The sequence below is a fragment of the Gracilinanus agilis genome, chromosome 3 (assembly GCF_016433145.1).
Source record: "Gracilinanus agilis isolate LMUSP501 chromosome 3, AgileGrace, whole genome shotgun sequence".
Taxonomy (NCBI): domain Eukaryota; kingdom Metazoa; phylum Chordata; class Mammalia; order Didelphimorphia; family Didelphidae; genus Gracilinanus; species Gracilinanus agilis.
The window spans coordinates 136,626,353-136,698,441 of NC_058132.1; the positions used below are offsets into that span (position 1 = coordinate 136,626,353).

The following is a 72,089-nucleotide window of genomic DNA, read 5'->3' on the forward strand; positions in this document are numbered from 1 at the left end:
CATTTGTATTCAACTTCTCCACAAAAATAATATGAGGCTTAATCTGGGTAAGCAACACCAACATCCCTCAGTCTACCAGCCAAGGACCACTACCCAAAAAATGGATACAAAGATAGTTTAGCTTGATTTGTCCTTAAGATCTTTCCTCCTGACTCTGCGACCACTGCTACCTTTTCTAATTTTTCATTTACCATCCCTTTAACAATAATTCAACAAGTATCTATTAAGAACCTGCTTTCTGGAAAGAAATATGAGGAAAACAGAAGGAAAAAAACAACCCTTCCCTCAAAGAAGTTCACAATCTACTTGCAGAAATACAGTCTACAATCAAATTCACTCACCTAAAGTTGACAAACTCTATTTTCTGTCAGGAATACAGAGTATCTTCCTTTCTGTAGAGAGGTCCCTGAGGGCTTCCTAGGATTGCATTCTCCAACACTTTTTGGAACAGAAATTAAACTAAACTCTCTGGGCTTTTGGAGCAGAGTTTAACCAAATTCCCTGGACTTTTGGAGAAGTTACACCAAACTCTTCTGAAGAATTTAAACCAAATTCCCCAGCCTCTTGGAACAGAAGTTAAATGAAATTAAGCCAAACTCTTTTGGAGACGTTAAACCAAATTCCCTGGCTTGCGCTCCTAGGCAGGGAAAGACCTACAACTCACTAAAAGCTTCAAAAATGTGGGAAGGAAGGAGAGAGGAGAGAAGGACAAGGCTGGACTGAATGGTGATTCCTCATTCAACTATTTTTCAGGCTCTCTATTTTCCCTATCAAGCATAGACTGCTAGTCTTGGAGCCTGAGTTCAAATCCTATTTTTGACACACTCTGGCAGGGGATTCTGACCAAATCACATCGCTCCTTTATGCTCAGTCTAGGAAACTCTACAAGACAATCAGATGTAGGTTAAAGTGCCAGCGGGTCTTTGTAGAGGGAGTGCCCCATACTAAAAAAATTCCAGGTCCATTCCCAATCCCATTGCCTTTCCAGGAGGTTACAATGCGCCGGAAAAGATGCAAAGAGAAGTAACTAGGGCTGGCTGAGATGGTGGGGTGACAGCCAGGAGAAACGGTGCCCCACCTGCCCTGGGCTGTAGAGCCCATTGGCCCTCTCCAGGAGACCAAACTCTCTTTTAGTACCTGGGAATGATGCCAAGCAGATGTTTGCATCTGCACGTCTCCCCGCCCCGCCCCCAGAGAACAGTCCTACTCTCTGGAGTCCGGGGCTACGAGTAAGCCCAAGGAGGTTATTTTGGCCCCCTCCGGCAGGCAGCGTCTCGAGTTCGCACTTCTCCCAGGTCCCCACGCCTTCTGACTCGCGCCAGACTCCTCCTCCATCCCGGATCTCTGGGCCTGTGGTCCCTTCCATCAATCCTCCAGTCCACGTTTTTCCTGTCGCCTCCCCCGCAGCGAAGCTGCGTCAGGCAGCTTGGTCCCTGCAGCCCACCGACCAAACCTATATCCTTGGAGCCAAAAGAAGTGCACGCGGGGTCTCTGTGGCGCAATCGGTTAGCGCGTTCGGCTGTTAACCGAAAGGTTGGTGGTTCGAGCCCACCCAGGGACGTACGTCTTGAAAGCGTTTTCCCATTTGCAAAGTTCTTCTATCTGCTGTTCTCGTTCCGGTTGCGGAACTTGAGACACACGTATCATGAGGTCATGCGGCTTGTTCCGCGTTGTCAAAGGCGTTCATTTTTCTTGTCCTACCGTAAAAAGCCGTAAGAGAACCAGATTAAAGGCCCCCTGGGGTCTTCCTGGGGCTGCCAAGAGAGAATCTCGGAGTGGTGTTTTCCTAGGCACGATCTTGAAGACGGGTGGGGAGAGGTGCTTCTGCACCGCAGTTCTGTGTGTCTGGCAATCTCAACAAAAAAAAAAAAAAATGGAGAGCCAACGTCCTTAGAACAATACTAAATGTCTGTGGTCGTGAGAAATACAATCCGCACGTTTATTCATTCGTTCGTTAAATCATTCAGGTTTTCCCTCCCAACCTTTCCCCGTGTGACATTGAGTATAAATAAAGCCAGAAGGAAGGCCAGGCCAGCGGAGTTTCCGTAGTGTAGTGGTTATCACGTTCGCCTAACACGCGAAAGGTCCCCGGTTCGAAACCGGGCGGAAACAAGCTGGGCAAATGTTTTCCTGCATGTAAGTATATCTATTTAAACATAAATACATAGTCAATTTCCTTGTATTCGCTTGCGTTTGTGATTATATTGGTGGCTCTCAGATCGCAACTACTGCACGTTTTTCTTTTCTGCAGCTTTCCGATACTGTGCTCTGAGCGGAAATCCTCCAAAGAGGAGATAATGAGCCCCATGAGCTGTATTTATCCCCATCAGTCACAAATAGACTAGCCCCGCCTTTCCCTGGCTTTGCAAGGTCAGAATTGCTACGTCCTCCCTGGGAAGTCTTTAGAAAGCTGAGTTCATCACTATTCTATCCTGCAGGCACATTCAATGCAATTTGAAACCATTAGTTTCACTCTCAGATCACAAATTTGATGATCATTTTTTTAAAAGCCTCTTTAACGCCTATTCTGCTTCTAAAAGGACTTGAATTAAAACACAGTTCAAGATCTAAGGATAAGACGGTCTGAGTCCATGTATGTGCTGTGTGGAGAATGCTTGGAGACAGTGCTTTCTGGCAGCTCCCTAAATGGAGCGATGGGTTGTAGGGACTCGGGTCCCCTGTGTCACCTACTGCCTATCAGACCAAGACTAGTAGAATAAAGAAAACTAACACAGACAGATGATAGCAATAGAAATAAATATATAGATATATAGATATACACACACAAAATATATAGGCACACACACGACATATATGTATACAGATACATATATGTGTGTATATATACACACACACATTATATATATATAGCTCCTTTTGCAAAAGATCAAGAAAAGTTTAAAAGGGTCTAACGTGATGACTTTTAACACTAACGGAGGTTGGTGAGTAGATTTCACAGATGGATGGGAAAGAATTTACTCCCCTATTTTTATTCACCTCAGAATGAAATTAGCATTTCCTGCAATTATTTAAAAATATGATTTCACAAAATTGGGTAAAGGGGGTCCATAACCAAAAAATAAAAAGATTAAGAGTGAGGATTTCCCAGGTTCATTCTTACAATTCAATATAATTCAATAAAGGCATTTCTGAAAGTTAGGTTAATCCAAGTAGTTTGTTTTTAGATGTCCTATGTAAAAGCATAAAGGAAAAAAGGTAGATCAATGACTAGTTCCCCCAAAGTCCTCCCAACCATTTCCTTCCCGGGCTGCTGGTGCCAGCCCCTCTGGGACTACCTTTCCGTCTACCAAGTTCTTTCCATATACATTTAACCTGTATACATTTTCTTTGGATCCACTCTGCTTAGCACTGTGCCAGGGACATAGGGAGATTTTGTGATAAATGACTACTTTAACCTTTTGTCCATTCTTCGAATACCAAAATTTATGTGTGCCATGAGCAGATGCCTTGAAAAAAACAGGTATGTTTATCTTGGAGAAGATAACACTTAGTGGGGATGAGTTACCTTTGTTCAAGTAATTGAAGGTAAATCATGTGGAAGACTTTTTCTGCTTGGCCCCAGAGGGCAGAAAATAAATCAGATGGTTCAAAGAAGCAAATTTAGGCAAAATTAGAGCTAGTTGAGTGGAACGGAATGCCAGGGAGAAAAAGTGTGGTCCATGCAGTGCAGATTTTAAAGCAGAGGGAGGATCACTTATGAGTCATGATGGGTTCTGGTTCAGGTCCTGCCTGATCTCTTCCATTTCTGGGGTGTTATAATTCTGAAGAGAGCTTTGGGCAGGTGATAGATCTCAGTTCAAGTACAATGAAATGTTCCAATAACTACCTGCTGTGCAAATATAGTTACCATTGATTGAAATGTGAGGTATATGCATTAATTATATGTAAGGGAGTCGAGGTTGGGTTGCATTCTCCAGTGCAAGCTGGAAAGGCAGCTGCATTCTTCCTCAAACATAAGTCAACCTTCTCTGACAGAGTCTGGACAAAGGCAGGAGCAGAAGGAAAATGGTCTCTACAGGTACTATTTGGGGCAGAGGGTTAGAGAGGATCACTTTTAAAGAACACTGGGGTTACAAGCCTTCCCAGTAAGATCAGGATTGAAGCAAGGATGCCCATTATCACCTCTATTCTTTAAAATTGTACTAGAAATGCTAGCTGTAGCAATTAGAGAAGAAAAAGAAATTGAAGGGATCAAAGGCAATGAGGAAACTAAAATATCACTCTTTGCAGATGATATGATGATGTACTTAAAGAATTCTAGAAAAATAACTTTAGCAAATTTGCAGGATACAAAACAAAAACCCACATAAATCATCAGCATTTCTATATATTTCCAACAAAAATCAGCAGCTAGAATTAGAAAGAGAAACTCCATTTAAAATCAGTCTAGAGGAGCAGCTGGTAGCTCAGTGGATTGAGAGCCAGGCCTAGAGAGGGGAGGTCCTGGGTTCAAATCTGACCTTAGACACTTCCCAGCTGTGTGACCCTGGGCAAGTCACTTGACCCCCATTGCCCACCCTTACCACTCTTCTGCCTTGGAGCCAATATACAGTATTGGCTCCAAGACAGAAGGTAAGGGTTTAAAAAAATAAAATCAGTCTAGACAACATAAAATATTTGGGAATCTATCAGCCCAAACAGGAATTATATGAACATAATTACAAAACACTCTCCATACAAATAAAGCTAGATCTAAACAATTGGAAAAACATTAATTGCTCATGGGCAGGATGAGCTAACATAATAAAGAGCACTGGGCTAGACATCAGAGAAAGCAAGCCTTGCTTTCTATATTATCCAAAATGAGTTACAATTGTGCAAACAGAAAAATCTACACATATCCCGATAAGGATTCAAAAACCAAACTGACAAAAATTAGTTTTATGTTGTTGGAAATATGAGTTGCCAGTGTTTTCTGTGCAGTGGAACTTAGAGACAGAAAAACTATTCTTTCTGGTTGTAATAGCGTAATTTTTTTCTTTTTTTAATATATGACATCATTTTCTGAATATGGTCTCTCCCTCTTCCCCTATCAAAGAAAAGTAAAAAACAAAAGGAAAAATCAGCTGCTGTGCCATTTTAGATTTCAGCAAATTCTTAGGCCAAAGAGCAAGGTCAGAGATTAATAGATGTAAGAATGAGTCTCTATCAAAAATGAGAGAGACAGACGGACAGACAGACAGACAGAGAATTTGCCACCAGGGCACTTACTATTTCCATCCCTTTTCCCCAATATGCATCTGTACAAAACCAAACAGGAGAACATTAGAGCCTTTAAAAGCTGGAGAACTTTGAATCCCAGGGATGTTTGTTGGATTATTGGACAAATATCTGCTGCCTGGTCATGGCTTTACCTGCAGAGGTAAATATTTGGAAAATGTATTAGAATATTGGGAAGGCATATATGGTTACTATAACTTAAGGCAGCATTTCTTCCTGAAAGGGGCCCAGTTTGGACCAACAAAGAGTTATCCAAAGAAGAAACTACACATATATTTTTTTCTCTCTCTTTTTCCTGCCTGACACTTAAATCTCAGAGCCAAAATCCTAGAAAAATAATACTGGAAAGGTTCCACAGTCTTTTGTAGGGTAATAATATTTCTGAAAAAGTAGAGTAGCACCCTGGCTAAGGGTTAAAGCCGAGTCTCAAACTGAAAATCATGAAGACTACAATTGTTCATGAAAGAACAAGCTCTAAAGCAAAGTAATTTTCTTGGCCCAGCCTCATGAAGGCCATTCCATCTAGCAGAAACAATGTGATTCTCAGGAGAAAAGACATCAAGTCCTTGACACCCCACAGTTCCAGCACTGAGTTGCCTTAACCACATATGTTCCCCATGTGTGTGCCTCACTCCCTTTAAATTTAGTCCAGTGTTGTTCCTCCTGCCAATTCATCCTTCCATTACCCTCTTCCTTTGCCCTCCCCATTCTATGAATATTTGTAGGAGAATCAGTGTTTTATACCAGTTATTTGTTGGGTAATTGCTTAACCCAGATGTCCTAGATCCTGCTGAAGGTCAATAAATCAGGATGCAAGGCTGGAAGATAAAAATTTTAATTAACTTCCCCTCTTGAGTAGATGGATTGCCAGGTAGATGGCAACTTAGAGTAGCATTAACAACAGCAAAAGGAGCCAAGGAAGTGAGGATGCTCAGCCACTTCCCTCATTTGGAAGGTTGAATAATGATAGGATGTCCGGTGATGGGGGAAATAATGTGTTAAGTTTGTAGACTCAGGAGTTGCCAAGATCAGATTCATTCCAATGGGAAAATGCATTCTCTGAGGTTAATTTTATCAGAGTATCCTGGTGGGACAGGAAATCTCTACAGTAATGGAGATCTCCTCTATTTACAAAACCTTGCAGCTCTGTTTCTTTGATTTCTAAGGTTACTTTTTCTGGGGAGATATAGCCCCCAAACTCACAGTTTTCCTCCTCCTCTTATTCTTGCTATATTATTTGAGTAAATGCCTTTGACAATAGCTCATTGAGTCTCCTGGAGGAAACATACTGGCAAGGGGTAGGGAACTAAGATAGTAGGTGTAACCACTCACCATTACCACTAAAAACTGAGGTAAGCAGCAGTCCCTCTGGGAACCCACTCTATGAGTGAAAGCACAAGTTTGAGAGAGGAGCACAAAATGAGTACAATACAACCAACTCTTACAGTTAGTCTGACAGTGTAATAAAAGGAGGGATATTTTTCAACTTGGTCATTATAATGGCATGAAATTCCATTTCATTTTATTTTGCTTTCTATTTACATTGTGTCCTGTTTCCTGGTTCTGTTCACTTTACTTTGTATCAGTTCGTACAAGTCTTTGTGTGCTTCTTTGAATTCTCCTAACTTTATGGCACATTTATATTTTGTAATCTTCCTGTATTACAATTTGTTTCAGTTTCCCAGCTAGCGATCACCTCTTTTATTACCAGTTATTTGCTACCACAAAAGTGCTGCAATGGAAAAAATTGGCTATATGTATCAATCAATCAATCAATTCATAAGCATTTAATAATTGCCTACTATGTGTCAGGCACTGAGGGCAAAAAGCAAAACAAGAAAGTCATTACCTCAAAGTTAATGCCATCTGAGGCTCCTCTATCAGAATATCCTAGTGGGGCAGACCTGTAGGGCAAATAAGTGAGACCTTTCTTTGTAAATTCCTTGAAGTATATTCCTTAGTCATGGGATCTCTGAATCAAAAGGAAGAGATATTTTAGTCACTTTTTTTAGTATAATTTAAAATGAGCTCTAAAAATGTAGGCATGAAGATATGAAATAATTTTATCTCTGATAACATCAGTTAACCATTTTTTTAAATAAGTCTACCTTTGGGAGTCATACTGTATGAATGAGCAAATAATAGAATTGCAGGAAAAGAAACCTCTAAAACTGAGATAATACCTTGCAAATGCAATGTATTTCAATGCTACTAAGGATCACAGAAATAAATTATTTCTTCTCTTTGAAATTTTAACCTTAGTCTAAAAGAATAGAACAATTTTTATCTGCTAAAATAATTCACATTTCTAGATTATCTTAAGATGTGAGGTATGAAGACCAAAAAGAAACAATATTTGGAATTTAAGATGGGATTCGAGCAGAGGTTTTATGAACATTAGTTAAAGCTTTTAGCCAATAGGCAACAGGTAGCCATTGAAGGTTTTGCAAAGTAGAGGAATGAAATAATTAGATCTGTGTCTTCAAAAGATTATTTTGGCAGCTGAGATGTTTCTTTTCTAGTTGTACCACTTTTATTTCTAAATAACACTGTATAATTTTGTAATTGAGGTTTGGTCAGTAGTTCAAACCTCTTTCCTCATTCCTTTGTTCCTGGCAATCCAAGACAGCTTCTCAAATTGAAATGACTGAGATTGTGGGCTCCTAGTAAACAAAAACTAGTTTAAGCCAAGTATGTCTGGGAGAACAGAAGGGCAAGTGTCTATAGGTCCCCAGAAATGAGCTATGGAGGTGAAAATTTAACCAGATCCAACTCAAACTTCCCATTTACATTACCAAGGGTTATTAGAATCTTATGACCAAGTATGACCCTCACTGTCACTATGAAGTAATAGGGAAAATATTAGCCTACCTCCTCATTAGGTATTCACCAATTAGACATGTCTAGAGGAGCGTTGAATAATGAGCCTCCAAAATTTTATTTAATGACTCAAGATGTTTTTGTCTTTGATCACTGAGAGATCATTGACCAATTAATTTATTTGTTGTTGCTAGCCTGATAAATAAATTAATTTTCTTACCCAGAACCCAGTCTCTCAGAATTTTTAATCATCACATAGCTCTGTAAAAGATATTGGGGAGACCATCAGGTACTGAGTTGTATGCTGAGAACTAAGATGGCAGAGTAGGGGATACTTTACTCACCCCAATTCCTATACACACACAGAGAGAAAATAAATCCCCTCAAAACAAAGGAAAACTGTAGGAACATGCCTCCCTGGGGTAAGAAGAGTGAATATCCTAGGCAGCACAGTATCTGTAGGAACTGGCAGAACTTGAAGTCACCTAACACACCTGTGGTTCCCCCAGAGGCAACATAACTGTAGAACAGGTAGGAGTCCAATCCAAGCCACTCTACACAGGAAACTCCATAGACCAATGTGGCAGCAATGCCACAAGGGAGCATAGAGGGGCACCAGCTGAACTGCAGGAAACCCCAAACTCTCACATGGCAATGGAAGGCCCAAGGCAGCAGAGCCCAGAGCAAGAGACCTGCCTAACCCAAGCCACTTGACAAGGGCAGGGAAGTAGTAAAGAGGAGATCAGCCCAGACTACAAAAGAACAGGGGAACACTAACACTGGGTGCTGAATTTAGCTGTACAAAATAGCTGCAACCTACCCAGAGCAAGACAGCAGTGCCACCTCCTTGACAGACACAGTATGAGAAACAAAGGCAGCCAGATCTACCAAACGCAAGTTTGAAGCAGTGTGCCCTCTACCACCCCAGGAACAGAGAAGTACCTCAAGAGATAGATAAGGTAATGAGGGGAGAAAAGAACAACTAGAAAAATAAGCAAAAGACAAAAAAAAAAAAAAAAAGCAAAAAAACCTGACCCTAGAAAGTTAGTTTAGTGACAAGGAAGACCAAAAATACAAGCCCAAAAGAGGACAATAATGCCAAAAAGGAAAAATGTGAAGCCCCAAAAGAAAGTGTGAAATGATGTCAGACCCCAAAAGAACCCCTAGAGCCACATTAGCAAAGCCATGGCACCATGCAGAGCTGACACTCAAGGAGCTGCTCCATTCCCCCTCTTCCCAGTGCCCAAGGACATTTTTTGCCTGTCCTGCCCATTTGTCTAGTCACCTAAAGCAAACACTCTCTCCCTCAGCTCTCTCCAGTAATCCGGGGACTCAAAGACAGCTTGAATTTGCCCTCTGGGTACTCAAACTGGGAAAAGGTTCTCCAACCCTGCCCTAGAGGAACTTAAAAAGAAGTTAAAAAAAATTATAAGAGAATCGACAGGGGGAAAAAAATAAAAAGTTGGGGAGGTGGGAATTCTCTAAAGAAATCAACTCCTTAAAAGGAAAGGTAGGCATAAAAATGCATTGAAGAAAATGACTCCCTAAGGAATAGAAAGGACCAAATGGAAATGGAAGCAAAAAAAAAAAAAAAAAAAAAAAAAAAAAAAAAAAAAAAACCTCTTTAAAGAGTAGAACTGGAAAAGGAAACAGAAAATTTCAAGGAAGAAAATAACTCCCTAAAAAATAGAATTGGACAAATAAAAGATAATTAAATCATAAGACATCAGGAAACTATCAAAAAATGAAAAAGTAGAAGAAAATCTTAAATATTTTACTGGAAAGGACAGTGGAAAGAGTAAAGACTAGAAAAAGAAGAACAATTGGAAAACTCTTATAGTCATTCAGGAGAGAGGTGATATGAGCATGAATTGGGATTTTGGCAGTGTGAGTGAATGAAAAGATGGATATGAGAAATATGGATTCAAATCCAAAATATTTTCCAAAGCAAAGGGCTATTTTACCTTGTCTCTGTACCCCCAGAACTTAGCACAATAGATGACAATAAATTCTTAATAAATGCTTTTTGATTGAGACATCTATAATTTTATCAGTAGTAAATAATAAACTTTTATTAAGTACCTTTGATGTGCCAGACACTATACTAAATGCTGGTGACACAAATTAAAAAAAAAAATACTTGCTCTACAGGAGTTTACAATCTAATGGGAGAAGACAACACTCAAAAAGGATGCTGAAAAAAATGGAGGAAGAAACCCAGGAAGCATGGTGTAGATGTCATTTATAGAAATTCCAAAAGAACGTATCCAAGAAAGAAGTGAAATATTCTGAGCTGACCTCCCTTTTTAAATGAAAGTTTTAGAGTTCCTGACCCCACTTCCAGAGGAACAAAGCACAATGGAGCCCCAAAGCTTATGGGATCTTACAATATGATGAGGTTGTTCTTGGGCATAGGGAGAAGTCAAAAAAGTTCCAAAGAAGTATAGCCAGGTGAGAAATTAAATGCTCTGAGCTGACATCCCTCCTTAATTCCAAGTCCATAATCCCACCCTCCAATCAGAAAGGCTCTCTTTACAAATATGATCACACCTCCTCACATGTTCTCATGCTGTGCTTTTTGTGAAAATTTTTTTTCTTTTTAATTAATGGGATTAATGGAAATCTAGTTTTTCTCCCCCTCCCCTACTTTTGGGAAGATGAAAAAAAAGCAAAATATTCTTGTAGAAAATATGCATAGTGTAGTGCAAAAGGATGCATATCAACCCTGCAAGAGTTTCTGACAGTTGAAAAGGGTCTTGCAGTTGTTGTTGGGACATCTTTTGCTGGCTTGACATGGGTGACATGGAACCAAGGATCCTTTCCTTTAATTTTGATTGCACTCGGAGTACTAAATGTAGTGCAAAAGGGTGCATATCAACCCTGCAAAGCCTCACTGCAGAGTTTCTGACAGTTGAAAAGGGTTTAGAATCCTGAGGTTAGTCAGTTGACCCTGGAGACTCAATGAGAGTAGGAGGGTCAACTGAGCTCTATTTGGGACTGAAAACCTGGCCTATATTCTGCAGCTTTTCTCTTAAAATTTATTAGCTTAACTATTTCCTTTGGATCTTCCTAACTTTCCCTATTTCCAATCATCTTTTTCCTTCCTGAATTTCTGTGAGTTTTTGAAAGGAGGGTGGATCTGGGTGGTAGCTTTCAAACTTGGTAGATTTAATTTCCCCGTAGTCAAATAGGGCTTACCCTTGTTACAAATTATCTCTTGAATCATTGTATCCAACTTTCCTAACCCCATAGGCTACAAAACCTCTTGGGGCTGAGTTAGACAGGTCCTTTCTCAGTCTCACATTCCTGTCTCCCTCCCCCACCTGAAGCTTTCTCTAGGCAGCTGTTAGAGTTACCTTGTATCCCTCCATCCCTTCCAATCAACCCTAAAAATCAATAAACCCTGTTTGTCACTTAATCAAACCTTTGGCTAGTTCATTAGTTGATTGATAAGAGAGGGAGAAGGGGAGAAAGGAATAACATTCTCTCTGGGTCCTGAAGGGAATTGGAGGCATCCATTTTGGAGGAAGTGTAATCTCAATACTTCCTCTAGACTCTTCCTTAGTGAACCTGAGAAACTGATTAGAAATCCCTCTAGTCAGTTTCGAGCCATTCCTGGCTGGCCCTAACCTTTGTCTGTAGAAGTGCCCTTCCTACCTGAAGGGCTCAGTCTGTTTCCCTTCAGTATCTCTGTCTCAGACCTGTGTACCCAGTCTGTGTCTCCCAGGCTGTAGCTGTCTGCCCAAAATACCTCATCCTCTCCCTTGCAACTCTTTATACCTCCGTGTTTAAATTCCCTAAACTCAGTCATTCCCTTACTTCTCCTACCACCTCAATTTACCACCTTCACCATTGTACCTTCCTTATCCATTTTACTGCCTTAAGGATCCACAAACCCTATCCGCAGTGCCTTATCCCCTATTCACACTACCTTTAGTCCCTTACCTGCCTTATCCCCTATTATAACTTTACCCCCAAGCTTAATTTCCCTATTACCTCCTGCCTATTCCCTTATTACAACCAGTTTATTACCTACTAGTTTTATTCACTTAAAACAATAGTCAAACAAAACAAATGTTCATGTTGGTGGTATCCACAAAAATCAATCTCCTCTTATACTCTGTATCTATCAGGTCTTTGTTATGAGGTGAACCCTTCTTCCAGAATCTTGGATGGTTGTTGCATTGATCATAGTTCTTAGAAACTTCAAAGTTATTTTTGCTGTGTTATTGTAGTTGCATAAATTACTCTCCTGATTCTGCTCATTTCATTCTTCATCAATTCATTCATCTTCAAAATTGTTCATTTTTGTAATATTGATGTGTATAGTGTTCATTTTTCTTCTGAGTTTGCTCACTTTATTCTGTATCAATCCTGATATTCTTTATCAACAAAACTTTCCATGACTCTTGGAAATTATTTTTCCTTATTTTTTATGGTACAATAGTATTCCATTACAGTTATATACCTCAATTTATTCAGCCATTCCCCAACTATCTGGAAATTCCTTAATTTTGAGTTTTTTGGCACCACAAAAAGACTGGCCATAAATTTTTTTTGTACATAGAGAACAAGAGGGCCTTTTTTCTCTTTCTATTATCTTTTCAAGAATAGACTAAGTATGGCTTAGTCAAATGCACAGTTTAGTAAACTTTATATATAATTTCAAATTGATTTCCAGAATAGTTAGATCCATTTACAGCTCTACCAACAATGTATCAGGGTTCCTGTCTTTCTGAAACCTCTTCAACATTGGTCATTTTCCTTTTTTGCTATCTTTGTTAATCTGATGAATATAAAGCCAAACCTCAAAACAACTTTAATTTTCATTTCCCCAACTATTAGTAACTTGGAGCATTTTTTCAAATGGCTATAGATGGCCATCTGTGTTCCTACTCTTGAAATTTGCTTGGTCAAATCTCATATATTTATCCATTGGAGACTATCTCTTATTCTTATAAATTTGAATCAGTTCCTTATATATCTTAGAAATGAAATCCTTACAATGGAGAAACTTGCTGCAAAGATTTTTTTTTACCAAATTGTTCCCCCTTTAAGTTTTAGCTTATTTGATTTGTTTGTGCAAAATCTTCATAGTTTTATATAATAAAAATTATCCATGTTATCTTCTATTATCCTCTCTATCCCTTGTTTGGTCATTAAAGCTAATAGATAATTTTTACCTTTTTTTCCCTAATTTGTTTCTGAAATGATCTTCTATAGCTAGGTCATATATCCATTTGGAACTTATCCTAGTGCAAGATGTGAAGTGTTGGTCTAAATCTAATTTGTTCATATCACTGTTCAGTTTTTTAAGCAGTTATCAAATAGTGAGTTCTTATCCCAAGAGCTGAAATCTTTGTACACTGAGGTACCAGATGCATATATTCCTTCTGTTGTGCACCTAATCTATTCCATGAACCAATTTTTCTGTTTTTTAACTAGTAACACATTGTTATAAGAATTACTACTTTATAGTACAGTTTGAGAACTGATAGTACCTGGCTCTTTTGTTTGTTTTTTTAACATTATTTTCCTTGAGATTCTTGACCTTTTGGGACTCCATATGAATCACATTATTTCATTATCATTTTTCTAGTCCTATAAAGTAATCGTTTTATAGTTTGGTATGGTTTTGAATAAGTAAATTAATTTAGGTAGTATTATAATTTTTATTAGATTGACCCATGAGTAATTAATATTTTTCCAATTTTTAAGATCTTTTATTTCTCCAAAGAGTGGGTATTAGTTATATTTATATAACTTGTGTATATCATGGTAGTAAGGTTCCCAAGTATTTTTTATATTCTATAGTTATTTTAAGTGGAATTTCTATTTCTATTTCTTCTCTCTCAGTTCATTGCTACTATACAGAAATGATGATGATTTGTGGGGATTTATTTTATGTCTTGCAAGTTTCCTGAAGTTATTGTTTCAATTAATTTTTTAGTCGACTCTGTAGGGTTCTTTAAGTACACCATCATATCATCTTCTTTCCATGCTTATTCCTTCAATTTTTTTCTCATCTTATTACTTTAGCCAGGATTTTTAATACTATGTTAAATAAAAGTGGTGACAATGGACATCCTTGTTTCATCCTTGATTTTATTGAAAAGGATTCTAGCTTATCCCTGTTATAGAGCTAGTTCTTTGTTTAAAGATTGTATACTATGTATGTATTAAGGAAAGATCCATTAATTCCCTTGGATTTTGTTTTTTTCTAGTATTTTTTTTCCTTTTTTAAAAAGAAATAGATGAAGTTGGCTTAATGGGTAGAGAGCCATATGTAGAGAATCAGGAGGACCTGAGTTCAAATTTAACCTCAGATACTTACTAGCTATATGACCCTGGGCAAATCACTTAAGCCCAGTTGCCTAGCTCTTACCAAAACTGATACTAAAACAAAAGGTAATGGGGTTTTTTGTGTTGTTGTTGTTGTTGTTGTTAATGAACAGAAATAGGTATTACTTCAAAAGCTTTTTCTGGATCTATTGCTATAACCCAGGGGTCGGCAACCTTTTTGGCCATGAGAGCCACAAATGCCACATTTTTTAAAATGTTATTTCATGAGAGCCGTACAGTGCTCACAGTGCGTTCCTATAACAGCGCCTGAAAAACAATGGACTTTATGGCTCCTGCAGAAAGAGCCATATCTGGCCCTCAAAAGAGCCAGATATGGCTCAAGAGCCATACGTTGCCGACCCCTACTATAACCATATGATTTTTGTTACTTTTGTTATCAATATACTTAATTAAGTTTATAGTTTTCCTACTGTTAAATCAACATGAATTTCTAGTATAAATTCAACCTAGTCATATTGTATAAACCTTATGATATGTTGTTTTAGTCTTGTTGCTAATTTTTTTTAAAATTTTGTATCATTGTTCATTAGGGACATTGATCTATAATGTTCTGTTTTGACTCTCTGGTTTATGTGTCAAGACTATTTGTGTTAGGGAAAGAATTGGTAAGATCTCTGCTCCCCTCTGATTTTTTTGGGGGTGGAGGGTTTGGGGGGCTACTTTTTTTTCAAACCGTTTACATAATAGTGAAAGTAATTGTTTTTAGAGTGCTTGAGACAATTCACTTGTAAAAACATCTGGTCCTGGGTTATTTGGAGGAGGTTGGAAGGGGGAGTCTGGGAATGGAGAATTCACTTAAGGCTTATAGTCAACTTACGCTGAGATTGCATTGTTTAACTTCTCTCTCTCTTGTTCTGTTACTGTATGTTTCTTATCTCTTCCTTTCCATAAACCCTCCAGGAAGGTTCCTACCTAACACATGAGCAGCCTTCCTCCAGATCATTCTTTTACTAGCTTGGTGCCACCAACATGCATTTAGGCTCTCCATCTGTTTGTTGCCTCTTATTCTTATTATATGTCTTATCTCCCCTTTCCAGTCCTACATAACCTCAATAATATACTCTAAATGTTGGAGGGGATGTGGCAAAATTGGGACATTAATGCATTGCTGATAGAATTGTGAATTGATCCAACAATTCTGGATGGCAATTTGGAACTATGCCCAAAGAGCACTAAGACTGCCTTGCCCTTTGATCCAGCCATATCATTGCAGGGTTTGTACCCCAAAGAGATCATAGATAAACAGACTTGTACAAAAATATTTATAGCTGCACTCTTTATGGTGGCAAAAAACTGGAAAATGAGGGTATGCCCTTCAATTGGTGAATGGCTGAACAAATTGTGGTATATGCTGGTGATGGAATACTATTGCGCTCAAAGGAATAATAAACTGGAGGAATTCCATGTGAACTGGAAAGACTTCCAGGAATTGATGCAGAGTGAAAGGAGCAGAACCAGGAGAACATTGTACACAGAGACTGATACACTGTGGCACAATCAAATGTAATGGACTTCTGTACTAGCAGCAATGCAATGACCCAGGATAACTCTGAGGGATTTATGGAAAAGAACCCACATTCAGAGGAAGAACTACAGGAGTGGAAACACAGAAAAAAACAACTGCTTGTTTTGGGATTGATGTGGACACGATTAGGATGTAGACTCTTAATGACCACCTTAGAACAATTATCAATAATATGGAAATAGGTCTTGATCCATGACACAGGAAGAAACCAGTGGAAATGTATGTTGGCTACTGGGAGGTGGGGGGGGGGGGGTGGAGAGAGAGCAAGAACATGAACCATGGAACCATGGAAAATTTTTTTCTAAAAAATTTTTAAAAATTAAAAAAATTTTTAAAAATAATATACTCTAAGTCACTTCTAGCATGTTGTTTTATTGGTAATACATTGAGGCTAGGAATGTGTTTGAATGGGGAAAGCTGATTGTTAAATTTTCAGTGTGAGCATTTACACTTCAGAAATGAGCAAAGCTACAAATCCAAGCTTGATTTCTTGTTTCATTGGTTGTCTAGATTCAAGAAAGTGATCAAGGAAATGTTAATCATTCAACTTAAAAGTAGGCCATGTATACTTCCCCCCTCCTCCAAAGGCTGTTAAATATTTACCAGAATTCCTTAGCTGGATCCCACTTAAACATATCCACAAAGACTGTTTAGGAAACATAAACTGTCACCTTTATAGCATTAAATTGATTGATGCCAAAACACTTTCCAGGACCCAGATAAGCTGTTACTCTTGGTCCCTTCACATGCCACATTTTCTGTTCAGGATTACTATTTTTAAAAGATGAAAATACCCTTGGGGATAAATAGTTGAAGCTTTTATCAGACATTCACACTTTAATATGAATTAAGTTATCAGCTCACTTTCCTCCATGACAACTAGTGGAGATAAGGTATGAATTTTTATGGGAGTGAGGAGAGAGAGGATTTGGGGCAGAGGGTATCACACAAATGGGTGCTGCAGTGAGTTCCATAATCATTAAAGGGGGTGGCAAGAGGTGGAATAGGGAGGCATAAAGGAGAAATTGAGAAGAGGACAGAATTTGAACTACCTCAGTTTTCCCTAGAACCAGTCCTACTCACAATTAATAACTCTTATTTGTCTTTAATAGAGATGCTGATCTTAGGTATTGTTTTATCCCAAACTGTATTCCTTACTATAAGTCCTAAATTCCAAAATCCTTTATGAAAGGAATCTAACGTGTAGGCAAACATCAGCATTTTCCAAACCATTCAGCAACCTAACTATCCATACCAATTACTTTGTAATATGGTAGTCACATACAACTTTCCCATTGCCTCAAACTATAGATTCATTGCCTTTGTGTGCATAAACCAAAAAGACAAAAATGAACCCTTTTCTGGTTGATCTTTCTCCACTCATGACCTGAGAGCTTAATTATAGCAGTAATGGGTTTCTGGGTGTCTTGGAATTTCAATTAGATTCAACAAAATGTATTGAATGCATAATGTGTGCCTGGTGCTACGTGTGATGTAAAGATGTATAAGATAGTTTCTTCCTTCAAGGAGATTACAGTCTTGGGAAGATATAAGGAGGTGAGAATACGACGTATATATAAATAAATTTTATGCAAAGAAGGAAATGAAAATTCATGATCAGTACAAAGTGCTTTTAAAGTTCACAAAAGGAAAGACTCATTTCTCACTTAATGGAGTAGCAGAAAATGGGGAGAAAGGGAGCAAAAAAAGAAAAAGCTCCTGGAGGAGGTAGCATTTTAATCTGTGCCTCAAAGGATGAGCAGGGTTTCAACTGTCAAAAGATTTGAAGGTTGGGCATCCCCGGCTACCAGAGCAAGATGAGTGGAAACCCAGAAGGGAGAAAGTTAGGACACACCAAGAGAATTAGGTCAGTTTTACCATTCTCATGGTGGATTAAAATGAATTCTCCTTTGTTCTCCTTTCCTCTTACCATCTCACTCATTGGTTTTCTCCCCTCATTCCAAGATTCCAGTCCTAGAGAAATAACTTTGTAATAGATCCAGCCCTGAAGGCAACATGGTATGGGGAAATGGCCATTGGACTTAGATTCAGAAGATCTAAGTTCTTGTTCTGCCTCTTCCAGTTACAAGCTGGGTGATCTTGGGCAAATTACTTCATATTGCTAGACCATCTCTTGTTTGTTCATTTCAAAATGAGATAATAATATATTTGTATTACATTTATATAACATATAAAAGTAAACATATATAATATATACAAAATATATTAACATATATTTGTATAATAATATATAAAATAATATTTGGTTTTGGCATGCTGATGAAAAGAACTATGTATACATTTTATAACTCTGAAGTTCTAAAGGGGAGCAAAGGGCAAAGAACTTCAAGTTAAAATTATTTCATTTAATATCTTAGAATAAAATAAATAAATATGTGGGGTTTTTTAAAATTACTTCATTTAATTGTTTGTATTTTTAATATGGGACAGTTAGGTGGTACAATGGATAAAGTGCTGGACCTGAAGTCAAGAAGACTCATCTTCCTAAGTTCAAATCTAGACTCAGACACTTACTAGCTATATCACCCTGGGCATGTCATTTAACTCTGTTTGCCTCAGTTTCATCATCTATAAAATGAGCCAGAGGAAAAGAAAATGGCAAACCACTCTAGTAGTTTGCCAAGAAAATCCCAAGCAACAGGCAGGCACTATTGAAATGACTAAACAACAAAAATTACAATTTAAATGCAAGGTCTTTGTTCAATAGTCAATAAGTTAGTTTCGTCTTGGAGGAAATGAATCATATCAATAATTGACATTAAAAATGTAACCAGAAGTGGAACTATAAATGAAATCAGAACACAAGAAAGTTGCAACTCAGAGGGTGATGACTCACAAATTTTCCTTGGAAAGGCAAATAAGAGTTGGCAGAGTAGGTTTAATTGTGCACTGAGAAACAACAGAAAATTGATCGTGGGATTATTGAGTTGTTCATGAAGAGCCTAAGCAAAAAAAAAAAAAAAAAAAAAGACCCTAAAAATAACTTCAGCAGACAGGGAAAAACATAATATACAGGACTAAAATAACATAAAGGAAAAGTTCCACTAAAAAGAAGTTGAACTCAAGTAAATAAAAAACCAATAACAGTCCCAGAAAACAGAAAATGAAATGCTATCTTCCTCCTGTCAAAGGGGAAGGCAGACTCCTAGGAGAGAATGACAAATACATTGTCAAATGCAGCGACTATAAGATGTGTTAAAGAATTGACTCAGTACTCTGCTGTGGCACCATAACCAAGGCATTATTCATTGTTATTTATAGCTGTAAGGGAAGAAGCATTTCAAACACAAATGCAGGGTTTTATATACTATGAAATATATGGCTTATATAAGTACATGCATGTATATCTGTCAGTATCAATAACACTTTTTTTAAGAACACAATTTAGAAGTCAGAGGACCTGGGTTCAAAATTTTTGAGGATGCTTCAATTCCCAGGGTTTCAATTTCTTCATCTATAAAATGAATTAGTTGCAATCAATTATCTCTAAGGTCTCTTCTAGCTCTAATTTCTGTAAATCCTTTGAAACTAAACAATTTAAATCAAAACTGTGGTCTTCAATCAAAAAAATGGACTAAGCATTGTCTGTGATGTACCAAACACTGTGCTAGGGCCTGGGAACACAAAGACAAAAAAAATTAAGAAATAAGAGAAGTTAGTTTGGATCATTTGACTAGGGTGAGGGATAAAAGGCCTGAGTGCTTCACTGATAACCCATGATATCAGTAGAAGTCAAGACAGTCCTCCAGCACTTTGGACTCCCTCATGGCAAACTTTTAGAAAATGGACAAGAGTCGTATGAGATGGACAAGCATAGATAGGCTACAATCTGTATCTTCAGAGAGAACACACAGATCAATGAGTTCAGATTCACTGGAATAAAAGAATGGATTAACATGAGAGCTGACCCAGGAAAAAATTAGGTTAACTATTTAAATTTGGATTTTTTTAAAAGGTATTTTAATGATGTACTTTTAGACATTTTCCAATCGACTTTCCCATCTCACTTTTTTCCCCAAAAAAGCTCAAGCACCACTGAAAATAGTAATTACAACTGACAGTACACGCGACATTCTACATTTATTTCTTCACAGAATTTTAACATTATTTAGACCTAATATTTATAAGGATAAAAAATAATAAAGGCTGGTATAAATATATATATTATTATTTTAATTAAAGCCATGCTTATAAAGTTATTAGACCACGCGCTTGTAAGAATTTAAAACCGCCGCCCTCGCCATTATTGTCTCCTGTCTCCTCCCGAGTCTGCTGGCCAAGAGGCCACTCCCTCCTAACCCAGGAGATTTAAACTGTCCTGTGTGGAGACGTAGGCGTCCCCACGCCCAAAGAACCGGAAACGGAAACCCGTTGGACCACGGGAAATGTAGTTTGATAATTTCCACATGTCCATAGAAAATATATATACTTTTAGATGACATCTCCCAAATTCCACTTTTACATATTAATCATTGTATTAGTCATTTTTAATGTTTTCATTTATATTCCTTTAGTGTCTATTATTCCCCCAGCTCTGCTTTCTTTGCCACATACCTGTTAATGCATCTTCACATTTCTCAATTTTTATTCATCATCTTCCATTATATTTGCATTCTATAAAATGTTTAGCTATTTCCCAATCTAACTGTATGTACTTTTCCAGTTTTTAACTACTATGTACTGCTGAGTATTCGGGGAGATAAAGAACCTCTTCCCTTGTCACCTTGTTGAGATACATACTCCACAGTGGGATTTCTGGGCAAAGGATTATGAACTGTTTAGATAACTTTTCTACCTTAATTCCAAATAGTTCTACTGTTTGGCAAGTCTTCAAATAGTCGATGCAGCTCCACTCAATGGTGCATTATTCCCACAAGCCTTCAAACTTTATTCCCAATTTGATGGGTACAACATCTCAGTTGTCGTCATTTGCATTTTTCTCCTTATTTCTTGTTTGGGGCATTTTTTCACATGTTTGATAGCATTTCAAACTTGGAAGGCAGTTCATATCTTTTGAAGAAGATAATTCTTTTTTACTAGTCTTTTTTAATGCCAGGCTAAACAAGGCTTATCACTCAACTACTTCCTAGATCAGAGATGTGGTTAAGTGCTTAAATTTTAAATCTTTCATGCCCCAAGCAAAGTAGAGATTAGAAATGCCAAAGAGCAAATAGGTGCTATTAATCAACAAGGTAATTAAGTGGATTAGAGATGCTGTTCATACACTGAAAGCAAGAGATTGGCACACACTACCGAAGCCCCAAAGTTGACTACTCTGAAATTCTCTGAAACAGTTGACTTAAGTTCTTTGCAGAACATTTTTTTTAATTGCACTTTTTTTTAAGTAAATGTACAGTTGTCATTACTTTAGAAACTGAGGTGAATGCCAGCTGACACAGACATATCTCTAAGAATTGAGCATGTGTAGGTAACTTCTCTAAGGGATGTCAGGCTTATCAAATTGTTATCTGGGGCATTTCAATAAACTATATAGTGCTTAATCACTCTCAATACAATAAAGGCCTTTTTTCTTTTCCATTTGAGAATTGAAATGTTACAAAGATAGCCTTTTCCCTTACAATCTCTCCAGTGGGCATGTCTTAAGAATTTAATTCTATGACATTCTGTATAGTATATTTGAGTTTCCATGTATTCCATTAGAACATTTAAAAAACATATCATGCATTTTATTAATATACTTTCATTTGTTTTTTGTTATGTCCCTTTTTACACTGGAAAGTTCCTTAAAGGCTGGGACAGACTGATTGCATCTTCCTTTTGATTATTGCCTCCATTGTACACAATACTGCATACATCTGCTGTACACATTTTACAGTAGGTATTGAATACATTTGCTAGAAGGAAAGCCAGCTAACAATTTTTTCCTACAAAATGTTTACTAAATCACGTATATTTGTACTGCTGAAAGGTTATTCAGAAGTCTTTTCCTGGGGGATTAATATATGACAAGCACTTCAAACATGTTCATGTCTTTAATGTGGGATGTCTTGAATGGTATACTTTTAAAATAGGCTTTTTCTGTGTTATGGGCCCCATTGGCAGTATGGTGTTTTTAAATGTATAAAATACATGGAATTATAAAGGGAAAGAATTATATTCAAATAGTTATCAATTTTTTTAAGATTACACCCCCCACAAGCTAAGACTCCCTGACTTAAAAAGATCTGATTAAAAGTACTATCCCAATGAGTTGAAGTAGCAAAAAAAAAAAAAAAAAAAATTATCACCCTCTGGCCAAACTTTAGGAGCTACTATTATTTCTTGGAAGAGACAACCAGTGAACCAGCCCTGGCACAGTTGAGAACCCAAGGTTCTCAATGTAATAGTGCAGAACCAGAGAGGTTTTGAATAATATAATTAGGGTACATTTCCATAGTTTTCCTTCACAATCTAGTGAAATACCCTCTAATCTTTACTCTCATTATCCTACGTACTGTACTCTCTCTAGGTAACTGGGGTCACCACCGTTACAATTATTTCAGCAACCATGCTATTTAAACATTTGTTGAATGAGATACAGGAGACATAAAGTACATTGACAAGGCCAATTCACTTCATTTTCCTACATCCTGGCAACTTGGAAGTACCATGAGAAGCCAAAATTGTTTCTAGCCAGTATAGAAAAGCCGCTGACATAGTGATCCTACCCTCACCTTATTGTGGAAAAAAAATAAGTTTAGGAAAGGGCTAATATGATATATAGGTGTGTCAAGTTCTCATACCAGGACACAGAAGTGATATTTTTGTTTGCAATTATTTGAGAATTTACTGTCATCTAATGCCATTTGAAGACTCCTTTTATAAAGTATTACATTTTCAGGACAGAATTTCTATTTGAAGTCAATTAAAAAGTCCTGTTATGTATTTTATTTAAAGTCCTGGGATTTGTAATCTGATCTTACCCATTACCTGTAATTTTTTAAAATAGTAGAGCTCAGAAAACTGTCCATTAGCTGTATTGCTAATTATCTAAATTATAGAAAACCACACAAAAAAGCCCATACCAAAATAAAAATTTAATCTCCAAATGTTAAAAACAGAATTCTGGTAATTCTAATTCAAAGATCAGAAGTGCTTTCTGAGAAATAATAAGGTCCTTAGCGTTACATTTTGTTCAAATAAACAATGCATTTCACAAACCAGTTTCTGATTTACATTTTGAGCACAGCCAGCGTGCAATTTATTTGAAAACATAATTTAATATTTTTTCTTAAGCAATAATACGAATATTAAATTCTAAAAAAAAATGACAAACATTCAACTGTCAAACATATATTCATCAAAATGAGGTAAATATTCTATATCTGCTGAAGAATTTAATACTGAAGTGGAAAAAAATTCATCAAGAATATCTGTCTTTAGGGGATTTTCCAAGTTTGATGTTTTAGCAGAAGAATTATTCATTAATGAGTCCATCTGAACTTCATATTGACTTTGTTTTGCAGGACTATAATTAAGATGTTTGCTTGAATTTGCAGAAGAGAGGTCACAGACAAAGTCACTAGGTGTTGAGTTATGGTTATCTACCATCTCCAAATACTCATAATCGTCTTCTCTATCCCTTGAAAGCTCTAATGAGGCAACAGTTGTAGTAGAAGACAGTAATTCTGCTAAAAATTCTTCATGAGTTGGGTTACTATTCAGAGAAATACCAGAATGTGTTGTACCATTAGGTGTATTATCTGTGGCATCAATACGATCCTGGAGTTCCCTTAACAAGCCTTGCAGTGATTCACATTCATTTTGAGATCCATCCTGAGCCAAGTGTTTTGTACTTTTCTTTGGAGGTTTTCCATTTATTTGGAGAGCCTGAAGACTGGCCAGTTTTTGCTTTTTTGCCTTAAGTTTTTTAAGAAGTTTTAGACGAAGTTTATGAGTTTGACTCTCATATGTCCCTGAAGAGATGTGATTTTCATTTCCATTAAAATTATGCTTAGGAGGTATCTCACTAGAGAGGGGCTGAGAATTTTTATGCAAGGATTTAGTCAAAACCTTTGTACCCTCGAGGACTTTATCAGGTATTAAAGGTGTACTGATATTTGATGGGGAAGAGTTAGGAACTGAAAGTGCGTTGCATGCAGACCTAGATGTTTTCTTGGGTGTCTGAGAGTTTGTTTGATTTGTTATACCTTTAGGTTTAAAGCCCCGAAAATTATTTGCCCTTTTAACCAGAGAGTTCAAGTCAGTTGTCTTCTGCAAATGCACTTTTCTTTCATTAGCTGAGGCACAAGATGGCATAAAAGAAACTCCCTTGTTTAGTAGTCCTTTAACCCAACTTCCTACAAACTTTTTTTTCTGTGACTGTGAGGAATTATTTGTGGAACCCAGAACAATATTTTGGGAATCTCCTACAGCATTATTTGTTACTTTAACATTAGATTCTTGGGATAAGACATTTTGTTTTGATAAAAAATTTTCAACTTTTGTTGAAAGAACTGTACTTGATACAGCATCCTTCTCTAAGGTAATAGGAGAAAATTTAACTTTTGTCTCTTCGATTTGTAATGGCTTCTCTCCTTGTTGAAGAGTAATCACTTGAACAGGATTATTTATGGAGATAGTATCTGAAGTACTTTCTGGAATCAGCTGATCTGACTTCAGATCAATACTGCCATTTTGAGTTAGAATACTTGTAGGCAGAGGTTGAAATTGGACAGGCATTTCCCTATTATATGGAGCTGTTTGTGAGGAAGCCAATACTAATTCTTCCTTTTGCAAAGTGTCCATTTCAACAACTTCCTCATCTTTTATCACAGACTGATCTTCTATCACAGGTTGATTTTCAATTGGATTGCCTTCAGAATCAACATGAATTTCTGTAAGTGTCAATGTTATGATGTCATTGTCTACCAAATCTTCTAGACCAGAAAGTAAACTGTGCTCATGATCTGTAGCTACTGTATATTGTGAATCGGTAGTTGGAGCACTTATGCTGTTCTTCTGATCAAATGCTGAAAACATTTCAGTGGCTGCAACACCATCAGAGCATAATGTTGAAGATTCTAGTTGGGAATTGCCCAGACTGAAACTTTCAATCTTTTTACATGGAAACTCCACTTTGGATTGATCAATTGTCTTGGAATTTTTCCTTTCCCAGATAACAATGTGAACTTCTGAAGCAGGAACTTCAAATCTCTCATATCTTTTACAGTATGGGCCTTTTAAATCATCACATTCTAGCCAGGTTCCTGAAAAAAAAAATAATAAAGTGAACAATTTAAATACTCTAAGGATCCTCAGTACATTAATGTATAAACTACCTCCCTCTGCTCAAAGAGTAACTACTTTCCCTTTCAACTTCTATGTCTGACTACTTAACCCTGCCTATCTTTATGGCAGCACCTGTCTTGGCAACCAAATGCTTAAGATCCTTCCCTTTAATAACAAAGGCAGTGTTCTTATAAGTCAATTCTAAAGAACTAAAACAGTTATTAGGGCAGTTCAGCCTTGTCCCTCACTTACCCCCCACCCCAATACTGTAAGGGTCCTGTTAGGAATTATCAATAAATGAACAAGTATTGTAAATAATATAAAAAATTAAATCACCATTCCCAAAAATAAGATCTCAAAAATAATTTAGAAGATTTTGGTTAACTGAGCTAAAAGAATAAACATACAGATGTAAATGGCTATAGCACTGATTTTTAAATCCCACTAGAATATATAAAAAGTTCTGTTTGTTTTAAAACATTATATAACAAAATTCTGGTTGAATTTCAACAGTTCCTTTCAGATAGCTATATGCTATCAGTAATCTCTGCAGTCTATAGCTATCTAGAGGCAAAAAGTGCCTCAAGTCACATGCAGTCTTTTAACCTTTTATGCTATCTAAAGGAGAAGGAGAGAAGGGAGGAGGAAGGACAGAGAGGCTTGGGGAGGATACATGTAGAAGGGCTAACTTGACAAGAAGGGATATCTCTTCATCAGAAACTGGAATAAATAGAGGATAATACAAAGGAATTTTGTAGTGTAGAAAGAGAAAGGAGCTTTCAGAAAAAAATCTATTTTCTCAGTAAATATGAGTCAAATTCTTCAGTTAAACAGTTGAGGCATGTGGTATGAAACATGAGAAAAGACAAGGTTTGTAACACACTTGTAGAGAATGCAAAAGAATCAATTAGAGGGGGCAGTTGGTGGCTCAGTGAGTGAACAGAGGCAAGTCTGGAGACAGGAGGTACTGGATTCAAATCTGATCTCAAATATTTTCTAGCTGTGTGACTCTGGGCAAGTCACTTAATCCAATTTATCTGGCTCTTATCACTCTTCTGCCTTGAAATTCTAAGACAGAGGGTAAGGGTTTAAAAAAAAAAAAGAAAATTATCAATTAGGAAGAAGTAAGGCACTGCTGTGATGAGAGCCCACTTGAGTTACTGTTTTCCCAACACCACTATTAAACTAAAATACACATTCGCATCATATATGTGACTTTTCAGGAGAGAAGAAGGAAAGACAATTTTGAATCTATAAATTGCTTAAGGCTAAAAAACAGTCATTGGCAAATGGAAACTATCTGAATTTCACTTCTGGGAGCCAGGCTTAGCACTTTCTTGAGCTTAGTCTAAATAATGCTGAAAGCCTTTACTTAATAAATATATCTGAATACAGAAGTATAAACCATAAAAAAAAAATTTGTTAAAGATGTTAGAACTTTTCCATAGCTATAATATTTTTATATTTAAGATCTTTAGTGGAATGAAATCCTGTTTGTTCCTCAAATGTAGAATAGATGTATATGTAGCTATACATATAGACACACACACAAAACTATATCTTTAGTCTTTTCCTATTAAGACTGCAAACTAGATAATTTGAATTCTTAACTACAGATGTAAATTAGCTTAGCTTTATCAGAAGTACTTATTGTTTAATTTTGACAAATATTTTAAAACTTCATTTCTAATAGCATTAATTTTTAGAGTTAAAATACTTACCATCAGAATTCAAAATCCATGTTATAAAATGTTTTTCATTTATTTGATATTGAATCACACAAGTTATTTGGTAGAAAAAGCCTTCAAAATGAAATGAATAGAACTGCAAGTCATTAGAAGGCAAGCCTTCTACAAAGTGCAGCATGAATACTGAAGATACTCTAGAGGGAAACAGAAAAGAGAAGTCAAACAAATAATACCATATGTCTTGTTATACAAAGATAGTCTGAAGCTAACAAGTCACATACAATTCATTTTCAAGGCTGACTGCTAACATATTGAAGCACTAATTTTTGAGACCCTCCAGATGCATTTCTTAATTAGAATTGAAGAACTCTCTAAAAAGTATGTAACACAAACCCCTCCTCAGAAGTTATCACTCACAGTTAGAAGCTATCATGCAATAAGGTTCTATCACAGTCCATTAATCAAAAATTGCTTTGAAAAATATATTCATTATGTCTGATAAGGAAATGTCTAAGTAGCCACACCACCTGTGTAATCAAACTCAAGACCTTCAAAATTTTTTCTCTGAGATTTCCCCTAATTAGTTGTTCTAACTGGAAGTTTAAGAAAATAGAAATCATTTTCAAATATAAGGAATTCAAATAAAATGAACTGATGCAGAGTAAAATAAAAAGAATTATGAGAACAATATACATGACAACAATAATATAAAGGAGAAAAAACACTAACAGGAAGCCAAACACAGCCCCCTATAATGCCCAATATTTGCTTTGACAGGGGGCAGCTGGGTAGCTCAGTGGATTGAGAGCCGGGCCTAGAGACGGGAGGTCCTAGGTTCAGATCCGGCCTCAGACACTTCCCGGCTGTGTGACCCTGGGCAAGTCACTTGACCCCCATTGCCTACCCTTACCACTCTTCCACCTATAAGTCAATACACAAAAGTTAAGGGTTTAAAAAATTAAAAAAAAAAAAAAAAAATATTTGCTTTGACAAACAGATTATAAAACATACTTCCCCTTTTCATGGTAGAGAATTGGGAATACTACAGGTAGATCATCATACAATAGGTCACCATATGTGAACTGGTCTTGCTTAATAGTTTTTGTTACAAGGTTGGGTTTACTGCTTAGAGGTGAAGGAGAAAGGACATGTGCAAGGCCTAAAATTGAAGTATGATTTTTAAAAAATTAATAAAACTTTTTTTTAAAGATATGCCAATTTGGTATAATCTTAGGCTTTATTAATGGCATCCAGGTCAAGGGCAGCTGGTGCCACAATAGATAGAGCACCAAGCCTGGAGTCTAAAAGACTCATCTTCCTCAAGGTCAAACCTGGCCTCTGACATTTACTGGTTGCATGACCCTGGACAAATCACTTAACCCTATTTGCCAGTTTCCTCATTCGTAAAACAAACTGGAGAAGGAAATAGCAAACTACTCCAGTATCTGCAAACAAAGAATTGAAGAGAACTGAAACAAAAAAACAAGAGACTTTGTAGTTTCATTCAGAATATTATATTTAATTTTAGGAACAACATTTTAGCAAGGCTATTGGTGAGCTACAGAATACCTAAAGAAAGACAATCAGGACAGTGAAGGTGAGGATGAGCTAAAACAACTAAAGATGTTTAACTTAGTGAAGACATGAGGACATAATAACCATTTTCAGATATCTGAAGAAATGTCTCATGGAAGATGAATTAGAATATTGGAATAATGTAAAAAAGTAAATCTAGGCTTGATGTAGAATAACTATAATAATTTAACAACTATGATAATATTAACTTTCCAGAGCTAACATGAATGCAAATTAGTGTGGTTATGTTGTGATTTTTTTTTAATTGTATAAGAGAACATGCATGAAATAGCATTCAATAGTAAGTGATTTGGTATGAAGAAGATGAAGTATTCATGAATGGGTTTTGGAAAGCAATGAATGGTTAAGGGGAAGGAGATTTAAGGAAGGAAGATAAAGAGAAGCTGAACCTGTTAATTGGAATGTCATAATTAAAAGGAGGAAAGTGAGGCCAGATGGGAAAGAATGATGAAAAATTTTGAATAGCTCTCAACAATCAGAGCTAACCAATAGTGGAATGGGCTATCTAGGGAGAAACCCATCCTTCACTGAAGATCTTAAAGTAAAGGCTTGAGGACCACATGTTGGGTGTGTTTTAGAGAGGATTTTTGTTTATTTACTAATTAAACTAAATGGCCTAGAATTCCTTTCAAACCTGAAATTCTGTAAAATTATGTTTGGAGGAAGAGTTCAACTTGCAAAAACAAGAGAACGGATGGAGAAAAAAAAACACTAAAATAATTTCTTGGAAACGACAGTTCCTATTAATTTAAAATTTTTATCTTTACTATTTCTGAAAAAAATTATTTAAATAGTCTAAGGATTATTATGCGTGAATGAATGAAATGAATCCTTTTTCAGCAAAAGAAAACTGTCAAGTATCCCCTCTACTAATTTTTCAAAAGCTGTCAAAACTCAAGTTTTTCAAGATGTTCAGCTAAAATGAACTTCGTGGTGTTTCTTAACATTTCTGATTAATCACATAATTATTATGAATTATTCCCAATTGTGCATTCATTTAGAGAGCAACCAAATCTTCAAATTATGTGTCCCTGAATATGCAGAAGAAATATATTCCTAAAAATCTGCCTATACAGCATAATTCTGGACATTAGGTCCTATTATCCTCATTTTTTATTATTACAAAATTAAGGATGTGTTTCTCTCTAAGCCTTTAGCCCCTAACTCTCAACTTCTCATTATATCCAGTTAGTCAAAGAGTCATCCCATACCTTACTAATGCTTAACTGAAGGTATCTACAAGCTGGATGCTGAAACCTCTTTTAAAACCTCTGTTCACACTCAAAAAAATTAGAACCTAGTCTCTATTCACTTAACATTCTTTTCTGAACTTCTTTTAACTAATGAAATAAAGTAAATTCAATTAAAAAGTTTGTAGGAAGACTCAGAAGTCATCCTAATTTTCTACAATTTTTAAATTTTAACTTGGATTGGAGATTAGAAAAAAAAGCTTAGGATGCAGAAAATGTGTCAATCAGTAAACATTTATTAAATATGTTCTATGTGCCAGGCACTGTGTAATCCCAGACCAAAGGAGCTTATGTTTTATTTAAGAAGGGAGACAACGTGTACAGAGAAATAAATACAAAACTGGTGGATCAGGTAAGGCCTCATGTAAGAGAAGTTACTTGAGTTAAGTTTTGAAAGAAAGATTCTTAGAGGTGATGGTCAAGAAGTATATTCTAGCCTTTGCAAAAACAGAGAGGAGAGATAAAAGAGTATCACGTTTGAGGGAACGGCAAAAAGGCCAGTTTGGCAGGACCACAGTGTATGAAGCAGAGTAATATACAATGAAACTGGAAAATTACTTGGATGAATAAATGCTAAATAGGGAAGTTTAGTGAGCATCCAGACCTTCAAACTCTGAAAATCAGATGCATCTTCTGTGGAAAATGGACTGCAGAGGGCAGAAACTTGATGCCAGGTAATGAATTAGGAAACTAACATAATAATCCAGCAAAAAGTGATAAAGAAATAGTTCCTATTCTAGGAAATGATTTATATATCCAAAGAGGTAGAAGGTAGATTTAATGATACTCATTTTCTAGATTTTAAAGTCACTATTAGTTCTTACCCTATTGTCACTAAGTAGTAACCTAAGTATCCAGTGCCTAAGATAGGATGAAATAAAGCAAAGCTGAATTCTAGTGTTTTTCTGGAAGCTTGAGTGTCACAAACAGAAGCCTTCTCCTCACCCCAACTCCTTTTCACCTTTTCTTTTCCTCAATCCCCTGGGTATTATTCCCTACAATTTCAATTCTTCTTACAGTTCAGGACAAGAACAGCAACAACCATCAGAATCACAGAATTCTAGAAATGGGCTTTATAAAGCCCTCTAATCCAAATAGACAAGTCATCACCTCCTACAATATTGCTTTTGTTCGAAGATCTGACATGCATAGGAACTTACTTCTCTTTTTTTCATAGGGAGCTAAAAAACTGAAATGGTAGGAATAGGCGTGAAGAGAAAGAAGTAAAAAGATGAGAAGGGTCTGGTAAAAGTAAATTTGATGATATATGGTTACTATGAGAGTAAAGAAGAAGTAGGAACTAAAGAAAGGTAATAATGCAGTTATGAGTATGGGAAAAATAAGGAAAAACAGACTTCAGAACAGGGGTCGCGTCGGCAATGTATGGCTCTCGAGCCACATCTGGCTCTTTTGAGGGCCAGATATGGCTCTTTCTGCAGGAGCCATAAAGTCAATTTTTTTACAGGAGCAGCACTGTGAGCACTGTACGGCTCTCACGAAATTACATTTAAAAAATGTGGTGTTTATGGCTCTCACGGCCAAAAAGGTTGCTGACCCCTGCTTCAGAAGAAAAGATGTCATCCAATTTTAGACATGTTACTGGAGAGACCAACAACATATCCTGCCAGAGACAGGCATTTGAACTTAGGATAAGAGTGAGCAATTAGAAATTGCAAGTTGCGGGGGCAGTTGGGTAGCTCAGTGGATTGAGAGTCAGACCTAGAGATGGGAGGTCCTAGGTTCCGGCCTCAGACACTGCCCAGCTGTGTGACCCTGGGCAAGTCACTTGACCCCCATTGCCCACCCTTACCACTCTTCCACCAAGGAGCAAATACACAGAAGTTAAGGGTTTAAAAAAAAAAAAAAAGAAAGAAAGAAATTGCAAGTTGAAAACAAGAGGCCAAGCCTGGGGATTTGCATTTAGTTATTCAGCTAAAGCTGTAGAAATGGAAAGAGATGACTAAAGAAAAGGAGATAAAGCAATGAGAGTAGGGGTTTGAGAAATGCCTATATTAAGGAGCTCAGAAGTCAGTAAAGAAGAGAGGTAGAAGAATTAAGAAGAGGTGAGAAATATCATAAGGGATCGTTACTTTGATGCTATATTAAAATATATGTACGGCTTTTAATACTTCCAAAAGATGTAATTTGGTCTTTAATTGACACTTAGATTTTTATCTATCAATTCTATAAATCTAATTATTAAAAGTTATAAAACAACCATAAGACTTTATGAAGATCCATTCCGAAAGTCAAAGTTGAAAGTAAAACACTAATTTAAAGATTCCAGTTTCAAAAATCAAGCTAGTACATTAGGATTTTTATATTAAGGGCATACAAAAGATCACACTAGCTCTAATTCCTCTTAGGAGGAAGGGGTCAAACAGGGGCACAAACTGGGTCTCCACTAGCTCCTTATGCTATGTGGAAAATAAACAGGAGGACTTGTCAGGTCCAGGTTCCATTGATGACAATTATAAATCACATTTTATCCTCTAATAATATTGCAATTCTATCAATTAAAACAAATTCTAATAAAAAATAGTATTATTATGTTTATGGATGGTTTAATACTTCACATTTTAAAATACTTATTTATATCCACATACATTTTACATTCAAAATTTGAAAAAAAAAAAAATCAAACTTACTTTTCCAAGACCATTCTTCTTCTTTGTAAGTTACTTTTACAATTATTACATGGACCAAAATGGACAGCATCAAGTGGATGCCACTCAGGTAATACATTTGTGAAGGTTACCAGATTCTTTGAACACCTAGAGATATAAATACATTTTTGTGATCCTTTGGCTTTTGCTATTGTTTTATTTATATAGTTTTCATTCATTTTGAAAGCTCAAAACTTTTTTTTTAATTAAGGGACATTTTTCAAAATAATTAAAATCTTTAAAAATGTGGCATATTTGTGTTCACATTAGCTTTGAAAGTGATAATTTTTAATAATATAAAAATTAAAATTAGTCAGGTGTGGAGACACATGCCTATAATCCCTGCTGAGGGAAACTGAGCTCCAAAGAACAGGGACTCACCAGGCTGCCTAAGAAGGGATGAATTAGTACATGTCAGAAAAAGTTCAAAAATTTTTAAAGAAAAATATGGCTCACTTAAGAGAACAAAAAATTAGTTGGAATTATGGATTAATAAAAATAAACAAGTTGTTCCATTTCCTTGGTCACACTTTAAAATGAAAGCTTATCATGTATCACCTGAGATCACCTGAGATCTACATTAAACTTAAATAGGGAAATTTAAAAAAAATACATTTTATCAAAACATACCACAGTAACAGGTTTTTGGAAAAAAAAAAAGATTTTTTTAAACTGTATGTTATTTAACACATTACTTCAATAGGAAGAAGGCAGGAATAAGCATTTCCTAAGCACCTCCTATTAAGTGCCAGGCACTATTAAGCACTTTATGGTTATTATCACATTTGACCTTCAGAACAATTCTGGAAGATAGACATTGTGATGACTGACCCCTATTTTACAGTTGAGGTAGCTGAGGCAGAGATTAAGTGACTTGCCCAGGGCACACAGCTAGCTAGTGTCAGAGGCCAAATTTGAATTCAGGTCTGTCTGGCTCCAGCCCTAGTACTCTACCCACTGAACCACTTCGTTGCCTCAAACATATCCACCAAAACATAACCTTATTTTTAAAAAAAAAATCTACCTAAGAAACTTGGGTTTAATTACAACAATGTTTAACAGTGATCAAGTATCATAAATGGGTTAGACCCTAAAATATTAAAAATAGAAAGCTTAGAAAGTTATGTTTTATTGGGGTTTTTTTTAAATGTGAGCTATTTAAAGAGGCAAACATTCTGAGTAAATATAACTTTAAGACTACGAAATTGTGCTTTAGGTGCTTGGGATGTCTTGAACAAGAGAAATTTACCAAGTATATGAACTATTGTTTCTCTTAGTCTTTAAATTCTGAAGGCTAATTGGTAAAATGTTTTGGAGGTTTTTTGTATTTCACATCAAAATATCAAAATGAAAATTACTTTGATGCACTGGTAGTTCCTAAATAAAGCTTTAGAGAATTAATGTTAAAAATAGAATATTTAACAGAAACAACAAATAAATGAATTTTCTTGCTGTTAAATATTTCCTCTAGAGTGGGCATAGCTATTCCAACTTTTTTAGCTGTAATAAATATGCTCAGAAAAATTTGTAGACCTGCTAACTCCACTTTTAGCTTTTTCATCCTTTGCCTTTTCTTCCTTTCTTATTTTAGTTTTGCTCCTAAAAAAAGTAGAAAGGGGGAAAAAAGAAGTAATTTAATTTGGCATCAAATCTAGGTGGATACTACAAAAGACTTTAATAGAAAACAATTCTTAGTGATTTCTTCCATTACAGAGGCCTCTCAGTTTTTAGTAATAAGGTCATTTTAAGTGATCCTATAAATGCTACTGTATAAGATAACCATCACTGTGGTTTTAAATCAAACTGCCTTAGAAAAGAAAATCTCGAATGCAAAAAGGCAGAATACCAAGGAACTTATATCTCATTTGCTTGTTTATACAAAATAGTCTCAATCCTATGTATTAATGGTATTTTTACTTTTATTTTAATTGTTTAGCCACTTTGGTAGTTAAATGATATAAGAATTTACTATTGTCTAGCTTTACCCACAACTGCTATTTGGCAGCCTCACAGCTACAGTTCCTTCTTTATTTTCCCTTTAATAAAAGAGAGTAAGCAAACTATTTTCTAGCTATAAAGATATTAGTCTCGTTTACATCTGAAACAGCTATTAGAAAAAATTAAGATAATGGAAAAAGTCAAATCAAACTTCTTTCCTCAAAAACCTTTCCACTTATACATCCAACATTAACATTTTCTAGTTCACTAAGTAAACATAAGGATCAAAGAAAAGAGCTAAAACCTAAAGAGATCACCATTAACCAAATCTTTCATTTTATAGATAGAGATTGAGTAACTTGCCCCAAGGTCACACAGGTCAGAAGAACTCATATCATGTGACTCCAAATCTAATCCTCCTTCCATTATACAAAGAAGTTTATTCTTAACTTTAGACTTCCAAACTGCTGATCAACTTCTCTCTCCTTCCAGAAAGGGAGAAGGCACAGGCATAATATGAATTGAATCCTTTCCTTCCCCAATCCCAGTTAATTAAGTAAAAAAGATATTCATGGTGATTTTATGGGATTCAAAAATAATGGAAATGCCTTTTCCCATGCTCATTCCCAGGTGCCAGACTCAGGGTAGTAATATGACCATCTCACCTAGGGGTTTCAAAGCTGGGACAGCTCATAGTTCACTTTACCACTTCTGTCAGGAAAGGGAAAAGAAGATGGCCATGGTGGATGGTAAGTCTTCAATGGGACTGAGGGAAGGAATGAGAAAATATAAGTAACTATTGATATTATCTGTCAAATCCTATGACCCTGAAATTAATTTCCCTTCTCTCAGAGGCAGTAATTGGCAGTTTAAAGATCTCATAGTGGTGTGGGCAGAATACCAGACTGGGAGTGAAAAAGACTCCCACATCTCCTGTGGCATAGGCAAGTCAGTCAACTTCTCTGGGCCTTCATTCCCTCATTTGATTACAGGGATAATAAGTAGGGGGCCTACTTGTCATGAAACTCAAATGAGATAGTGTACATAAAAGGCTTTGCAAGACTTAATAGTGCTAAGTAAATGTGAATTATTAAAAGGGCTTTCCTTAACCACGAGTGAAACCAAGTGTGTATGTTTTTAAGGAATTATTATTTCTTATTGAGCAGAAAATCCAGGGAAACTACAAACATTAGATGTTCTATGCATCTCTTTTCAAACATTTGCCAACCAGTAAGTAAATCACTCAATTCCCTCAAAACCACAGGTAATCCCTTTCTTGTCCAAATTCAAGACACCAGATTTAAAGAGACAAGCACACAATCTGAGTAAGAATAAAAAACTGTGCCTTCGGGTGTTTGGGACTCAGAGCAATACCGTACAAGTAAAGACTATTCAAATTTTGTGTGTCTGACATACTTGCAAAGCAAAAGTTTTTAAATAATTTCAATAAAAATATCTAACCTCTGTTGATATTTGTTTCCACACTGAGAACACTCAAAGTTCCAAGAAAAAGATGACATGAAGAGTGTTTCGATGAGAGGTTCCATTTGTAGAAGCAAGGGAAATGCAAACACAGGACTTTCCATATTACCTTCAAAAAGGAGGGAAAATAAAGTACTCTTGGGGGACAGACTTTTAAACATAATCAAGTAACATTAAAGAACATTAGTTTTATTTTATTTAATAATAAAATTGTCATCCTACTAAATATGGTTGCACACCTAATTTTAGAATGGAAAAAGAAATGTAATTCCCTCCCCTCACTCACCTACTCCCACAATTTTCTAGCTAAAGGTTACATAATTTACTATCTTTCCCCCCTCCAATGGAAGATTATTGTGACAACTTGTTTTAAAAGGATAAATAAGATAGGGGGTCAGGAAGAAGAGGAAGGAAGCAAAGGGAAGGCAATACTTTTCTTTGAGGAATGAAGGAAAACCTAAGCTATTTAGGATTCAAGTTTAATCCAAGATTATTTATTATTAACGACTTTGTTTTACCATAAATGATTTTAGCTATAGACTTTGAAATAAAATAACCTGAAAAAGAATCAAAAGAATTTAAGAACTAGAAGAGATCTTGAGTATCTTACCCTGAAGTCCAAAGTTGTTAAAAAAAACTTGCTAGAACTTAGATCACAACTTCTCTCTTGACTCCTAGTCCCACTAGCTAAAATCTAATTCTGTCCTAGTGGAATTAATTTCAAGAATTTTATAGTGTTGGTAAAGATCATCAAATAAGGTTAGTGTCTTTTTTTTTTAAACCCTTGTACTTCGGTGTATTGTCTCATAGGTGGAAGATTAGTAAGGGTGGGCAATGGGGGTCAAGTGACTTGCCCAGGATCACACAGCTGGGAAGTGGCTGAGGCCGGGTTTGAACCTAGGACCTCCTGTCTCTAGGCCTGACTCTCAACACCACTGAGCTACCCAGCTGCCCCCTAGGTTAGTGTCTTTTAAAAGAAAACTGATTATAATTGTCAAGCTTGGCCATGAAGAAAATTAGAGAAAATGCACCTGCCACCTACCTGTGCTGAGTTAGGAGTATATCAAAGTACATAAAAGTGTATAGACTATCAGATTCCACTGATGTGAGGAAGTTTTATTGCATTGCTGAGATTTCCCCTTTCCTCACCTCATTTTCTGTTATCCTCTATTATAAGGGCGCGCGCGCACACACACACACACACACACACACACACACACACACACACACACACGGCACATACATGTGGAAATGAAGGGGTTATAAAATTATAAACCAAAATAAGGAAAGTTTTGAAAATAAATTGCTGTCTTTCAGTTCTAAGATCAGTAAATGGGCTAACTAGGAGTAAAGCTTTCAATTTCCCTTTTATATTCAGCTCTCCATGGGGCTCTAATGACAGATATGACATTCATACAACAACATAAGATATATATATACACACATATATATAAGATACACTGGATAATACAAAGAAAGAACACACAAGCACTGAAGATCAGGAAAGGCTTTTTGTATAAAAATTGGAATTTTAGCTGCAGCATGAAAGAAACCAAGGAAACCACGAGGCAGTGGAGAAAGAAAATTCCAGACACAGAGGAGAGACATACAGGTAAAATGAAGCCAGAGTGTCATTTTGGAGGGGAGGGAGACAGTGAGGTATAAAAAATCCATAAAGTTTGGGGGAGGGGACCCCACCTACAAAGCAGGATGGCTCTGAACACCAAAGAAAGATTTTATATTTGATCCTGGAAGTGATAGAGGGTTAACAGAGTTTAGATCAATCTGACAGCTGGGTGGACAATAAAATGAACTGGCAAGACACTTGAGGCAGGAAGACAAGGCTATTATACTAGTCCAGGTATGAAAAAGTGAACAATGTCAAGAGAAGAGATGTTTATGAAGGTAGACCAACAGACTTGACAACATATTGGGCATGGGGAAGAAGAGAGAATGAGGAGTCAAGGATGATACCTAAATTTTTAACTTTGGCCATTGGGAATATGGTGGTGTCCTCAATAGTGGGATTTAGGAAGAAAAGAAATTTGGGAGAGAAATAAAAATTATTCAGTTTTGGACATGTTGAGTTTAAGATATCTATGGGACATTCTGTTGGAGAAGTGAGTCTGTAGGTCATGGTACCTAATACCCCTATTCTACCCCTCATCCCTGCTTGATTTGGGCATCATTGACAGTTACAATCTACAATATTTGATTGTTGTATTTTATCTTTCAGAAAAGTATCTTTAAAAAAAATGTATCTGCCTGGCAAACTATACAGATCAAACTAACTGAATAATTAGTCAGGTATCCCACAGTAAGGGAAGCACAAAGGGAAGCCCTAATCATGAAAAGTCACCAGGGGTTGCCTAAAGAGTGCTGAACCAGCCTACATGGAAATGGAGCAGATTAAAATGCGGGCTTATTAGCAATGGGGGTTAGGGAATCATCCGTGAGCGGCCACTGCACTGCACTTTGAGCCTGGATGAAATAGGAAGATCTAGTCTCCAAAAAACAAGGTCTTAACCTAGATACACAAAAGATTTTTCCCAAAACAATCTAACATATTTAACCAGTTTCCACAAAAATATTAGTAGTAATTCTTAGTACTATATTCCATTAGTATTTTTAATGTTTTCAATGAATGCAGAAAGGTTTTTATATCATTAATAAAATTATATATTTATCTCATCCATTTTAATTACAATTTTTATATTTTATAAGTGCAATGCTCAAAATTTTTACATAATTTTAAAGTTTGGAGACTATTATTCTAAAGAAACTCTTTTCAACTACAAAAAGCAGAACACTTGAAGTCTCTGGTAATAATTCATCACAGCAAATTACTTACCTAACTTACAATGAAGTTTTGGTTGAAGCTTAGCAAAAATTTTGTTTCTGACTTCATTGAGATGAGTCTCAGCCTTTCGAAGTCTATCTGAAACATTCTTTGTACAACTTTCATCTGAAAGTAAAATTAAATAGTCTACATTAGTATTTTGTAAGGTTCTTATTAGTCTGTCTTTCCCACCAGTATTTTAAAAATATTACCCACAAATTGAAGAGACAGCATTTTATAGTGGACAGATATTCTGCCTCAGTGTCACAAATATCTCAATATAAGTTATGTCTCAGAAACAGCCTGGCTCTGAGTGGGTATATCATTTAATCTCCTCAGTGTCCTGAAACAATCCTCAAAAACTGTAAACTGCAAGCAAGTGCCGTTTGAATTAATCATAGTCACATGTAGTGCACAACATGTAGTCTGGAGTATACCTTGAACCAGATTTTAATCTGGTTAACTGGGAAATATGAAATAAAATAAACAATAAATTAAATAAAAATTAAAAATACAACAAAACATAGATATTATTAATATGTCAATATATGAACTACAGGGACCCTAATGCTTTAGTGACCCATGCTACTCTTGTTTCCTTATCCCATCACCCATAATACCTCGCCAAACCTAAACTTTGGATTACTCCTTTTCATCTACCTCCTTCATTCTATTCATATGTGCTATTGAATGCAGCTGAGGGAAATAAGCAAACTGTGCTCACTGGGCCTAAGACAAAAAAAAATTTTTTTTAATTTTTATTTAGAATATTTTTCCAAAGTTACATGATTCATAATCTCCTCCCTCTCCCACTCCCCGCCCTCCCAAAGTCGACAAGCAGTTCCACTGGGTTATACATGTATCACTGTTTAATTTCTATGTTATTTTCTATTTCTATGTTATTCATAATTGCAGTAGAGTGATCCTTTAACATCAAAACCTCAATCATATTCCTATCGGACTATGTGATAATCTAGATAGATTGTAATTCATTTCTGGTCCCATAGTTCTTTCTCTGGATATGGATAACGTTCTTTCTCACAAGTTCCTCTGTATTGTCCTGGGTCATTGCATTACTGCTAGCGGAGAAGTCCATTACATTTGATTGTGCCATAATGTATCTGTCTTTGTGTACAATGTTCTCCTGGTTCTGCTTCTTTCACTCTGCATCAATTCCTGGAGGTCTTTCCAGTTCACATGGAATTCCTTCATTTCTTTATTCCTTTCAGCACAATAGTATTCCATCACCAACATATACCACAATTTGTTCAGCCATTCCCCAATTGATGAACATACCCTCATTTTCCAATTTTTTTGCCACCACAAAGAGCACAGCTACAAATAATTTTGTACAGGTCTTTTTCCTTATTATCTCTTTGGGGGTACAAACCCAGCAGTGGTATGGCTGGATCAAAGGGCAGGCATTCGTTTAAAGCCCCAAGACAAATTTCTAATCTCAGGTAGGCCCTCACAGCATAGGCAACAATACTCAACCCTGATCTTTTTGATATTTTACCTAATAGTTAAGAGTTCCAAACTTTCTCACCCTGTTTTCAAGTCTCCCACGAAATACCACACTCTCAGAAGACCTTATATCATACTTCATTGAAAAAAACTGAGCAGAGACTATCTTTTGCCTTTATATCTCCAGTGTTTAGGCCCAGTACCTGGCATATAGCAAGTATTTAACAAATGTTTAACAATTGACTGGATAGTCAATACCTTTCTGGATTTTGTGATACTTCTCAATCTCCCTTGCTAGATTCATCCACGTCATGCCCACTAAATGTGGGTGTCTCCTAAAGCTCTGCCAAGGGTCTTCTTATTTATATCTATATCTATCTATCTATCTATCTATCTATCTATATATATATATATATATATATATATCCACACTCCCTTTTATCATCACAGATCAATTATCTCTATGCAGATGTCCAAGATTACCTTCTTTTCCTCCTAACCCCTATTTTCAGCTCAACTTCTCTAGCTCAATTAGAATGTAGGCTCCTTGAGGCCAAAGGCTGTCTTTTTGTCTGTATTCATATCTCCAAGATTTAGCACAGGGCTTAGCACACAGAAAGCATTTATTTAATAAATGCTTGTTGCCTCGACTACACAGATGATTCCCACATTGGCATGCATATCTAGTTTCAAAAATTTGTAATTTCAGCATTATGCTGGAGTCCTCACTCTTCTTTACTTACCCTACATAGTCAATCAGCTGCCAAATCTTGTCATTTCTACATTAACAACATCTTTCACATACCATTCCTTTCTACTCACTGACACACTTTCCATGATAGTTCAGGCCCTCATCACCTTTTGTCTAGATTATCACTAGAACCTCCTACCTGATTGCCTATCAAGTCTCTTCCCTCTCTAGCCCATCCTATATACTGCTGCCAAAGTAAATTTCCACAGATCTAATTACATGTCATTCTATTTATTGTCTCTAGGATAAAATATAAAGTCAAGTTTAGCTTTTAAAACTCTATACAACCTAAGCCCAACTTGGATATTCTTCTTTCTTTCTATGATATAGTCAAATTGGCCTTTTCATTTCTTCCTCATAGTCAACACTTTCTTTTCCCCATTACTTCATATGGAGACCACCCCTCAGTCCTAGATTGCACTCTCTTCTTACCTCTACCTCAGAGAATCCAAAGCTCAAGCACCATCTTGTACATAAAACCTTTCCTAACACCCCTCCATGCATTAGCACCCCCAATAAAACTATTATAGTCCTGGCACAAAGCACCAATTTGGATGGAAACATGAGTAAATTTTTAAAAAACAAAACAGCAACAAAAAAAGCATTAAAAATTATTGCGAATTTAAGTGTATAATAAGCAAAAAATTAAAATGAAAAAGCTGTAAGCAGAAACTAAAAGGGGAAAAAAGTTCTTTTCCATAAGAACTTACATGAATACTTGAAAGAAATAAAGCAAGATATAAAAAATAAAGCACTGGAGAAAAGTAAAGGAGAATAAGAACAAAATCAAGTTTGATAAAAAAGAAGAAAACCTAAGATAATTAATATAAAAAATAGACCTAGAAAAGAAGTTAAGGAGGGATAATTTATGAGTCAATGCACTCCTTGAAAACTATGATTAAAAAAAACTTGAATACTATATTTCAAGATATCAAGAAGGAAAACAGGTAAAATAAAGATAGAATCCACTGATCACTTTCTGAAAGAAACCCCAAAAGGAAAATCTCAGAAATATTATAGACAAAATCCAGTGTTCTCATGTTAAAAAAAATCCTGGAATTCAGGAATAACTATCAAGATGAGAGTTACATAAGAAAAAGAGGGAGGGTGGTGGTATGGACTGATTTTATTCTGAGTTTTAAAACTGTGGGTGGTAGGGGCAGAGTAAGTGGGTTAGAAGAAGTAATCCATTAGTGGACAGAGAAGGAAAAAAGTGGGTGGAACCTGTATTTCTCATAACTGGGAAATGTAAGAACATTCAAACATAGCAGAGGGGGTGAAGGGAACTTCACTTATTGAAAACAAAGGAAAGTTGAATAATTTTGATGTATTGGTTAAATTTAATTGCTTATTTTCTCTTATTTTCTACTATAAGGAATAGCTCTCTGAGAGGTGTGTGAAGGAAGAAATCTATTGGCAAATATAGGTGATGTAAAAAAGTGGAAAACAACAAAACTTTTTAATTCAGACTTAATAATTTCACTAAAGTAGTAAGTTGGGGAATGCCATGAACCTAGCACATATGGATTTTAGCAAGGCTTCTAGAAGTCTCTTGTGAAGAAGCAGGATGGGAGCTAAGAGCACACAGTTAAGCAGGTTTAAAACCATAGAATGGTTGCCCATCAAAGGTAGTGATTTACCATAAGGCTTTCAAATCTATCTAGCTAAGTCCCAGACCATTCAAATTCCTATCCTCTGGTCTCTCCTTCCTCTCTGTCCTTGACCTTACCCTAATTTATTTTAAACCTTTCAATATGGGTGCAGCTGGGTAGCTGAGGGAATTGAGAGCCAGGCCCAGAGACAGGAGGTTCTGGGTTCAAATCTGGCCTCAAACACTTCCTAGTTCTATGACCTTGGGCAAGTCACTTGACACCTATTGCCTAGGCCTTACTGCTCTTCTGCCTTAGAACCAATACACAAGTATTGATTCTAAGATGGAAGGTAAGGGTTTATTAAAAAAATAAATAAATAAAATAAAAAAACTTTCAATATTACTCCTAAATAAAATAACTGACAATCCAAAATACTCAAAAGTTCTCAAACCTTTGCTTGGATGATCTTATCTGCTTTACTAAAGGTTAAAGATGATCTGACTCCAGGAGCAGCTAGGTGGCAGAGTAGATAGAACAACTACAACTGACTTAGTATCAAGACCTGAGTTCAAATATGATCTCAGACCCTTACTAGCAATGTGACCCTGAGCAAGTCACTTACCCTCTGACTGCCTTGGTAACTTCAGTCTTAAAATGAAGAAAATAATAGCATCTATCTCCCATGAATGTTGTGAGGCTCGAGTAGGATATCCATAAAGCTATTTGTTCCCTTTCCTGAACTCCATGGTCCAATCAAATTGGCGTGACTGAGCTGTTTCCTCACACATTTCTCTAACTCATCTATCTCCATGCCTTTGCACTGTATATCCCCATGTGTGGAACAGTCTCTTAGTAGAATATATAGCACATAATAGGCACTTAGGAAAGGTCTATTTCCTTTCCTTCCTAGTTCTGAAGTGAGCACTGCCAATCCAAACTCCCAGAATGGTAACCTCTATATTTACCTTGACTTCTCACTTTCTCTCACCCCATACATCTGCCAGATCTTTCTTTTTCTACCTCTATGTCTTCCTCACTCTTCAGAGAGCTACCACCTCAGATCCTTAGCTCTAACTCTCATTACCTCTCACCTGGACCATTGTATGGCTTCTTACTGATCTCCCTGCCTCAAATCTCCCCTATGTCAGTCCATTCTATACATAGCTGTCAAAAACAATTTTCTTTTAATCAGATCACTCCCCTATCCAAACTCCAATGTTTTCTAAGATAAAATACTAACAACTGTTTGGCTTTTAAAGCCCTTTACAACATAACTCCAACCTATCTTTCCAGCCTCATTACTCACTCTTGAACTCTATGGTCCTGTCAAATTGACCTTCTAACTATTCCTCATATATGATACTCCATATCTCCATACCTTTGCTTTGTTCATCCCCATGCCTGGAATGTAGTTGCTCCTAATAACCACATAGAAAGCTCACTTCCTTCAAGATGCAGCTCAAGTAACATGTTATACTTTCCCTTCCCGGATCTCCTAAGTGATATTGCCCTCCCTCCCGTTTATTTTGTATTTAATGACAAAAATTCATGTCTCCTTCAAAAGAATATAAACTTGAAAGCAGATTTTTTTCTGTCCTTTTCATTTTCGCATTTCTAGAATTTAGCACAGAGTAGGTAACTAACAAATGCTTGTTGGTGAAAATAGTTGATTTTAAACCATTTCCTCTCTCCTCAAGCCCCTCTACACTACCCTTAGCCCTTCACTCTCAAGCCACCTTATCTCCTACTTCACAAAGAAAATGGAAGCCATCTTCTAAACTCCTTTTTCTCTCCTCTATCTCAAGCCTTTCTCTTCAGCTTCACCAGGTTACTCTTATCCTTTGTGCCAGTCTGAGAAAGAAGACTGCTTTTCCCTCTTAAGAGAATCAGAAGCCAGCTCATCCTACTCATTTTACAGAGGAGAAAACTGAAGTCTCATGATATTAAGTGACTTGCCAAATCCTCCAGATTCAATCTTCTTTTCTCTCTCTCTCTGTCTCTCTCTCTGTCACACACACACACACACACACACACACACACACACACACACACACACTTTCACTCTCTCCCTAATGACTCCTGTTGCCTTTAACAGTACTAAGATCTCCCTGATGCTTTAAAAAAAAAATCACTTCCCTTGACCTGTTTTTCTTTTCCATGACCATATTTGTATTTGTTTCCTTTTACTAACAACTCTAGGAAAAATCTAACAAACTACCTCTGCTTCCTCATCACCTACTCACTTACCAACTCCGCAATTTGACTTATTTCACCACTCAGATCACTGATAAACCTAATGGTCCTTCCTCAGTCTTTTTCCTCTTGACAGATTTTAACACTACTGATGAATCCTCTTAGATATTCTCTTTTCTCTAAATTTTCATGATACTACTTTCTCTCTTGGTTCTCAACCTACTTGTATGACTACTTCTTATCAGTTTCCAAAACCGGACTATTACCCATACTTTACCCCTTACACATATGTGCTCTTTAATTCTTTGTCCTGGGTCCTATTCCTCTTTTCTCTATACATTCTTTCTTAGTGGTCTCATCAGCTGCAAAGGGTTTTAATGAACATCTCTATGCAGAAAACTCCTGAATCTACGTATCTAGTTCTAAGGTCTTAACACTTTACTGCCAGTTGCTGACTGGATATTACCACCTGAATGTCCATAAGCAAAATGGATCTATTCACCTTTCCCTGAAACTTGTCCCTACTCCAAACTTTACTTTTCTTATTGAATACAGCACCATCTTTGAATTAGCTTTGAATCTTCCCCTCTTTCTTAACCCTATTATATCCAATTAACTGTTAGATCCTGTCCATTCTATTTCTACAACAAATTTCTCCTTTTTCCTCCTCTCTCCATTCACTTTGCTAATATCCTGGTTCAAGCTCTCATCATCTCTCCAGAACTTTCAAAACATCTTCTTTATTGGTCTCGCTGCTTCCTACAATCTCCATTCTCCAATTTATCCTGACTATACCAAAGGATCTCAAAGAGAGGTCCAGGGACACCTAGGGCAGCGCTGGTGAGCCTTTTAGAGACTGAATGCCCAAACTGCCCTTTCAAGCCACCTGTGAGCCCCCCACATTACTCCAGAGAGCAGACAGGGGAAGTGCTCCCACTGAGCTGCCGGACAGAGGGGAGGGACAAGCAAAAAATGTCCTCCAGCCTGATGGAGGACCTACACAGATCTAGGAGTTCTTGAGATCCTTTTTCAGAGGGTTCTTGAAGCCCAAACTATTTTCATAACACTAAGATACTTTAATTCTGAATACATTAAATATCAATAGTTAGAACTTACATCAAGGCCCACAATGCGTGTGAAGGGGGTCTTTGACCAAAAATTTGAGAACCATTCTTCTATGTCTTATGTGAAAATATGACTGTCTCTTCTATGTTCAAAAACCTTCAGTGGCTATTTTCTCTACAATAAATTATGAACTCCTAAGATAAGTGCAGTAATATTCTATTCATGAAGCTACGAACTAGTCCAAACTATTTTGGAAAACCACTTGGAATTAAGCAAGAAAAGTCACCATATTGTTCACACCCTTTGACTCAGAGAACCCTGTACTGGGAATGTATTCCAAGAAGGACAAAGATAGGAAAAAAAGTCTTCTATATCCTTAAATATGCACGGTGGCACTTTTTGGTTGTAAAAACAGAAACTGGTAACAAGTGGATATCCATTAATTAGATAATATCTTAAACTGTGGCATATAATTGTCATAAAATATGAATTGATGCACATTGCAGTGTATAGAACCAATAAAACATACATGACTATAATAATATAATCCAAAAACATGAAAATAAAGCTAAAGGAAAGCTATAGGGTATATTTCCAACCATAAATATTGTCTTAACTAACCATGGCCCATGGTGAAAAATAAATCTCCCTCCTTTCATTCCACTGGATAATGAGTAAAAAATTATATGTATATATGTATATAGGTATATAGATATATAGAGATATTCAGTCACTGTGTCGGTTTTGCTTACTGTTTTCTTTCTCGCAAGGAAGGCCTTATCTAGATGTGACTATAGTACCAAAATTGCAAAATCAACAAAAATTATTTAGCACTATCTTTTAAAGCCAGACTCCCAAGTTATCTTCCAACCATATTTCACATTTTCCTCCTTCTTGCACTCTAAATTCCAGCTAAACTGAACTATTAGTTGTTTTCCATATTTAGCATTTCATCTCCTATCTCTGTTTACTTGGTATAAGCTGTTCTCCATATCTAGAATGCATTTCCTCTTTACCAGGACCAGACCAGAAATCAAACACTAGATGACTGAATTCTTTCATGCCTCAAACTTCCAGTCTTGAACTCTCTTTACAAATCAAAGCCCTTTCAGTCATCTACTATATCTAGGAGTAGACTCCAGCGTTTCCTTTCATCCTCTGGTGCCCTCCTCACAAACTTCACTTATTCACTAGCTGCCATGCCACCATGCAGGAACCCCCATTACACATCCCCACTCCCCTTCTGATTCTTGAACCAAGTCAACTGTCATCACTTCTAGTAAGGGTGTATAGATCTATAGATCTATAGATCTATTCACTATCCCTATAACTTTTAAACCAAAATATCTATCCTTTCCCTGGATACCACTTCCCTATATATGTTGCTTTCCCCCATTAGAATGTAATCTTAATGAGGAGAGGAAGTTTCTTCACTTTTTTACTGACAAACCCAGCACCAAGCATGTTAAATAAGTGGTAACTGATAGGCTTACTTTTCTCCATAGAACTATAGAACAATCATCAATATATTGATCATTTAAAAACAAAAGAAAGAAGTTACCAACCTTTAGCTCCATTTAAATGATGAGCTGTCAAAAGGATGCTCGCTTGATTATATTTTGTATATAATTGCTGGAATACAGATTCTTCTTTAGAGCATAGTTCAGTCACAGCTTTTTTTAACCCTTCCAAGTGCACTAATGCTGAGAGAATACAGTCTAACCAACACAAAGAATATGCATTCCTCCACTGAAGACATGTAGATTCAGTAAATGGCAAACATCTATTCTCCAACAGGCCTTCCAATTTAGTTGAACTTTTTTCAAGTTTTGGAACATTCTCAGTCTGGGAGCCAACAATTGAAGGATATTCTTCAGTTGCCTGGTTTGCAATTTCAGCTTCCAGAATCCCACTGTGCTCCAAAGATTCAGCAGCCCTGCTTGGGTTCTGCTGCCAGTCTTTCAACACAACAGGTAAATCTGATGAAGTTCTATACAAATTATATTCATCTGGTCTGTGAGCAAGCTCACTCTTCACAATACATTCACCATCAAACAAAGTGCTATTTCCATTTTCTTTTGAATCTAGTTCCAAAGATGAAACAACACTGCTGCTTTTCAAGATCTTCCTCTTTGGTTTTTTATGAGGAGGCTGGTAATTTTCCACATCAACAGATACTATAATGTTTTCTAATGACTTAAAACCCAATGGATAGATGCACTAAGGGGGAAAATAGAATCAAAAAGCAAAACAAAGAAGTTACAAATCTTAAAAGTTCTAACTGTATAGTCTTATTCAGAAATATAAAGAAGAAAAAAACACATACTTTCCTGTTTTAAGTAAGTAATATAATAGTGTTGTTTTTTAAACCCTATTTATGTGACAGACTTGGGGGATAGGTAAATGGGCTTGTTCAGTTGTTTTGATTTATGTCCTACCCTTGGTAACCCTATCTGGGGTCTGTTGGGCAAAGATACTGGTTTGCCATTTCCTTCTTTGGCTCGTTTTACAAATGAGGAAAATGAAGCAAAAAGGGCTAAATGACTTGCCCAGGGTCACATAAGTATTATGTATCTAGGAACAAATATGAACTTCTATTTGTCGCTTTTCTTGATATATAATCAGACCACTTCCTTTTCTGATCATACATGTCCTTGAAAATGTCTTTTACACAATTTCTGGATCACAAATTAAATCTGGCAACATGCTATGGTTGATCCATTCCCATATCAATCATCTTTCCATTGCCTTAAAAGACATTCAGCTTATTTTCTACCTTGACAGGGTGAACAACTGTTTTACTTAAAATGTCCTTACCATAGTCTATAGTGCAGTAATACAATTTCAATAAAACATGAAAAATACAAATGAAGCACCAAAAAAAACAATAAATATTTTCTAAATTTTGATTTTTGAAAATCTCCCAGATCTTAAATTCCATGAATTTGGGAAATGGAGAATTATACAATTGTTTCTAGATCCCATTATGTTTCAGTTCACTAATGAAGTGTTAAATTAAAAACATGAAAAAAAAACACTTACTGAATAAATGTTAAAACACAAACCATTTCTTTTTCTCCTCAGTTATTTTTATTTACCAATAATTCTAAAACTAATTTTAGTGGAGCAAACCACTAATTATTTCTCTAAAGTTTTCTACCAGGAAAATGGGAATAATAATAATCAGGGATAGGAGGGGGATTAATAATGGGCTTTCAACCATAACTGGTCATTAGACAAGAAAGCAAACCAAACAAATAAATACTTGGTCAAATTAATGAGTAAGTTAAATCACTTTCTAGAAAAATACTAAAACAGTATTTTAAAAGGAAATATTGGCAATGTAATAAAAAAGTTTCAGATAAATAAAAGGTTCAGGCTACATTTCCTTCTTCCAGATACAAATTTTTCTCATGTGTATTTGGCCGTATGAGACTAGGTTTTAGAACTATTTTTAGGTTAAGGAACATTTATATTTTGCAAATTATTTTGAAATTTCTAAATCAATACCCCAAATTCCTAAAATTTTGTTTTCACTTTCATTTTAAAGAAAAAGTAAACATAGAGCAGGTAGGTGGCTGCCTTAGTAGATAGAGAGCCAGGCCTAAAGATGCAAGGTCCTGGATTCAAATCTGATCTCAGATACTTCCTAGTTGTGCTACCAGACAAGTCACTTAACCCCAATTGCCTACTCCTCATCACTTCTGCCTTAGAACTAATACTTAGTATCAATTCTAAGACAGAAGGTAAGAGTTAAAAAAAATACTTGTTAAACGAAAAAAATTTTTAATGAAAATATTGAAAAAATATAAATTCTAGTTCAAATGATCTGATCAATGGTTCCAAATATTTTCTCAAGAAAGATTTGCCTACTTTTAAAATGTGGGGTACATAGCTGACAAAAAATGATTCAGAATAAAAGTAAAAAGGATGAAAAATTACTTTTTTCTTCTTTTTGACAAAATGATTTTTCTCATCTCAAGGTTCACTATCCTAGGAGTTCATCCAATTTGTTAGTAGTGTTTCTGGAATACAAGTGTGTAAATATTACTATCATTTGATAGAAAACATATTGTGAGGGTTTCCCCCTTCACTGGAGACCTAGAAACAATTGTCCATGAACGTGAAATTTATAGGAATAAAATTACAATAACATACTCTCATTGATGTTTCCAAAGGTCATTAAAAAACTTAAAATTATTATCAAAATTATTTATAAAAGGTACTTCATTTGTGTCTTTGAAGCAAAAGCAAGTAGTACAACACAGTAAGCCTTAATAATGCTGGATCAGTGGATGGAGAGCAGGGCCCAGAGATGGGAGGTCCTGGGTTCAAATATGGCCTCAGACACTTCCTAGCTCTGTGACCTGGGCAAGTAACTTAACCCCCATTGCCTACCCTTAACACTCTTCTGCCTTGGAATCAATACACAGTACTGATTCCAAGACAGAAAGTAAGGGTTTAAAAACAAAAAGAGAGAGAAAAGTTCAAAGATTTTTGGTTAGCTATTGCTTCCAAATACAATTCAAGAATTCTATTTAGCAAAATTCTAAAAACTAATTCATTACCTGTGGATCTTCACATAAAGAGATAGATTCTTGAAAACTGATTCGATAAGACTTTAAAGTTTTTAACTTTCCTTTCTCTCTACAGGCGGGACAATATGAATCTGATGTAACTTTAGCTGAATCACACTTCTGAGAAGAAATAAAAACAATGTAAAATGTATGTAATCTTACTTAGTATCAAAGAAAGTAGAAATACATTAGAAAATCTTTTCAGTTTTCATTATTAGCAGTTATTCTTAGCAATAGTTTTTAAACATAGCAAATGAAATGCATATCTGGATTTTAAAAAGTTGTTGGCCAAAAAGGAATGTTACTGTAGTTTTTTAAAGCTTCTGTATTAAAACTGCATCATTTCTATTTGCAAAGAAAAAGTGATATCAACAATGAACAGGTTTCATGATTTTTCCAATAAACGGTAAGTTTTGTGTGGTTAAACTAAACATTTTCTCATATCAATAAAATAGAGGTAAATATGAGAATAATCTTTCGCCATTGCCATAAGATTTCCGTGGAAAAGTATAATTTATATTTTAAAAGTTATTTGGTAAAAATAAAAACCAAATTAATTAATGGATCAAAAACAAGGAAAAAAACAACTTTGCACAGAGTGGAAAACAAGCTCACTGACTTTTCCCAAATACCCCACCATGTGGAGTGAAGATATCCCTATACCAGTATCTTGTCCAATCACTGGCAAACCATTTCCAATCTTCTGGGAATCCATCATTCCGAGTCATTGGCTAATTTATGTAACTTGTCAATATGTCCTTAGTCAATATCACTAAGGATTTTTCAATGAACCCTGGAAAAAAAAAGTCAACAGGCAGTTAAGTCAAAATCTAATTAACTTTGAGAAAAGCCATTTTATTTTAGAAAAGGTTTATATGTTAAGTATATGTTGATAATTAAGCAATATCTTGAAGTAAAATGTTTGAAATCATTATCCAAGCCCTAATTTGGAAAAAAAATTTTTGAACTAAAATTGATATATATAATTTACATTCACTGGTCACATTAGTTATACAATTCTTGTTGTAAGCTATGGGTTAGTTCTCTCTTGCCCCTCAGGCTCATTCCAACAGTAGAAATCCTAAAAAGTACTTAACCTTACAAGGAACTTTATCATTTAGCAAAAAAAAGCAAACTATAGAAAATGGATTTTGATGATAGGCATTGTTTAATTCTAGTAACCAATGATATGGCTGGAACTATGCTGGGAACATATTTTAAAATTATTCTGTTTTCAATTTTTAGATGGGAGGTGGAGGAAAAATATAGAGAACCTTTCCTCAACCCCTTGTTTGCATTAAGACTTCCTCAGGTTGAAGGGTACTTTTTTTTTTCTGATACAGGAATTAATGTTTTTTTGTCAAGTAATAAGTAAATTATGTGGAAAAAACAAAAAAATATAGTACAGATTGTATGCAGGTAAGAAGCCTAAATAATATCCTTAGTGGTCCTCAAACTTTGAAAAGCACTGTTTCAATGGTGTCCTCAAAATTCCAAGAATAGCAAAGATTTCAGAAATATATGTGCTAAAATAATTCAATGTCAAAAGTGAATTTCAACCCACCTCCTAAACATCATCTTGGACTTTGGCTTTAATCCAAGTTTAAATGATACCAGCTCTCTCCACCCATCCCAGTATTAAGCAAGCCAGAATAGTTCAATATATTTCATTGCTATATAATAGATAACTCAAATTCTAAACTTAGTTGGACAAAATAAATTTCTGGGAGGTACTTCAACTGACTCACAATCTATAATTCACAACGGAGATCTATCCTTATATATTAAATGATCTTCTGCCTACCTTGAGCACATCTAGAAATGGAGAACCCAAACATCTCACAACAATTAGGGATGATACTTAAATTGCATTAATTAATGCAAATTGATCAAATTGCTAAACCAAAGATTAGCATTCTTATATGTTCATAAGGAGAGGTGGGTGGACAAATCCAGGAGCTTGGTTCCCCCTTCAACCTCCAAGTCAGACAGACAGGACTCCTTTCGAGCATTGGGCCCCTGGCCCCAGCTGGCACGTAGTGTCATCAAATTTGGTCCCATAGAAAAGCCTCACGGACACATTGGGAACGATTCTGCTCCCAGTGTAGATTTGAATGGGAATACCACAGAATGGAGGTGAGTCCAGCACAGACCCACCTCCCGCGGCCGAGATGCAGCCCACGGGGAACCTGAGGGGTAAAGGCATTACCCGCCTCGGGGAGGGACACAACTCTGGTTTCTCTTCAGAATTTACCTCAGGTCTCTCAAACCTGCCCAGTGACCCACACGAGCCACCCTCGCCCCCTCCTCAGCCCAGCCTCCAGCTGGTGGCGCGCCCTACCATAGGCTCAGGAGGTCACTCTCCACCCCAGCCTTCCCCTCCTCACCCATCCAAACCCGGGCAAACAGCCCCTCAAGCCCCCTCACCTGATGCTCACACCCGCCTCGCGCGCACCGGGACCATTCCCACGCTGGCTCCGGCTCCGGCTCGGCCTCCAGCTCGAGAGTCGCGCGACCTCATGAAACGTTCAACTCACGTTTCTCTCCCAGGGCTGCTCCTCCTCCCGGAGGGAAGCTTCTTCCTGTTCGTGTCCCCTGCAAATGCTTCCCTCTCGGCCCCTCCACGCTCAAAGAATCTCGTTCCGGTCCCAGCCAGTCCCAGCCGCTGCAGGAAGGACAGAAGCATGTAGTAATCAGCAGAGCACTTCCGGCAGAGCCGAGCCTGGGGGCGGGGCCCGCGGTGGAAGAGTCCGACGCCCTATGTGGGCGTTCTGGCAAAGAGAGTCAAGTCGCGGGAATCCTCTGAAAAAAACCCTTACAGGGCCCTGGAGGCGGGTGGTGCGGAGGATGATTAGATGGAGTGAGCTGCCCTCGGCGGAGGGATTATGTAGTTTGTAAAAAGACATGGGCACGAAACCCTCCCCCACAGTAGTTTCAGTTTTGTCCTGTGTTGTATTTTTTTTCTCTGGTGGCCCATGACCTCACAGTGATGCGATGGAGCCGGCTCCCCGGGGAGCTCAGGCCTACTGTGGATGTAGTGCCGATGCCTTGGGCCTGTCTGCGCACACCCCAAGGCGCGCCATGGCCGGAGACCTCGAGGTCACCGAGACCGTGCCCTTCCCCACCCCCACCTTCTCGTGGGCCCTCTCTTCCCACTCCCTCCCGGCGGGCTTTGCGGCATCGCCCGGTAATCCCTGTACTCTGTCTTTCTGGCTCCTAGCTCTGGAAAGTCTGGATCCGCGAGAGCGAGTTTACCACCCTGGTTGGGTCCCCAACCACCCTCCCGCCAAAGGGTATAGGGCTCAAGTCTAATAGAACCGGTGTTTGGCCTTTCAGGTTTGCATTCTCTATCTCGAGTGTGACAGGTTGCGCAAGTCCCTGCAGGACTGGCCTCGTGCTTGCCTTGGGGAGAACAAGTTGGGGATTCTGCCCATTCGGGTCCCTATTGTGGTTTTAACGGGGCCTAGAAACTATCACCCTTTATCTTCCTTATCTGGTAGTTGGTTTGATTTTTGTTTTTTCAAAATTAGATTTTGTTAGCTCTCCGTGATGACTTCTGGCATACATGTAGTGATTTTTCAGGGCTTCTTAGCCATTTTTGTTGCGGGAATTCCTTTGTCAGACAGGTGAAGTCTACTATTGACTCCTTTTCACTATTTTTAAAATACAAAAAATAAAACATATAGAATTACAAAGGAAACCAATTATGTTGATCCTTTATCTCCCTTATATCTAGGACCTTCCCTCTTTATTTCCATTTTATCCTATAGCTTGTTGATACATTGTTGCTGACATGTTTTCTCCTCCCCCCCCCCCCCCCACTGAATGAGAGCAAGGGATATCCCCAACACATATTATGTTGATACATAGGCTTTTAGTAAATATCCATTGACTGACTACAGTTAATTTGAAAAAAAAAGTTAAACCCTTACCTACTGTCTTAAAATCAATACTATGTATAGGTTCCAAGGCAGAAGAGCAGTAAGGTGGGGGAGGGGGGGTTATTAAGAGACTTGCTCAGGGTTACACAGTTAGGAAGTAACAGGCCAAATTTAATCAAAACATTTTAAAATCAAGTTCACTAAGAATTTTTGATTTAAAGAAAATAGGTTACCACCTACCAGTACTTGGTCCATTTGAAGAAAGAGAAGGAAGGAAAGAAGCAGTTTCTGGAAAACTATTACTAAAGCATTTTAAAAACTAATTTTACATTAAGCTATTCTTTTCATTTAAAAATTTCATTCATATCGATGAATAAGAAACCATCAGGGAGTTCTCCCCTCACCCCCCAAAAAATAAAAGTGGTTTAGATATATTTATTTAATGGTTCATTTCTAATTGTGACTCAGTGTAAATACACCAGGCATGAGAAAATTGATTAGATTGTATTATTATTACTCCAAAAGATCTGTGATTTCATGTTTCTATTATATATTGGGTTTTTTAATTCAATTTTATTTTCTGTTCTAAATTATCTTCCCATCCATTGAGAAAGCAAGAAAAACAAAACAAATATGTATAGTTAAGGAAAACAAATTACCACATTAGCAATGTCATATGTATATATACCTGACGTATATATGCTTCAGTCTGTACTCCAAGCCTTATCATCTTTCCATCTGGAGGTGCTTAGTATATTTCATCCTAAGTTGGTCATTATGTTAATCATTTTCTGTGTCTTTCAAAATATTTCTTTACACATTGTTACTATAGAAATTGTTTGGTTCTGCTTAGTTCACTGTGTAATCAGTTCATAGAAGTCTTCCTAGGTTTCTCTAAAAATGTCTCCTTCATTATTTCTTACTGCACAGTAGTACCATCACATACACATACCATATCATTTTCAGCCATACCACAATTGATGGGCACTCTCTCAGTTTCTACTTCTTTGCCACCATGAAAAGAGCAATAAATATTTTTGAACCTCTGGAGAGGATTTTAAATACTCTCAGGCTATCTAAAAAGTTTAGGGTCTGTCTCCTCACATGGTTGGCCAAACTGTTATTATTAAAAATGATGAAGGCCAAGATTAAAAGGGAAAATAGTATTTTAATAAAAGCCATTGCTGATAGAACAAATCAACCACGCGCCTATAAGAAACCTATTCAAAAATCGCCTCAGCCATTTTATCTTTCATACTTTCTCAGGTAACTAAGGAGAGGAAGTTCAAAGCCACTTCCCAATATTTAAAGCTGTCCCTCACCTTGAAGACATCATCTAAAACAGGAAACCCCGTTGGACCACGGGAAATGTAGTTCCAAGGTCCCCCACATGTCCACAGGAAGCTTGTCAGACACTACATGTCTTGAAGCTCCATCCTTCCAAATAGAAGCCCAGTACTTTTAAATAACACAGTTCTTTTCCTCTTTCTTTAATCTCTTTATATATTGATTTCTTTATCTTATAGACTTATAAGTTATTCTTTTCACTAAAAATTTTCTTGATATTGGTGAACAAGAAACTGTCAAGAAGTTATTTCCTCCAGCCCTTAAAGTAAAAGTAGTATAACTATCTTATGTTAGTAACATAGTTAGTAACATAACTATCTTATGTTACACTTTTCCATAACCATGGCCTCCTACAGAGGGATAGGGATGCCTATTCAAAGTGCTGGGAGCCTGCCTAGTGCTCTCTTCATTTTGTCAGATGTTTTTCCTGCTTAACCATCTACCTCTAAATAAATATTTAGTAATATCAGTCATGGATTAGGACCTCTAAATATTCATTTAATATTTTATTGTAATATATGTTATATACAATATAGTACATTAATATTAAAATAAAGATTTATTTATTTAGAAGATCCTAATCCATGACTGATATTACTATCCTTAAACTAGAACACACTATATCATGATAAATATTCATTGAGTGCTAATTTAAGAAACTGAACAAAACAGAACTAAATCTTGCCTACTCAATTAACTTACTCATTAAGTTACATCTGTGCAAACTAAATTATAGCAAAATATCCAGATTTTTTGTGGTCTTCAAAGTGTTGGATTTAGAAGTTTAAAAACAGTTCTAATCCCAGTTTTGCTATTTGTTACCTTTGTGACCTGTTAAACTGGAAAAAAAAAACTATTAAATAGTCAGAAAAACCACATCTTTAATCAGGAGAGGAGTATGGCACAACTTTCTTAGGCCCCCACACGGAGCCCCAACGCTCGGGCTACAACACCTGGAAGACAGGAGAGGATAGCTCCAATGAAAAATAGAATTCAGGGGAATTTATATGTACCTCCTGGGGATCTGAGGATGGGAGAGTATGGTTGATTGGCTTTACAATGGCTACAAAGAAAATGAGGAGTCCTAGACAGGATTATCAGGGAGAGGCTGATGCTTTACAATGGACACAAAAGTAAAAAAAACCCAGCTGAGGGCTGGGCTACCTTAAAAAGGACTTTGGCAAAAAGGGAGAAACTACCAGGACAAAAAAGGGTACTTAACACTTGATTAAGTCTGCTAACTCCACCTGAAAATACTTTTAAGGTTTATCGTTAGTCCAAACTTTGTGAAGTTGTATCTTTCCTCTGGGAGAAATTCTCTTGTGACTAGGTCAAGCATGAGGTCCTCAGACCTCACCGGGCTACAAACTTGGGGCTCTCAAGATTGGGGTTTCTAGATTCCAAATTGACAGACCTTAGCCAAGTCATTTAACTTCTCAAAGTCTCAGTGAGAGGACTCTTTCAACTCTAAAGCTTCCCTCCTTTGATTGTATTTCTTTGGCATAACCAATTTCTGGTGATGAAATTGCTTTCACTGATAAAGACCAAGACAAATCAAAGGGCATTGTTACCAGGTTAGAAAGTTGCCTGGGGTATTAAGAAGTAAAGTGACTTGCCCCAGGTCAAACACACTGTGACTTGATCCCAGGTCTTCTTTATTCAGAAGCCAACACACATCCACCATTTATTTTTGTTTTTTTCTTCACAGTTACCCTTTAGTAAACTTACTCTATTTTCTCTAATTTATAAGTAAAAACATGAAAGTACAAAGATATAATAAGCTTAATATATGTGAGAAGGCAAGCAAGGAGAAAGAAAGGAACAAAGATAAATTGAAAAACTTCAAACCCATAATAGATCCCATTTTTCTTCCTTTACCAGGAATTGGAAGTATTAACAGATCCCTTCTCAAAAACATTTGATAATATATATTATAGCCACCCTCTATTGTAAAGTTATTGGATTCCTTACCTCTGTCTCTTGATATACATGGCATAAACTTTCAAGACTTATCTCAATGGTGACTTTCTGGGAAAGGGCTTGGCTTCTGAGATTACCTTCCTCTTACTGATTGTACACGTGATCCATTTATTTACATGCTGTCATCAAGCTTCTTCAGGGCAGAAACTTTTGTGGGTTTTGCCTTCATTATTACATTTTTACCAAAAAAGAACAGAAAAGGGGCATTGTATATGAAATCAGAAATTTCTATGTTCAATTTGCTTCCTTTTAAAAAGCCTAAGGGTATAAATTGTAGAGCAGATGTTGACTTGCTTTGGTAAAGGTAGTCTTCTCTCTGGATTTCCCCCATAACAATGCTCCCTCACCTCTCCCAAAGAACTAACTGAGACTTCCAGAGTTTTCTCTCAACATACTTTCTTGAAGCCATTTAGCACATTGGGCTAAACTAGGTGTGTCTTTCCTGGAGAGAGGAAAGGGTAGAAATTACTGTCCTCAAATTGAAACTTCCATTCACATTCTTAGGCCCTTTTTTTTAGGATGATGGACCAGATCTATTTTAAAGGACCTAAGACACCTTTTGAGTATCATGAATTACAATACAACACCACCATTAGCTTTGCTTTTATTTTATCTGCTAATAATCTTTTTAGCATGTTCCCACTTGAAAAGACAACAAAATGATGTTCTTATTAAATAGAAACTAAAACAGTAACTCATTGAAACAAAAGTAGAAATCTCATTTTCACTATTGCTGCCTACTTCCTTTTTCTTGTCTATTAACCAAACGTTTATTTAGCAGCTACTGTGTACCAGGTATGGTGCTAAGCATAGGGATATAAATAAAAATTTTAAATGCTCTCAGGGATCTTCTAATGCAGACTACAAGTATTTAAATGAATTTAAAATTAAATGTTTGTTGGGTGCTAAGTACTCTGATAAGAGCATGTTAAACAAAAAAAGCCCTTTCTCTTGAAGAGCCCATTTTCTAATGCAGAAGGTAACAGATTCAAGAGATTTTAATTACAAGTCAGATAGTAATGCATTTTCTTTCAATCAATCCCATTGATCACACTTTATCTGTTTCTGATATAAGATCATTTGATAGTGCCAACAACTTCTGTGGTGAGAACTTTACTGCCTTAGTAACTGTAGCTTTAGCTCTGGCAGGGTCATTTGCAAAGTTGCACCTCCCCAAGAGTTGCTTTCCCTGGACTATGACTGGCCATGAGCTAGAAGCAAGAGGGAGAAGTTATTGTTATTTCTGGGACTCTTGGGATAGGGGGTGTGACAAGACATAATGGTAGCAGTAGTTTGATGCCCCTGGCACATACTATCCCCAAGCTTTCTCTCAGCTTTGCTTATTTCTTCAGTTGTAAAATATATGCATATTAAATATAAAGAGAATAAGTGCAAATAAATACAAATCGTTTAAATGCAACTTAGTTTGATGAAGAGAGCACTAACAGTAGAAGAGCTCAGAGAAGGTTTTATGTGGTGGTAGTGGTGGTAAGAATTGTGCTCAGTCTTGAAGAGAATCTGTTGAGGCATGGGTAGGGAGGGTGTGCCTATGGAAGGGCTCAAAGATTACATCTTTAAACTCATGTTGCCTTTAGTTCAAATGTTGGAACTCAGTTGTTTGACACCAATCTCTGTAACAGTTTCTCTTCTAACCTCAAGCTAAGTTGAGTTGTCTTAGATACTGATACTACCCTACATTGTCCATACTTCTCCAAGTATTTTCAAGAAACATCATTGGAGCTAACAGAATACTGTAGTATACACATCTGATTAAACTTCATTGGCCAAGCACTTTTATTATTTCTGATATGCCATAGTACCAAAGTTCACCAGGGGAGGCTGCTGTATTTGAAACAATCTCTTCCCTCTAAATGTTTTGTTGTCTTGGACCTTGAATATATCCTTAGTCACTTTCTAGGTCAGGGTGACCCACTTTAAATCTGTTGCTAGTAACCTTCAAAGATTGCTCTGGTAAGGTCAATTGAATTTAGAAACTAAGTCTCAATTATTCCATGACCAATCAATGCCTCAATTTTTCATTAACTTACTGTTTCATTTATTGTATTTGTGTCCCAAATAACTAGTAGAGTGCCTGGCATATATGGGTACTTAATAAAATACCTTTTCATTGATATGATGTATTAGGAATCAACATGTAAATTAATTCAATATGAATAAACACCCCTAATAATATGAAAGTTGGATTGTACATTTTGTGGATGTTCCACATACATACCCTAAAACAAAATTAAAAGTCAGCACCAGAGCTCTTGAGGATACTGTTAGAGGAAATACAATTTTTAATTTAGCCAAAAACAATTCAATTTTGTTATTACTAAATGTGTAAAGTTGCACTGGTTACTTTTCACTTTAGGATTATTTGTCATTTTGTCCACATGTATTCACTTTGTGTTATTCTTGTTTTGAGTAACTTGATATTCCAAGTTTTTTAATTGGCAAATTCTGGGAGAGAGTTTTGAGTGGACAAAGTTCAACACAAGTAAACTTGATAAGGCTTCAACAAATAATAACCTTAACTATAATCTATAAATATTTCCCTTCCTATAAATTCCCCAAGGCTCATATACTTTTAGTAAATCTTCATTGTCTCTCTGTAATATTCTAATCCTTTACAAATACAACTTCCTGATTAAATCCAGTTGTTTTAATGTGAAACGGAATTCACATATTAAATAATATAATAATCACTTACATTTTATACTGTGCTTTTGGAGAAGCAATATAAACTCATTTGTTCCTCACAACAACCTTGTGAACTCAATGGGAGAGGTATTATCCTTATTTTACAGATGAGAAATCATATCCAGAAAGATTAGATTATTCAGGGTCAGACAACCAATAAATAGCATAACTGGGATTAAATCTCATGTCTTCCTAACTCAGGGCTTGTTTCATTATACCACTGTCCCTCAATTCACTAGTTAGTCTAATGGAAGAGCTGAATATGCTTAGCTTTATTTTCCCTTGCTACTTTACCACTTCAGTTGAGAAAACACTTATACACAGAGAACAGCAAAAGAAGAAATATCTCTAGTAATTTTGAGCAGGTAATCATGTAACAGGCTGATTAGCAATCAAGATACCTCCAAATCAAAAAATGGAACTGACATAAAGAAACACTATTTCATAATTGTGGTTTGGCTGCCTTTTCAAAATGAGTTTGATTATTAGTCAAAGTCTAGAGGGAATTTAGGATTATTTGGAAGTAATTTTTTATTTCACAGAGTTTATAGCCTGTCATTTATCCTAGCCATAAAAATTTAAAACACTAGTTCTCCAGTTAACTTGCCTCTTATCAGAAACGGACAAATCTTGGTGGGACAATGGCAGGAATAGAGCTGGTGTGAAGGCTTGCCAAGCCCTATTCAGGAGTGCTCATCCACCTTTGCTGTCTATCTTTCACCCAACTCTCACCTGAGATATGACAAATCAAAAAACCTGAGTACCATAGTATAGGAAATACACAAGAAAAATACCAAGAACTTTTGAATATTTATAGAATATAGACAACAATATTGATAGATTGAGTCCACAGATCACTGTAAGAAAAAAAAATCATGCTTGAAACTCCAAGATGACTAGTGTTTAAATTTCACAATTTCAATAACAAGATATTTTGTAAGCAGCCAAGACAAAGACTTGCAGCTATAAAGAAAAAATAATTCAAATTACTCAGGCTTAAGCCATTTGCAGGAAAACTGAGTAGAAAAAAATGGAAGATTTTCAAAAGAACAAAGGACTTCAAACTGTAACCAAAAATAACATATCTTACAAATCTAAACCTATTCACCAGCAAAAAAATATCAACCTTCAACCCAACAGATACATTTTTGAGACAATCCTGTAGAAAAATAAATAACAGAGGTGAGCAAAATACTCACTTCACAGTCATTCCAAACAATACAAGAAAAGCAAATAAGTAAAAAAAATTAAGAAAAAAATTACATAAGGAAAAAACTTTTTTTTTTATATTTGTGAGTGACTTTTAAAAATTGAAATAAAGAATAAGAGAACTAGAAAGAATCAAGGGATAAAGCCAAATTGGCTAAAGATTTAAGCAGAACTTAAAAAATTAAGGTAAAGAAGGAGGAAGAGCTGAATTAATATTTAATGGACTAAATTCTCTGACTGCCTATAAGTGAGTATCTTCTGTGAGAAATATAACAGGGGGGAACTACCAGAATAGGAAGAAGAGGTAAGAGGAAAGGAAGTCCTGGTAGAAGTGGAAAGACTTTGCTAGGAAACCCTTTATACTTTGGGGCATAAACAAAGGGACAGATTGATTTTTCTGTTCCATTCCCCTCCAGTAGCTACTTCAACTTCTCTTACTGGAGGCTCTTTATGCTTCCTCAAGTCACTCCTCTGCATATTCTTTTGTCTCTTACTTCTTTTAGAAAATAAAAACTATCAACAATATGCTTCCTCTTCCCCAGCCTTACCAGAAACCTTAAAATTCCTGTATATCTTTTTTTTTTTTAAACCCTTACCTTCTGTCTTGGAGTTAATACTGTGTACTGGCTCCAAGGCAGAAGAGTGGTAAAGGCTAGGCAATGGGGGTCAAGTGACTTACCCAGCTGGGAAGTGACTGAGGTCAGATTTCAACCTAAGACCTCCGGTCTCTAGGCCTGGCTCTCAATCCACTGAGCTACCCAGCTACCCCCCCTGTATATCATTTAGACTTCCCTTTATTCCTATTTATTTTTGGCCCTGCTAGGCAAAACCAGTGCCCTCAATCCCCTCACCTGTAGCAATGATCTACAGACCATTTGGTGATATACCCCTCCCCATCAGTAAAACATTATTTTGAGCATGCACCCCCAATATAAACATACTTATTTACAAGTGATATATATACTAATAATTGTATATGCTATAAAACATATATAAAAACTAGACATTAAGAAGTATAAAATAAGGTGAAATAATACTTCCTTTTAGGGCAGATAAGGAGCCACTGGAATTTATTGAAATGACTAAAACGATCAGATTTATGCCTAAAGACCATTTTGGCAATTCTCATGTATTCTCCACATCACACACACACACACACACACACACACACACACACACACACACACACACGCTACCTTGAAAAGAATTGTTATAAATATCTTCTGCATATAAATCCTACTTTTTCTTTGATCTTTTTGAGGTAAAAGCCTAATAATGGTATAGTTAGGTCAAAAAATATGTACAACTTAGTCACTTCGGGGGTATATTTCTATATTACTTTCTAGAACAACTAAATCAGTTCACAGCTCCACAAACAATGACCTCCAACATTTTCCACTATTTTACTCTTTGCTAATCTGATGGGCAAGAGGTGTAATTTCAGAGTTGCTTTAATTTGAGTTTCTCTTTTAGTGACTAGAACATTTTTCCAAATTGTTATTGATAGCTTAGATTTCTTCCTTTGAAAACTACTTGTTCATAAATTGTTTAAATTTTGGAGAATAGTTCTTAGTCTTACATATTTAAATCAATTCCTTATCATTCTTGGTTATTCTACCTGTATCAAAGAAACTCACTGCAAGGATTTTTCCCTATTACCTGCTTCCTTTAGAATTTTAATTATATTAATTTTGCTTATCCCAAAACTTTTTAATCTTATGTAGTCAAAATTCTCTATTTTACCTTACATGATACCCTCTGTTTTTTTAATTTTGAACTCTTCCCTGTCCTTATATCTGAAAAGTAATTTCTTCCTTGTACCTCCAATTTATTTATGATAAGACTTTTTATATCCAGGTCATGTATCCATATGGAGTATATAGTATGAGATATTAGACTCATCCAACTTCTTCCACACTATCAGTTTTCCCAGAAGTGTTTATCAAATACTGAATTATTTCGTTAGTAATGGGGGACTTCTGATTTATTGAATACAATGCTATTATACCCTAGGTTTTGTTTGTTGCATACTGTAACAAATGAAATGTAACAAAAAACAAAACCAAAAAAAAAAAACTGAGGCATGTTCAAGCACAATAGCGTTTTGTTATTGGACTGGTAACCTGAGAATAAAATGGGTCAATGGTTTGCCTTAATTTATGCCAAAGATCCAGAATTGAAGAGGTAACTTTTTTTTTTTTTAATCCTTCTGCTTTGAAACAGATTCCAGGTATTGGTTCCAAAGTGAAGAGCTGTCAGGGCTAGGCAACTGGAGTTAGGTGATTTGCTCAGGGTCCCACAGCTAGGAAGTATTTGAGGCCAGATTTGAACCACGAGCCACCCAGCTGTCCCTACAACTTATTTTTATAAGCAAAAATAAAGAACAATACAGAGTAGGTGGTATTATGAAGTTGAAGACAACATAATTGGTTACATAGCTGAAGTGAGGAGGAAAATGTAATTGGTTGAAAGTCTGGTAACAATGACCCCTTCCTTCCCCCAACTCCTCAAAAGTATACATTGTTTTGAGTCCAGTTCCAAAGTGTAGAGATATACCACACCAGCCTTTTGGGACAGCAAACCAAACATCCTTGAAGGAGAGTGGTATAAAGAAATTAGACTCAACTCCCTTATGGCAATCCATATTCCCCAGGTTAGCTTAATTCCTTGAGGCAAGAATAGAACTTTTTCAAGAGAACTAATTCCTCATCTTAATCTATTACAGGCCAGCTGAAATCTGAATTAAATTCAAAGAACCCTGACAAGCAGTTATAGGACAAAATCAATTAACTATAAATAGGATCAATAAAAGATATAAAATTGATTTGAACATCTTAATATTTAACCTATGCTATTCATTGCCCTCTCTTTTTTAAGCAATATTAAATTGTTTTAATAGTTAATTTTTTGTAGTATTATTTGAGAACCCTCAATTTCTTGCCATTTTTCACTATTGCTATTTATGTTCTTGATTTTTTCCCCCCATCTGATTTTCATTATTATTTATTTGAGCTCTGTAATACAATACTCTATTGGGGGCAGCTGAGTAGCTCAGTGGATTGAGAGCCAGGCCTAGAGACCGGAGGTCCTAGGTTCAAATCTGGCCTCAGATACTTCCCAGCTGTGTGACCCTGGGCAAGTCACTTGACCTCCATTGCCTACTCTTACCACTCTTCTGCCTTGGAGCCAATATACAGTATTGACTCCAGGATAAAAGGTAAGAGTTTTAAATATATATAATACTCTGGTATTGCTTGTTTGTTATGACACTGGATGAATAAGTTAATTCAAATAGTTATCATTTTTATTATATTGGGTTGACCCATCCATGAGCAATTAGTATTTCTTCAATGAGTGTTTTATAGTTGGATTTTTGTAATTTCTACATAAAATTTGGTAGATTCACTCTTGACTATGTTTTATGCCCTCTGTAATTATTTTGAATGAAAATTATCTTTCTAGACCTTCTTTGTTTTGGAGGAGGGGGGTTAATATACAGTAATACTGATGATTTATATGGATTTATCTATATCCTGAAACTTTGCTAAATTTATTATTTTTATTGACTCTTTTGGATTGCTTCAGTAAATATCATATGCAAAAAGCCATAATTTTTTTGCCTTTACCTATGCTTATTCCCTTTTTTTATTTTCTTGTCCTAGAGGTATAACTAGCATTTCTATAACTAGTTGAATAATAATAATAGTGATAGTTGGCTTCTTTGCTCTACTGAATCTTTATTGGAAAGACCTATAACTTTTCTCCATTACGTATGTTTGCTCTGGGCTTTAGATAGATCAGTGGTTCCCAAACTTTTTTGGCCTACCACCTCCTTTCCAGAAAAAATATTACTTAGCCCCCTGGAAATTAATTTTTTTAAAATCTTAATAGCAATTAATAGGAAAGATAAATGCATCTGTGGCCATCACCACTTTCCTAGATCACCGCAGCACCCACCAGGGGGCGGTAGCACCCACTTTGGGAATCACTGAGATAGATGTTATATACTAAATGAAGGAAAGGCCTCTTTATTCCTTTGCTTTATAGTGTTTTTAACAGAAACAGGCATTGAACTTTATTAAAAAAACCTTTATCAACATAAGCATGTATTTTTATTTTTATATTATTAATACAATTATACTTATAGTCTTTCTTATGTTGAAAGAACTCTGCATTCCTGATATAAATTGAACCTGATCTTGTTGTATAATTTTTTCAATATGTTGTTGCAGTCTATTCACTAATATTTAATTTAAAAAATTTGTTTCAATGTTCATTAGGGATATTTGGACTCCAGGTTTCTTTCTCTGCTTTGTCTCTCCCTGGTTTAGTTATATCTAGGCCATGTTTGCATCATAGAACAATTTATTTTAATCAATTTCAGTAATGGTGGAACTAATTATTCTTTGAATGTTTGATAGAATTTACTTGTAAATACTTCTGGTCCTGGGGGTTTCTTTTCCTTTGGGAGTTCATTTATGGCATGTTAAACTTCTTTTTATGATATTAGATTATTCTAATAAGTCTCCTTTTTTTTTGATGTGGGTATTTTTGTAATTATTCATCCACTTCCTCTAAATTACTATTCAATTTGTTTGTATATTATTGTGGACTTTTGTTTCTGGTAATTTTTTTTCAATTGCTGTAAATTTTCCTTTTTTCCCTTTTGATAAAATTTAGTTTTGCTCTCTGTCATTCATTCAGATGGTTTATTTTACTAGTGTCCCCACTCCTGCCCTCTACCCCCAATAGCCTTTTGATTTTTTTGTTTTGTTTGGGAGAGGGGCTTTTCAAATTCTATTAATTGCTTTAATTTTCAGAATTTCTATTTTGTTGCTTAGTTGGGGGGTGGGTTTGAATTATCGTTATTAAAGGTTTTTTTTAGTTACATGTCCATTTGTTTTGTCCTTTTTCTTTTTTATTAGTAAAAGTTTTTAGAAATAGAAATGTTTCCCTAAGAAGTGCTTTAGATGTATCCCATGCATTTTGGCATATTGTCCCATCATTTTCTTTGGTGAAATTTTCTTTTCTTTCCATAATTTGTTCTTTAATCCACTAGTCCTTTAATTATATCATTTAGTTTTCAATTACTATTTAATTCTTTCTTCAAGGCTTCTTGACAAAAGTTCAAGAATTTAACTTAAGAATCAGCATTCTTACTTAGATGAAAGTGGCTTAGTTAAATATTTATGTTCAAAGTAAAGATTTAAGAAATCCAAGTAAGTGAATCAAACTGATTATAGTGAAAATTACATGTGACATACTAAAAGCTAAATAATTGAAGGCGCTATGAAAAGTCAGGGCTAAAGAGGATTTAACTGAGATATTAATATAATTTTTAAATATTAAAATTTCCTTGACCTGTATTTTTAATGCTTTTTCCCTCTGTTATAAAAATTGTAAAAGAATAATATTAAGTTAATGGCAGGTTTATTTTATTGAATTGACGCAATGTTTAAGTATCTTGTAGAATTTTGCACATGAAGATCACTTAGTAAGTACATATTTAATTTGCTTTAAGAACTATGAACATTTAGTTATACAAGCTGAAGTATAAATATAATCAATTCTATTACATAACAGAAAAAAAGCTGATTTATGACTGTGTGGCAGGATAGAGGATGCAATTATTGCCCCCTCCAGCACTACACAGTTAACTCATTTAGCAGTCAGAAAGTCAGTGTACCTGCCCTTTTCAGAGACTCATCAGTGTTTCTGACAGCAGCCTTCATCTTCTGCTATCTTTTCTTAATCAGGAGGGTGATTTTGAGAAATTTATTTCAGCATCCATATGCAATCTGTTATGACTAATCAATAAAAATCATTTCTGACCTGAGTTCTGATTAGCTTTTAAGATGAGATCTCCTATGAATTCATATCATGAGAGGAGAAGCACAGTGTTCCCCATAGAGGGGCACAAGAACCTTAAAGTTCCTTCACATGTCATGGGTGCAAGTAGACATTAATAAATGTCAAAAAATCAGATTGTAAATGTACAGGATTTTTAGAAGAGGAAAGAACAGCACTGGTCATTATTTTTGAAAGTCATATAGAAAAAGAGTGCAGACTTGTAAATGCTAGAAAGATAAACACTAACTATGCATCACGAAAGGGGGTCTCAAGAGAGAAAGAGGATATCTCTAAAGTCTTGCTGCAGCTTTAAACTATAGACTTTGGAACCCTCATATACTCTCATACACATGCATATACATGCAGGAGGTTTGCCTAGACCAGGGGTCGGCAACGTATGGCTCTCGAGCCATATCTGGCTCTTTTGAGGACCAGATATGGCTCTTTCTGCAGGACCCATAAAGTCAATATTTTTTCAGGCGCTGTTACAGGAGCGCACTGTGAGCACTGTACAGCTCTCGCGAAATTACATTTTAAAAAATGTGGTGTTTATGGCTCTCACGGCCAAAAAGGTTGCTGACCCCTGGGCTAGACAGATAGAGTAGAAACCATCCTGTTTGGTTCTTCAGCCTTGGCTGGATACAGACTTTTTTTAATATTGAATCAAGCAATCCCAGCTAAGTGTCAATAGATTCCCACACAATGAGAAAGACTAGGTTAATCCTCAGCATTTTCTATAAAAGGGAGGAGCTTTCTCAGAGTGAGAAAAGAAGAGATCCTAAGTCTGATCTAGAGGCTGGAGCAAACACATAGCAAAGCTGTAGCAGAGAAGGGAGATTTCAAGAATAGTATATGGCAGGGCAGCTGTGTGACTCAAATGTTAAAGAGCTAGGCCTGGAGTCAGGAAGACATGGTTTCAAATTTGGCCTCAGACACTTCCCTGTGTCTGTGTGACCCTGGACAAGTCACTTAACTCCCATTGCCCAGCCTTTATTGTCCTTTTGCCTTGGATCCAAGGGAAGGAAGGAAGGAAAGAAAGAATATTGCAGAGAAGGATCCAGGCCAAGGGAACTATTGAAGAAAAGGCCAGCTCTTTCCCCAACCTCCCCTTCTGATACTCATCTATCCACAAATACAAAAAATTATAATCTGCTATCTTGTTACCCAAAAGGTCCCAATATGCTGAATTTTGCCTCAGCCACAAAAATGCCAGGATATAACTAGAGATAGTTTAAATGTAAAGTTAGGCAGAGAGCCCCCCTTCTAAGCGCTGGGAATTTTTCCTAACCAAAGATTCAGAGCAGTGATGACTGAACTCAGAACTAGACATCTAAAATAAACCCTAAAGGTGAAAAGAATGAAGTGAAGTGGACCTTAGGGAACGTTATGTCCCTCTATAAATTAGCTAATTGCTATAATAAAGTATTACATATAAATATAGGTGCATACATTGTATATGTTTATATTTAGGTGTGTGTGCAGACATAAATATGCCTATATATACGGTCCCTTATAGACATACATACACACACAGAAGAGCTTAAACCAGTGTTTGGCACATAGAAGGTACTTAGTGTTTGTTGACTGATTCCATCCCAACTGAAAGGAAATTCCTAAAATGTAGTCAGATAACCTTAGTCAAATGCCCAAAAGAGTGCTTAGTACTCTAAAAAATGAGGCAGGAAGTAGATAATAGATTTTCTTTTATTTTTGGACTGAACTGGTGACTTCATGGGTGTATGAAACTAAGTTAAGGAACCTAATTAACTTTATTAATGCAGTTAAGCAATGGTTCTACAACATTTTTGTTCAAAAAGCAGAGGTATCAAACTCAATGCCTCTGCTCACTTGTGAGCTCCTAGAACCAGATTAAAATGTAAGTAATTGGAAAATGTTTAAGAAAATAAATACAATTACAATACATATGGATAATGTTAACTTGTGGTTTTCTATGTCAATGTGTGGCCTAGGAATCCTCCAGTTTGATACCACTATCTCACTCAGAGCACTGTCTGGGTACTTTAATAATTAAAAATGCGTTTGACAAATATAAGAATTAAAAAATTATTGTTGTGGTCGCCATTTATAAAAAATAATTAACTTCTTAAGTCATGAGACTATTGGCAGCTTTAGTAGCTTTATTACAGCAGGGTAGAGATATTAAAGTGTGAAATATAGGAAAGAGGTGGGAAAAAAACCTGCCTAGCTACAAATATCCTAAGTCCTAATACTAATGCCTCCAGACCCTGAATGTGAATCCAAAAACAAATCTCACCATAAGTCAGTCCTAATTAGGAAGCCAAAAACCTAAAGAGCCAAAAGAAGCTGAAAAATCCACTGAGAACCTTCAGTGCACACCAAGGCTAAGACCACCAAGAATCTCACCAAATCTCACATTGAAGAGAGTGTCCCACCAAAGCACCAACAGAGAGAGAGAGAAAGTCCTCACCAAAGAGCCAAGGAAGGAACAAATTTCTTCTCCTCTATCTCGCCTTTTATAGCCTTGTATAGCCTTTTTTCCACATCACTTCCTGTCTCTCTCCCACCTCACGGGAACCAATCATAGCCTCCCAATTTGCCTAGCACTGCCCAAGGCCTTTAGGGGTGTGAAACTTTTTTTTCTAGTAAGTGACTTATTAACTCTCTTACTTAGTGGCTTACTAAGTGTTAAGTAGAGGTACTTTTGGTTCTTGATTGATTAACTCAAAATAGACAAAGAGAATAAAAAAACTTCTTTCAGTACTCAGAAGTTGTTACTTACCCAGCATCATTTATTTAATATGTATCAAAAGCGGTATGTTAACAGCTAATTAATTATTTTTTAAAAAACAGACAAGTAGTACAATTGAAGATGAAGTCTTTGGAACTCTTCAATGTTTTCAAAAAGGTGTTGGACCTGCAGCCTAAAGATTTAGGCTCAGATCCAGGCTCTGATACTTACCAGTTGTTTACACAGAGATGAATCATTGAATTTCTTTGGGCCCCAATGTCCTTAAATATTGGAGAGGGATGATAATACGTACACTATGTACCTCACAAGGTTGTTGAAAAGAAAGTACTTTGTAAACCTTATTTGCTTATGTTAGCTTAATGTCTGTCATTGAGGATTCTGGTGCCAGATTATCTCTAGAACTAGTTCATTCTCTTTCTTCATATTGCATAGTTCAAGCCCTTATTACCATTGGTCTGGAGTACGGTATTATTTTACTAACAGCTCTTCCCACTGTCATTCTCAACAGTCCAACAGACCAGCCTTCAGACTGCTCCCAGGTTTTCTTCTGTACTCATATGTCTGCTCTTTTCAAAACCCCTTAGTGATTCCTAATTAACTAGTGAATAAAGTTCAACCACAAGTTTAGCCTGCTAATAAAAGTCTTCCACAAAGTAGTATCATTATACCTTTACACCTTTATCTTATTCAGTTTACATCCATGTAAGCAATGCTATTTCTAAAATGTGGAGTACGCATTGTCTCAGTAGGTTATACCCAGCTTTCTTCCTCCTTTTATTATTATAATCCCTGTGATTTTCCCTGCTTTGGAAGACCCTTCCCTATCAACATTTGTTGAGTTCCCACCATTCCTTTAAAAGCTAAATAACTCAAATGATAGCTACTCTAAGAAGCCATCCTTGATCCTTCTAGTCTATAATTTTTTTTCACATATTTTACACCTCTTTTAACTCACATTATTCTATATTATTCTCATTTGTCTATCTGTTCTTTTCTTTTGCTAAGCTCCATCAGGGTTATTCTTGTCTGGACTACCTATCACCCCGAGTGTACAATATTCTGCACATTTGTTGTTTTTCGGTAAAAATAACTGGAGTGGTTTGCCATTTTCTTCTCCAGTTCATTTTACAGATGAAGAAACCAAGATAAATAATAAATGACTTGTCCAAGTTCATACAACTAATGTCTGAGGCTGCATTTGAACTCAGAAAAATGAATATTCCTGAATCTAGGCCCTGCCACTCTCTCCACTGCACTGCCTAGCTGCCTTATTCTGTACATAATAAGTGCTGAATAAATGTTTACTGAATTGATTTTACTGATCTTAAGGGCAAAGGTTCATGACTAATCTTGAATGTTATGGTATAGTGGAAAGAACTCTGAACTTGAAATCAGAAGACCTAAATTTGTTATATGCATGTGAGATGGTTGTTTTAATTTATATTTCTCTAATTAATAGTGATTTGGATCATTTTTTCATATGGCTACATAGTTTTAATTTCTTCATCTAAGAATTTCCTATTCATATCCTTTGACTATTTATCAATTAGGGAATGCTTTGTGTTCTTCTAAATTTGGCCCTTTTCTATATATTTGAGAAATTAGGCTTGTCAGAAACACTTGCCCCAAAAATGTTTTCTTGGGTTTTTTTTGTTTGTTTGTTTCCCTTCTAAGCAAGATTCTATTGGTTTTGTTTGTGTAAAACCTTTTTAATTTAATGTAGTTAAAGTTATCTGTTTTACGTCTTATAATCCTCTCTGTGTCTTGTTTGGATATACACTCTTCCCTTATCACAAATCCGATAGGCAAACAATTCTGTGCTCCCCTAATTTTTTTATGGTATTACTCTTTATTTCTAAATCATGTAACTATTTTGACTTTACCTTGGCATACGGTATGAGGTATTGGTCTGTGCCTCATTTCTGCCATACTCTTTTCCAGTTTTCCCAGCAGTTTTTGTCAATATCTTAATAGTTTTGAAAATTTGATTAAATCTACTTTTTTATTCAAGTTTTTTCCCCTCAACTTTTTTAACTTATTTGTGCTCTTTGCATTTGTAAAGACTAATCAGATTAAAATTTATTTC

The 72,089-nt window shown here is 36.2% G+C and overlaps 1 protein-coding gene and 2 non-coding genes across 3 annotated transcripts; 2 read left to right on the top strand and 1 right to left on the bottom strand.

The window, feature by feature from the left end:
* The first annotated feature begins 1,487 nt into the window (after positions 1-1,487).
* TRNAN-GUU lies at positions 1,488-1,561 on the top strand. The gene has a single exon. It is a non-coding gene; the product is annotated as a tRNA-Asn (tRNA).
* A 478-nt stretch (positions 1,562-2,039) lies between these two features.
* Positions 2,040-2,112, top strand: TRNAV-AAC. Its single transcript has one exon. It is a non-coding gene; the product is annotated as a tRNA-Val (tRNA).
* A 21,022-nt stretch (positions 2,113-23,134) lies between these two features.
* On the bottom strand, positions 23,135-51,020 carry USPL1 (ubiquitin specific peptidase like 1). Its single transcript, XM_044666103.1, has 8 exons — positions 50,922-51,020; positions 50,294-50,422; positions 47,291-47,945; positions 38,673-38,786; positions 35,801-35,930; positions 32,384-32,509; positions 26,923-27,083; positions 23,135-25,179 (listed from the first exon to the last, which is right to left on the bottom strand). Exons 1-8 carry the CDS (start codon positions 51,018-51,020, stop codon positions 23,249-23,251), a joined length of 3,345 nt encoding a protein of 1,114 aa, XP_044522038.1. The 3' UTR covers positions 23,135-23,248.
* Positions 51,021-72,089: the final 21,069 nt, after the last annotated feature.

Bases quoted from the DNA above. Each gene is read 5' to 3' on its own strand.
- USPL1 (XM_044666103.1), bottom strand. From the start codon at position 51,020: ATGATGGATTCCCAGAAGATTGGAAATGGTTTGCCAGTGATTGGACAA. The intron at 50,423-50,921 runs GTCAGTGAGCTT...ATTTCTTCTCAG, and splicing joins TGGTGGGGTATTTGGGAAAA to AAGTGTGATTCAGCTAAAGT. The intron at 47,946-50,293 runs GTAATGAATTAG...TTTCCCCCTTAG, and splicing joins CTTTATGTGAAGATCCACAG to TGCATCTATCCATTGGGTTT.